Source organism: Salvelinus namaycush, chromosome 11 (genome assembly GCF_016432855.1).
Source record: "Salvelinus namaycush isolate Seneca chromosome 11, SaNama_1.0, whole genome shotgun sequence".
Lineage (NCBI taxonomy): Eukaryota > Metazoa > Chordata > Actinopteri > Salmoniformes > Salmonidae > Salvelinus > Salvelinus namaycush.
The window spans coordinates 10506873-10563351 of record NC_052317.1 but is presented as its reverse complement, the minus strand read 5'-3'; the positions used below and the strand labels follow the sequence as shown (position 1 = coordinate 10563351).

The following is a 56479-nucleotide window of genomic DNA, read 5'->3' as shown; positions in this document are numbered from 1 at the left end:
ACTGCCTCTATTAGAACAGCATTTCTGCAACCAGAATGTATTTCATCACATCGCCATGGAGTACTATCATAATCGCAACATCTTCATATGAACCTCAGCATCGACCACATTGTTTTTGATGACATCACACTCTAGGTGTTTCACTTCAAAATCCAAGGGACGTGGCATGCGATTTGGAGTTTGGTTCAGTGCTGTTAATGTCGCTCATATTGAATATTCGTGTGTGTGTGTACGTGTCAATCATTTTCCACTCATTGTCATTGGAAAAGTCCATGAGTTTGCTCACCAGCTTTTCTGGATGTATAGTGTCAGAATTTCAGTGATGTTGTAGATGTCGGCTATACAGTGTACCTGTTAGTAGTCAATGTCAAGTGAGTAATTCCCTTCGATGTAGCCATGACATTATCCAGAATTGTTTTGTTTTTTTGCACTTTACTTACAACTTTAGAGCATTGAACCCTGGTATTTGTTTCACCCCCCTCTGAGTGACTGTTATGTGCACTGGACTTGTTTCCCCCTGTATTCGGTCAAACTTGCCTTGTTAAAAAAAAATAGTATTTTTTAAAAGCATATGTGTATTGTCTATATAAGAGGTGATTTTTATAAACTTTGTATTTTTGGATAGAAGTTAGATTTCTCACTGCACAACAGATACAGCTGGACATGTTTCAAGCTACATAGCTACGAGTATAATTCATGCAGGGAGAAGTAAGCATGAAATAGGGAAGCCATTGGATGTACCACCATTGATGCATCAAGGAGTGCTGTGGTAAATCACACTTTAATATTACAATTTGTCATGGACAGGAGTAAGAACAGTCATCTTGTTGTGCAAAGAGTATATAAACAACCCCCATTATTATCATAGAACATTACACTATTTAACTGTGTAATTTGCTAGCTACAGAACCAGGTGTGTAAATTCACCTGAAAGAAATACCACTAGTGGTGTGATTATGTCAAAATGGGGTCACCTGTAGAGAAATGAGGGAATCCTTTCAAAGCCTGGTTTTGGTTTTCTTTTCTTTTTGCAGGACGTAACATATCATTGTGCACAATTTTTTCGGTGACCCGTATTGGCTTGTGAGCACTACTTTCTAAACTACTGGCTGAAATTATACTAAGCTTTTATAACGCATCTTTAATGTGCAGCTCATACAGTAGCAGAAAGCATAATGCATTGTGAGTGTACACAGATTATGGTGCCTTTGTGCTATGTTGGAGTTTGTGTTATTTGAAAGGTTTAACTAAATGCTTGTCTCATATGTTAGTGAATCCTCTTGTTCCATCATATTTCGCTATGTTCACAGTTAATACATGCACCATTTACCATAGATACAAGGGAGTTCCTTAAATGATCTGTTGGTTCAGTGTCAAGCATGCAAAACATTATCGGTTATAGGTCTGAAAATGAGAACTGTTTTGACTGCCGGAGGGGTTCTGAATTCAGTGTAGTCTTCTGGTGTTTAGCACTTGGTTTTTACTTTTGTTTTGTTCCGTTTTGTGACACTTTTCTTTTACATACTCATCATTTGAATTCTTCCGCTCGCTCTAGTACTTAAACAACTTAAGCTATTAAGACGAAACCAATTTCCAAATGTGAAGACTGCCCCAACTTATATTGCTTTTGAAAATATTTGTGATACTATTTATACCTGAATTATATACATTTGCACACATTTGTATAAAATAAATTGCCAACAGTAACTCTTAAACCATTAAAGCTAGAGGAACTAAATCAACTTTCACATGTTCACGTGGTTTATGGTTTAAGAGTTACTGTTGGTGATTTATTTTATGCAAATGTATATAAATTCCAATTCTTTAGAACTTAGATCAATTATAACTATATACAATTGCATCAAATAAAATAGCATGCACACCACATTTTCTTCAGGAAATGTACTTTTCTAGTTTAGCTTGGTTTTATTTTTTGTTCTTTCTTTATGCAAAATATTAATTGTAGACTAAGGAAGAAAAGTGGAATAGACCTTTGTTTAAATGTGGTTTAATGTTATGTTTTCCTTGTTTGGTCTTTGTTTTTGATTCGAACAGTGGCAAGGCCTCACACACAAACTGGATTGTCAATCCAAAAGCAACAGATTTTTTGTTATCAGCCTTTTATGCACATGTAGATGCAATTTGTTGGTACGTATTTATACATTTGATCTTATATGTGCTTATGAGCTAGAGATGATGCCCACTGAAGTTGATTATTTTTGCCGAGTGTGTAGACTGGCTGTTTATATTGCTTTTCGGTATAAATGTTTTTGTGATATGATGTGAAAATTGTTGTTATATGCACTGAGAGTAATGTGCTGCACTATGTCATTGTGGCTCTGTTCTGTCTTTCTGACTTAGAAGTATCAGTTAATCTAAAGTTTTTCAGACTGATCCAAACTCCAAATTGCTCCCTGTGTTTTTACAATCAGTTGTCTTTTCTTTAAAACAATGTTTTCTGTGTTTATGTAGTAAATCTGACTGATTTGATACGTCTATTATTACTGCCACCATTTTTGCACTAATATTCAGCTATTCTAATGGTTTACACTCGAATGTTTACAAAGAATGGAGCAAGTTTCGATGTTTTTTTTGTATGTAGGTTCATGTAATTGATATAAGGAGGAATTTTGGGGAATATAAACTGGACCCTTGCCACCCACACAAGATACTGTAAACCCATTAGCTTCCCTTTTGACACCAGACAGGTATTACATGGCCATCTCAAAGTTTTTTTTAACTGCCCAGCGATTGACAGCTTCCCTTACGTCATGACTGTGACAATGGAGCTGTCCAATTCTAAAACCGACAGAGATCCAGGCTAAATAGTTGCAAAATATAGGGCAAATAACAACTGTATTTACCAGATATATAAAGTTGTATATACTTCCAATATTTAGAAATGTGATTTGTATGTTCCCTTTTACAGAGAGTGAGTGTGTAAGTGATGGCTATGTGCTAAGTTGTTTTGAGGGAATGGAAAAGTCAGCCGTTGCTTTCTCTCACAGGCTATGAACCAGCGTTTCCCAAACTCGGTCCTCGGGACCCCAAACGGAGCATGTTTTGGTTTTTGCTCTGGCACTACACAGGTGATTCAAATCAACTAATCATCAATTATTTGAATCAGCTGTGTAGTGCTACGCAAAAAAAACTTGGGAAACGATGCTATAAGCCATTAGATGTGTGAGTTGCTATTTTACCTTCATTCCTTGTGTTGTCAGATTGGTTATCATACTATTGTTGTTTTTTTACATGCAAAGTTATAGCAACGGGTGAACCATTAAGGAAACCGAAGTTCATAAATCCTCCCTTTAACTCTTGTTTAATGTTTAAGTAATGCACTTATTTAGAGCACTTTGTTTATCTGTCATTTACTAAAATGTGTTTGTCAAAGGTTTAGAGTTAAATACTTCAGTTTCCCACTGTATCTCCAAATTTTAGTTTTGTTAGATTGAGAATTACATCAACTTAAAACAGTGCACTTGTCTGAATTGTTTACATTTAGAAAAGGAGAATATTTATGAGGAAACCACAATCTGCTTTATCTTAAGTTTGTTTCTTGCATAACCTACCGCATAAAGATTGACATGTGACTGACATTTCCTGCTTGATACCTTGAGGTAACTCAGTGTTTATCCTACATTCATTTAACAGTGGCGGGCCGCTGCTGCTAAATCGTTGCCGCCACGCCAACATTTTTTACTTTTCGGGATGGCAAAATGTTTTCAGTGTAAACTTAAATGACCAAAACCAGATAAAGTATATAGAAAAGGTCCTGAAGCTATATATTTTTAAATGAGATCATGTTTGAGAACACCAAAATAAAAACTAAAGTCAGGGAGAATCTAAAATTCCAAAAATGGCATGGCATGGGGCCCCCATTCATTTTGTTATACTATCTGAGTGACTCAAACATAAGAACATGGTGTAAGTCATGGTAAAATGTGTAGAATTTCAGTAAATTAGCTTTTAAAACGGCATTTTCTTTTCTCACGGCACCATGACAAAATGTGTAGAATTGCAGGAAATTAGCTTTAAAGCGGCAATTTTATCTCTGCGGCCAAGTAGAGGGCCTTAAAAAACATACCCGCCCACCTCCCCCGATAATGTTGCCACCACTGCTGAAAATAATCCTAGCGGAAGCACTTAGTAACTCTTTCTCCATGGCAATGAATGACAAAATAACCCCTAATGGCTCAAAAAGGCTTGATGTGATATGTTTTGCTTTAAGCAAGTATTTCACTCTGACTAGGTTACCTTAGGCTCTCGAGTGGCGCAGCAGTCTAAGGCACTGCATCTCAGTGCAAGAGGCGTCACTACAGTCCCTGGTTCCCAATCCAGGTTGTATCACATCCAGCCGTGAGTCCCATAGGGCGGCGCACAATTGGCCCAGTGTCGTACGGGTTTGGCCGGGGTAGGCCTTCATTGTAAATAAGAATTTGTTCTTAACTGACTTGCCTAGTTAAATAAAGGTTAAAAATATATTTATATATATAATTTAACCATGTGACTAAAACCTGCTCACCCAAAGCATCTCCAGTAAGCTCTGACGAAGGCCGATAAGTAAGCTAATTAAAGATCAGTGATGCTATCAAGAGGAGTGTGCGGTTTCCTTTTTCCTTCATCTCCAGTAGGATAAAATGCAGATCTCAATATCAGAATATAAAATGTTTAATTGGTTATAGGCACTACATGTTAAAAGGGTAAATGAATCAGACAGACCGTAATTGTTTGATCATTCAATAGTTCCCACAAAAAGACAACTACAAATCCTCTATGTGCATTTAATGGGGGATGACCCACTCTAGTGGTCCTTTCTTCATACAACGGCAGCTAAATTGTAATATAATGTATTTTCCTTTCGAGTACGATTACTTGAACGTTGCACATGCATTTGACTGCAATGTCTGGATTCTACACCTTCTGTACTCACAGCAACAGGACACAGTTATGCTCATCAAATATGCAAATCCTAGCATTCAGCAGCAGTTTGGCAATCCTGTACTTTTGTTGAGCTGGCCCTTTAAAATGAATGGATCAACTCTTGTTCTCTAAATTGTGCTTTTATATAAAAGGGAGAAAGCAGACCAAAAAATCCAAGTTGGCTATATTATGTGCTAAATAACTGATAACGGATGTTAAGCTTCTACTCAAATCGTACCTAATGTATTTTTCTTGTGTGAAGGCTTCTGTCTTAGTATCTTTGCATTACTATTTGTAAATGAAATGACATTAAATAAAAATCGGAGCATATCAATGTGACTGACCCATTGAATGTTGTTGGCTCGTTGTTTCATTTTTGTACAATGTCTCCATCTGCTGGGCATAAGAGGTATAGAAGCTGTGAAACATGTGCACACACAGTAAGATGTATTGAAATGGTTACTGAAACAGTCACATTCAGGTCTTATATCAGCTCATATATGATAACCACTTATCAACTTTTTGTGGAAAGACTGCATTTAGTCATTTGTCTCTTATCTGCAGTGTTGGGAGTTTCCCAGGTGTCACTGGAAATAACCTTATTCTCCTGGTATTTTTGTTTAATTAGGCAAGTCGGTCATTATTTACTATGACGGCCTACCCCGGCCAAACCCTAACGACGCTGGGCCAATTGTGCGCCACCATATTGGACTCCCAATCTGTTGTGATACAGCCTGGAATCGAACCAGGGTCTGTAGGTTATTGTAAGCAAATTTGATTGAAAACATTGTTGGTGCCTTCCACCCAGGTGTGTGTAGCCAGAGAGGAAGAGGCGAAGCGAGAGGATTTACTCCGCCCAAAATCTGTCCGTGTGAGATAAGCCCTCTTTGTATGGAGGTCTATGAGAGAGAGTCGAATTACGTGAAGCATATTTGATAGAATATACGTTTCGTTACAAATGTTACGGCGACATTGAGAAAAACTACTTTGTTGTGCCTGTTCATGCACGTACCTGCCCTCTCATTGGCTATAATGGTCCCGCCTGATCTCGCCTCCGCCAGCCTGCGGAGAGGACATGTATTTCCATTGTTAGAGCGGTCACTCGACTATCTTCTCAATATAATAATCATTTTTGGTGTAGCTAACTAAGGTACTGGCCGTGTCAAAACCGCAATGCATCATGGGTAAATTTTCACTGATTGATCTACAAACAATAATTAATAGTTATTTATGATACAAGGTTCTGCACCCCTACTTCCTGTGGCTATGCACTCCTAAACAACGTAATTTTTAAAAACTTGTAAAGTCTACACATTAGTCCACTCTGTTTGTAACATATTCTAGTTTTTTTTTAAACATAACTGTATTGAGATCAAATGTTTAATTGATGAGAAAATTTGCAGAATGTCTACCAAAATCCCTCTTTCTCCAGCGTCTCCCACTGCCGGACATTGGGCTTCCTCATCACCATATTTGGTGGTGACTGGAAACGCCAAACAATTTTTCTATTTGTGTTGGGGTTATATGGCGCTTCAAAACTAAGACTTACGACTTAAGTGTTTTCAAGACAACTGGGAACTCGGGGGAAAAAACGAGCTCCGACCAGAATTATACTTTTTTGAACGATCATCCAACTCCGGCCTCCTTTCTAGAGCTCGTTTTACCTCGTATTTTCTCGAAATCCCAGTTGTCTTGAACGCACCATGAAGGCAACTGGGAACTCCGGGGGAAAAAACGAGGTTGAATCATTCGGTCAGTGATCTTCAGGTCAGAAAGTCGGAGCTCGAGAAAGAGTTGGATGATCGTTGAAATCAAATTTTCCCAATCGGAGCTCGTTTTTTGTCAAGGGTACATTTTGCCTGTATAGAGAAAATATTTAAAGAGTCTGAATAAGAATACAATTGAATAAAGCCAAAGAAAAATAACAAACATAAGTACCTATGCTGTCAATGTTGTAAGATTGATGTAATTCTCTCCATGTCAGCAAGTTCCCTGCATAGACCTAACCACATATCTTTTGAGAGTGCATGTTCATTTTTACAGTATTTTTTTACTTATTATTATTATTTATATTTATTTAACTAGGCAAGTCAGTTAAGAACAAATTCTTATTTACAATGACGGCCTACCAAAAGGCCTCCTGCGTGGGATGGTGGCTGGGATTAAAAATACATGTCAAAAAAAATATATAGGACAAAACACACATCACGACAAGAGACACTACATAAAGAGACCTAAGACGACAATATATTATGTCAGCAGCACATGACAACACAGCATGGTAGCAACACAACATGGTAGCAGCACAAAACAGGGTACAAACATTGTTGGGCACAGACAACAGCACAAAGGGCAAGAAGGTAGAGACAACAATACATCACGCAAAGCAGCCACAACTGTCAGTAAGAGTGTCCATGATTGAGTCTTTGAATGAAGAGATTGAGATATAACTGTCCAGTTTGAACTGAAAAGATGAGCATTGGTGGCAAATCTGATGGCCGAATGGTAAAGAACATCTAGCCACTCGAGAGGACCCTTACCTGCTGATCTATAAATTACGTCTACATAATCTAGCATGGGTCGGATGGTCATCTGAATCTGTGTTAGTTTGGCAGCTGGAGTGAAAGAGGAGCGATTACGATAGAGGAAAACAAGTCTAGATTTAACTTTAGCCTGCAGCTTTGATATGTGCTGAGAGAAGGACAGTGTACCATCTAGCCATACTCCCAAGTACTTGTAGGAGGGGAGTACCTCAAACTGGTTGGTGGTTTCTTGGGGTCAAGTTTAAGGAGCTCCTTTAGCACCTCGGACTCAGTGACCACCTGCAGGGAGAAACTTTGTAGCAGGGCAGGGATTATTGAGGTGGAGTAACTCTGCAAATCATGGTCGAACCAGGGGCTGAACCTGTTTTAAATTTAAATTTTCTTTATGGGGGCGTGTTTGTTAACAATATCACTGAAGATATCAAAAAAGAAGGTCCAAGCTTCGACAGAAGGGATCAAGCTGATTCTATACCAATTTACAGAGGCCAGGTCATGAAGGAAGGCTTGCTCATTAAAGTTTTTTAGCAAGCATCTATGACAAATCAGGACAGGTCGTTTCACTGAGCAGCCATTATGAACACAGGCTGTAAAACAGTGATCACTAAGGGCGTTACAGAAAACACTAGACTGGTACATATCAGGATTATTTGTGAGGATAACATTGAGAAGAGTAGCCTTTTCTGGGTGTTTGGAGTCATACTTTACAGGATTGGTAATAATCTGAGAAAGATTTAGGGAGTCCCATTGCTTTAGGACTTGGTCAGGTGGTTTAAGCATGTCCCAGTTTAGGTCACCTAGCAGGACAAATTCAGACTTAGTGTAAGGGGCCAGAAGAGAGCTTAGGGCAGGTAGGGTACAGGGTGGTGCTGATGGAGGATGATAACACCCCTCAACAGTCAACAAAGAGATATTTGAAAGTTTAATGCTTAAAAAAACAGAGAAACAAATTGTTTGGGGACAGACTTGGTGGCTACAAGCGAGCACTGAAGGTGATCCTTGGTAAAGATTGCCACTCCCCCGCCTTTGGAAGATCTGTCTTGCCGAAAAAGGTAATAGCCAGAAAGGTTAACATCAGTATTCAAAATACTCTTTCTGAACCACATCTCAGTAATGACTAACATCTGGATTGGAGCTGGGAACCAACACTTTCAATTCATCAATTTTAGGTAATAAGATTCTAGTGTTAATGTGCAGAAAACCCAGGCTTTTACAAGAGCAGAAATCAGTGAAACATATCAGAGCACAAGTCAATTGGGGCTAGCGACAGTAGATAGGCCAGGGTATACATGCACATTTCCATATATCATCAACAGTAATACAATCGAGGCACGGCAGAGGACAGGGAGAGCTCCGCAGTGTTGATTTATGACATTTGAATGTGCATTAGATGGCAACAGGATCATATTGTACAGCAATTTTGTCAGGTAACATGAATACAAAGCCGGCGAGAGGTGGTTAGAATTGGATGGGGGGCCAAAAGTTAGTGTAACCAATAGAGAGTCAGAGTCCCAAGTGTGGGAACAAACAGTCTGTCCCACGTTAGAGTAAACAAGAATGTTCATAGTCAACAAAGCATGCAGGAGTCATGAGGCAAAATGTACACACACAGTGCCTGTGTGCTGAAGGCAAGTGAAAGCTTGGTAGGGAGGGGGGAGTGTGGTGGGGGTACCTCTACCAGACAGGGGGAGACAAGCCAGGACAGACGGTGAACAGATCGCCAGGTGGAATCCAAGCAGCAGTGCAGTGGGAGTAGGTGTCACACCCACTTGGGACAAGCTTTATTTCTGGAGGAGGCATTTCCTTGCTGCTGCTAAAAGATAATCTATCAATTTAAGTGGAGAGGATTGGAGTGTCTCCACAGGAACAATACCTAGGAGGAAATTACATGGATCTGGTTGAATAATGCCTGTGATGTCCTGTATAACATGATTCACCCTGCCATGAGTTCCTAAGATTATTCAAAGAGGATATTTGCATGGCCATTGTGGATTTTAGAAAATATTCAAATAAAGGCTGTGTTTTGTGTAGGCTTACCCTGGCCTGGCGTTTTGATAACCGTGTTAATCTCTCCCAGACAAGGTGACTTTTATTAATCTATTTGCCTGTATTTACCCCCCAAAAATGAAATATGATATTTAGCTGCTATCATAGAGAACTACAAATGCCTGTCTCAAGCTTCACATCACTCACCAAGGCCCATGGTCATCTGGATGAGACTGCCAAATCGAGGCTAAGGTAAGAATCTCCCGGGCTTTTAATAAACATTTAGTCATTCATAAATTGGCTAAAGTTGTTTTAAATGGACAATTCTGTTAACTTTCTTGGTCAAGTTTTATATTGAAAAATGCCTGCTATCTAGCTAGCTCATAGTTAGCAACATTAGCCTGGCTAGATGGCTACATTAGCCATCTATTTGACTAGCCATTTAAATAGATGAGAAATTCATAAAAACAAGTTTAACTTTCTTTGGCTTTTATAAACCAACAATCTAGCTTGCTAGCTAACTTAGATGGCGAAGCTAGGGCTAGGCATTCTTGATAATGTTTGTGTCTGGGTGAGTGGTGGGTAGCCTACTTCAAGTACTACATGACTTGTAGCTACCCCAACTAGCTGTATTATTTTAGTCTGGCTTTTTGAGAGGTTTCAGAGATGGACTGATTTGCATCATCTCTTTAGTCAACAGTGTGGTTACTTTACTGCTGGAATCCATTGATATGTTTGCTGTTACCCTCTGGACAGCTGATCATTAGTATTGCTAGCCTAGTAGACAAGGTTATGTAACCTTATTTAGTCCTACCTGTTATGGTGGGTTTTAAATTAATTGGTATTCACACATTTGTTTTTTAGGTAAATTATTGTCATGTTCTATTCCAGAACCAGTGGGTGTCCCTGAGGCTTACCACCTCTCAATTAGGTAAGCTGTTTCAACCTGGAACACTATTCTCCTGCTTTGGTCTGTTTCAGTCATTGCAGGAAGTCCTGAAGAGCAGGACTGTGTGAAGGGTTTTTATCCCAGCCCAGCTCTAACACCTGACTCATGTTAAATAATCAACATACCGAATCACGGAGATAGACTATGTAAAAAAAAAAAGAAAAAAAGAAGGCCCTTCCTTTCAGGCCTGGCGCACCCCCACATGTGCATTTGATTTATGGCCGATTAGATAAGATAATCGGGACTGGCAGCTCTAATTAGCCTCTCTCTCTCTCTGTTAAGATGCTGACATCTTATTTGTAGTAGTTATGTGTGAATATAAGTACATGTAATGCTATGCTATGTACAGATCCAATTTCATAGCTCCATTACCACTGTTGACATGTTTGTACATGTTCCTTTCCTTTAGAAACCACAATGTTCACTTCTGTGTGTGTTAATGTGGGGTGGCGAACTAGAGAATGAAACTCTGGAAATGGACACATCTGCCTGGTTCTTGTCGGACCGCCAGACCAATGTGGAGTCAGCATTAAGGCACTAGTGGGTGAGGGCATCTACAGCCAACCGCTCAGACGGCTCCAGCTAGCTGTTTTTACACGGTCTTTCATTTCGCAGGATTTAGCGACCAACAGTTTTTTTTTCAGGCTATGGTTTGTAATCAGGTATGGGCTGGGCTGGAACAAAAGCTTATACACAGTCCAGGCAATCAGATCTAGAGCAGTCCACCCATGTGTAGACTAATGTACTGGCCCGTGTGGTACAGTCTTTCATATGTGTAGTAGTTTGTTGCATCATATTGCTTAGTTTTCATTTGTTTCAACTTTGAATTCAATCTAAACCACAGATTAACTTCCTCCATTTTGTATTTTACCTTTGTATAGATGCAGACCCAAAGACACTCAAGTCTCCAATTGTCCCAGTAATAGTTGATGTACAGGCCTAAGTGACCATACACAATGGACCTACAGCTGGGGTGAGATTATTCCATCATTCACACACAGTAGACCTGGTGTAAACGTGGTCAACAAAATGCTGTCCTCAACGCTTAAATTGTATTGTCTATGGCAAAACAAATTGGAAATGCTGTGATCACTAAGAAATGACGTTGAGGGACACACGCTGAGACCCCGAGTATGACTGGACAGATTTGTGACAACGACCTAAAAGGGGTGCAGAAGCACACCAGCACCCCATTTTATGTTTATTCCATGGCCAACCATCCCTCTAGCTACCCCTTATTCCACATCTATGCCTTTTCTGCCTCAACTTCAGACACTTGGGATCTCTCCATCGTATCTCTATAAACCCACCCTACCTTCACCCATTTTTTCTATGCTGCTTCCTACACTGGTTCTTCTCCTGATTTGATAACGTCTAAACTCAGTAACATGTTTAAAAGTGTACTGTTTTTGCTACCTTTTTTCACCTGTGTAATGCTGTCCTCCTGCTTATTGTAGGGGTTCAGACCGAATGCAGTGGTAAATGTGCTGCTCACAATTGACAGCAGCAACATGGACCTTTTACATTGACATGATTGGTGTTTATATACAGTAGCTGCATTTGGGCATGGCTTCCTGTTTTGAGTCTGGTAAGTGGGTTTCTCATCCTGCTGGAGTTGACCTAGTAATTTATATAAAAGCGACCTTACGCATCCAGTTTTTCCATTTGTAACTCACCTACCAAAATCACAATGTGCTGTTTTACGTTGCGTTATTTGTGCTGGTCTAACTACTCAAATGGAAAAGAAGAAGAACCTTTGCACTCTCGGATAGTTATTTAATGTCCCAGGTTTCCGGCATTGATGAATATAATTTAGTGTTTACCTAAATTCAAATGTTTTATATGTTGTGTATAAAAGGCATATGTATGCATTGTTTAATATACTGAACAAAAATATAAACGCAACGTAAAGTGTTGGTCCCATGTTTCATGAGCTGAAATAAAAGATCCTGCACAAAAACAATATCTATTTACATCCCTGTTAGTGAGCATTTCTCCTTTCCCAAGATAATCCATCCATCTGAAAAGGGCGGCATATCAAGAAGATGATTAAACAGTGTAATCATTACACAGGTGTACGTTGTGCTGGGGACAATAAAATGTGCAGTTTTGTCACACAACACAATGTCCACCAGAACGGTTGCCAGATAATTAATTTCTCTACCATAAACTGCATCAAACGTCATTCTAGAGAATTTAGCATTATTTATTAAAAATGTTTAACTAGGCAAGTCAGATAAGAACAAATTCTTATTTACAATGATGGCCAAACCCGGGGACGCTGGGCCAATTGTGCGCTGCCCTATGGGACTCCCAATCACGGCCGGATGTAATACAGCCAGGATTTGAACCAGGGACTGTAGTGATGCCTCTTGCACTGAGTTGCAGTGCCTTAGACCACTGCGACACTCGGGAGCCCAGTACGTCCAACCTGCCTCACAACTGCAGACCACGTGTAACCACGCCAGCCCAGGACCTCCACATCTGACTTTTTCACCAGCGAGATTGTCTGAGACCAGCCAGCCGGACAGCTGATGAAACTGTGAGTTTGCACAATGGAAGAATTTCTGCACAAACTCTAAGAAACAGTCTCAGGGAAGATCATCTGCATGCTCGTTGTCCTCACCAGGGTGTTGACCTGACTGCAGTTTGGCGTCATAACCGACTTCAGTGGGCAAATCCTCACCTTCGTTGGCCACTGGCACACTGGGGAAGTGTGCTCTTCATGAATGAATCACAGGGTTTCAACTGTACCGGGCAGATGGCAGACAGCGTGTATGGTGTCGTGTGGGCGAGTGGTTTGCTGATGTCAACGTTGTAAACAGATCGCCCATGGTGACGGTGGGGTTATAGTATGGGCAGGCATAAGCTACGGACAACAAACACAATTGCATTTTATTGATGGCAATTTCAATGCACAGACATACCGTGATGGGATCCTGAGGCCCATTGTTGTGCCATTCATCCGCTTCCATCACCTCATGTTTCAGCATGATAATGCACCGCCCTATGTAGCAAGGATCTGCACACAATTCCTAGAAGCTGAAAATGTCCCTGTTCTTCCATGGCCTGCATAATCACCAGACATGTCACCCATTGAGCATGTTTGGGATGCTCTGGATCGACATGTATGACAGCGTGTTCCAATATCCAGCAACTTTGCACTGAAGAGGAGTGGTACAACATTCCATAGGCCACAATCAACAGCCTGATCAACTCTATGCAAAGGAGATGTGTCATGCTGCATGAGGCTAATGGTGGTCACACCAGATACTGACTGGTTTTCTGATCCATACCCCTACCTTTTTTTAAAGGTATGTGACCAACAGATGCATATCTGTATTCCCAGTCGTGAAACCTCCACTCAGTATTTTTGTTAAACAGAAAACCCAAACATATGGCAGCAGATCCACAAGGTCTGCCATGAGAGGTGACTGTGTAGTTCCCCTAAGGAAAAGCACCTTTAGTAAATCCGCTTTTTCTGTGAGAGCTTCCCATGTCTGGAATACACTGCCATCAGACACACATAACTGCACCACATATCACACTTTCACAAAATGCTTGAAGACATGGCTAAAGGTCAATCAGATTTGTGAACATGGTCCCTAGCTGTGTGTTGCTGCTTTCCATGTCTGTTGTCTGTAACTTGTGAGGTGTGGAAACACTTTGTTGCTTTTATGAATTTTGTCTTGCTGCTTTTTGTTCTATGTTGCTCTGTCTGTATGCTACGTCTTGCTTGTCCTATGTCTTGTTCTATGTTGCTATTGTCTATATTGTAATTGTTTTTAATAACCTGCCCAGGGACTGCGGTTGAAAATTAGCCGGCTGGCTAAAACCGGCACTTTTACTGAAACGTTGATTAATGTGCACTGTCCCTGTAAAAATAAACTCACTCAAATCCATTGATTAGGGCCTAATGAATTTATTTAAATTGACTGATTTCCTTATATGAACTTTAACTCAGTAAAATCTTTCAAAGTGTTGCATTTTATATTTTTGTTCAGTGTATTTGGATTTCTTTAAAACTGTGTCATTGTTGGAGCTCAGGTGTTTGATGTGATTGTTGGGTGACTAGGTGCATTCTTGTCAAATAAATATGCTTATTCATTCATGATTATGGATCAAAAAAATGTACGGATACAAACTTGTACCACTGGTCATGACAATGAGGTGAAACTCCTGGACAACTGTTGTGATTGTCCATTCCATACTGTCAATTTTACTTTGACTTGTCCTGTTTTAGGATATATTGTTTAACATGACAGCGTATTTCTTATTTGATTGGGCGCAATTTAGGTTAGGCTATTTGATCAAACATTTTATTTCTAGCCTGTAGGCTACAGAAAAGGGCCATATACTACATGATCTGCTGCATGATTTATGATCAATATTTTTTTATCGGATGTCTCCAACAGCACCCTGGAGAGGCGCTATTTTGTTCCCCTGTCTTTGACAAAGTGGCCACTGTTTACCGCTGGGTGGCATCAGTGCTTACTTAAAACACCCATATGCCACTGGTTGAGAAAAAAAATCATTTTAGGGGGGCAAAATTGGGTTTTATGTGTTATTGCATCAGAAAATGCCACCCTCGTTAATCTGCCGTCCTAGGTGACCGCCTAATCCTGCCGAATGAGTGAGCTGTCCGTGAGCAAAGGTGTCAGCAAGAGATGAGGTGCACGAAGAGTTTGCGGTGGTTTGTAGTCTTCCATGATGCCTACTTGATGCTAATTAGCATTTTCGAATCGGAGACTAAATAGAGCCGAATATATTGATAAAAGTCACCCTGTCCGAGCGAGATTTACAGTTATCAAAAACGTCACGCCAGGGTAAACCTACATGAAACACAGCCCTTATTTGAAGCGTTTCTAAAATCCACAATGGGTCAAATGAATGGTGGAAAAACGATTGGAACCATTTCCGTGTTTGACCGACAGGTTTTATGGGTATTATGATGCGTCCACTGTGGGGCCCAATTACCATATTGCTTACACTGTCAAATCCTCTCGGATCTCCACAAGCGCATAGGGTGTAGGACTGAGGAGTCCATTTGGTATTGATCCCATGTCTCCTCCCTAACAATGGGAGTCGTTGCCTCAAAAGCGGGAAGGCAGGCAAGCGACAAGTTTAGGTCCAAAATACGCCCTTAGAAACGCATTGGGCTTATTTTGGACAGAGTGAAACCAAATATTGTTCTGTGGTGAAACCTCTCGCATCGCCTCTTCCTCTCTGACACGGCCAAGTTTTGCATCCCATAATGCAATAGGAGGCCGTTGAGATCCAGCAGCTGGTGGTGAGTTTCCAAAGCGCCCAAGAGTCAGTAGCAGGCGGCTGACACATCTCTGAATCCATGTGACATTTTACGAACCTTTAAGCGTAAATGCATCAGATAAATATGCTGCTCAAGTGTCTTGCATATCTCTCTAAAGGCCTGTGAGTGTCTACAAGTACCACATTATTCGTTGTTGGAGGATTCCTCCCCCGTCTGCCGGATCGCACCGAACAGGCAATGACAACGGCCTCAGCAACTCCGCAGCAGATGAGAGACCGGCTGCTGCAGGCCATCGATAGTCATAGCAATGTGAGTAGCTAGCTATCTGGACGAATATTTGCAATCTCATTTAAAAAAAAACGATATGCCAATTATCCACTGTTAAACGATAGCTAATCATACACGCTTGTGAGTTGACACGCTTGCTAGTTAGCAAGCTTACTACGCTAACGTTACCGGGCGTCAGCTAGTAAGTTAGCTAAGTTGCTAGCCTGCCCAACAGGGTAACGTTAATGTTTAGCCAGCTAGTTTTAGCATTGGCCAGCCTCTTAAGCTAGCCAGTCACAACTCTCGCAGGTCAAACTGCGGTTGTTTTCACGTTCACCAATACCATATGTTAACGTTAGTTAACTGGGCAGATGGCGAACTAGCTGCAAACTTAAAAACAAGTTCACTTTTGATACGCTGAAGTAAAGCATGTCCGACGAAATAGCGTTAGCCTAGCTAGTTTACTTCAAGTTGAAACTTAACTTTTCTCCCATTCCTCGCCCGTCATACGTTGTTGCATAACTTAACTAACGTTAGATAGATGGTAACTACTAGCTTACTATGTGCTTTTTAAGCAACGCGGGTGTATTTAGTTACATACACTACCCGTTGCTTTCAATTCTAGTATTGGGTTACACAAAAACAGTCAGTGGGAAGCCAGAAGATAAATACAATTCCATTTCAACTTACTGTGCGCTGGGGGCAGGAGGATCAATATATCTTGGGGAATTTGAGACAAAATCTAAAAGGTTAGTATTGAAGACTTTTTAGGGTGTCCGATAAAAAAAAAACATTGACCAATGGGTAAAATGTTAATTGTGTAGATTAAACTTGTCTCCTATCAGTGTGACAATACATACAACACTGAACAATAATATAAATGCAGCAATTTAATTTTACTGAGTTTATATAAGGAAATCAGTTAATTGAAATAAATTCAATAGGCCCTAATCTATGTATTTCACATTACTTGGAATAAAGATGGGGAGTGGATCAGAAATCCAGTCACCACCGTTTGCCTCATGCAGCGCAACACACCTCCTTTGCATAGAGTTGATCGGACTGTTGATTGTGGAATGTTGTCCCGCTCATTTTCAATGGCTGTGCGAAATTGCTGGATATTGGCGGGAGCTGGAACACGCTGTCGTACACGTAGATCCAGCGCCTCCCAAACATGCTCAATGGGTGACGTGTCTGGTGAGTATGCAGGCAATACTCACCAGACATGTCACCCATTGAGCATGTGTGGGAGACCTGGGACTTTTCAGCTTCCAGGAATTATGCACCTTTCCTTGCGACATAGCATTGGCATTATCATAACATGGCATTGTCATGCTCGAACGTGAGGTGATGGCGGCGGATGAATGGCACGACAATGGGCCTCAGAATCTTGTCACTGTGTATTGAAATTGCCATCGGTCGTGCCAGGTTTCCTCCAGACATATCGCTTGGCATTCAGGCCAAAGAGTTAAATCTTGGTTTCATCAGACCAGAGAATCTTGTTTCTCATGGTCAGTCCTTTAGGTGCCTTTTGGCAAACTGCAAGCGGGCTGTCTTGTGCCTTTTACTGAGGAGTGACTTCCATCTGGCCACTGTACCATAAAAGCCTGAAGGTTGTTCTTTTGGAAGGTTCTCCCATCTCCAGAGCAGCTCTGTCAGACTGACGATCCTGTTCTTGGTCACCTCCCTGATCAAGGCTCTTCTCCCCCGATTGCTCAGTTTGGTCGGGTGGCTAGCTCTAGGAAGAGTGTTGGTGGTTCCAAACTTCTTCCACTTAAGAATGATGGAGGCCACTGTGTTCTTGGGGACCTTCAATGCTGCAGAATTGTTTTGGTACCCTTCCCCAGATCTGTGACACAATCCTGTCTCGGAGCTCTACTGACAATTCCTTCGACTTCATGGCTTGTTTTTTTCTCTGACATGCACTGTCAACTGTGGGACCTTATATAGACACGCGTGTGCCTTTCCAAATCATGTCCAATGAATTCAATTTACCCCAGTTGCTCCAATCAAGTTGTAGAAACATTTCAAGGATGATCAATGGACCAGGATCCACCTGAGCTCAATTTCAATTATCATAGCAAAGGGTCTGACTACTTATGTAAATAAGGTATTTCTGCCTTTAAAAAAAAAAAAAAAATTTTTTTAGCAACAATTTCAAAAAACCTTTTCACTTTGTCCTCTGAGCAAGAGGACAAGTACATTAGTGTCTAGTTTGAGAAACATACGCCTCACAAGTCCTCAACTGGCAGCTTCATTAAATAGTACCCGCTAAAACACCAGTCTCAATGTCAACAGTGAAGAGGTGACTCCGTGGTGCTGGCCTTCGAGGCAGAGTTGCAAAGAAAAAGCCATATCTCAAACTGGCCAATAAAAAGAACACAGACACTGGACAGGAACTGCAAAGGGATTTTCTAATTATCAATTATCCTTTTAAAATTATAAACTTGGATTAGTTAACACAACGTGCCATTGGAACACAAGAGTGATGGTTGCTGATAATGGGCCTCTGTACGCCTATGTAGATATTCCATAAAAAATCAGCTGTTTTCAGCTACAATAGTCATTTACAACATTAACAATGTCTACACTGTATTTCTGATCAATTTTGTTGTTTTAATATTATTATTATAATAATTTTTTTAAACAAGGACATTTCTAAGTGACCCCAACTTTTGAATGGTAGTGTGTACCAGCAAAGGGTGGCTACTTTTGGTTACTACATGATTCCATATGTTAATTTATAGTTCATGTTTTCACTATTATTCTACAATGTAGAAAATAGTAAAAATATAGAAACCCTGGAATGAGTAGGTGTCAACTTTTTTGACTAGTGCTAGATATTTATGTTTTGGAATTTTTACCCCTCCATAGGCTGGCCAAAATTAGGGTGATTAAATCAATGGAGGCCAGAGAAAAGTGGTAAAAAATCTGGAAAATTGCATCGTGGCAGCTAGGCTAGATTCTGTGCAATAAATAAGGCTACTGGCTACCTGACAGGCTCCTTTGCCTGTTGAACTTGTCATCTTTCTTCTCGAATCCGTAGGACATTTTTATTTTTTTAACCAGGTAGGCCGGTTGAGAACAAGTTCTCATTTACAACTGCGACCTGGCCAAGATAAAGCCAAGCAGTGCGACACAAACAACACAGTTACACATGGGATAAACAAACGTACAGTCAATAACACAATAGAAACATCTATATACAGTGTGTGCAAATGTAGTAAGATTAGGGAGGTAAGGCAATAAATAGGCCATAGTGGCGAAATAATTACAATTTAGCATTAACACCAGAGTGATAGATGAGCAAAAATAAATAACAATATGGGGGTGAGGTAGTTGGGTGGGAAGTGTACAGGTGCAGTGATCGGTAAGCTGCTCTGACAGCTGATGCTTAAAGTTAGTGAGGGTGATATGTCTCCAGCTTTAGTGATTTTTGCAATTCGTTCCAGTCATTGGCAGCAGAGAACTGGAAGGAAAGGCGGCCAAATGAGGAGTAGGCTTTGGGGGTGACAGGTGAAATACACCTGCTGGAGTGAGTGCAACGGGTGGGTGTTGCTATGGTAACCAGTGAGCTGAGATAAGATTGGGATTTACCTAGCAAAGACTTATAGGTGACCTGGAGCCAGTGGGTTTGGCGACGAATATGAAGTGAGGGACAGCCAACGAGAGCATACAGGTCGCAGTGGTGGGTAGTATATGAGGCTTTGGTGACAAAACGGATGGCACTGTGATAGACTACATCTAATTTTCTGAGTAGAGTGTAGGAAGCTATTTTGTAAATTACATCGCCGAAGTCAAGGATCGGTAGGATAGTCAGTTTTACGACGTTATGTTTAGCAGCATGAGTGAAGGAGGCTTTGTTGCAAAATAGGAAGGCGATTCTAGATTTAATTTTGGATTGGAGATGCTTAATGTGAGTCTGGAAGGAGAGTTTACAGTCTAACCAGACACCTAGGTATTTGTAGTTGTCCACATGTTCTAACTCAGAACCGTCCAGAGTAGTGATGCTAGTCGAGCGGGTGGGTGCGGGCAGCATCGGTTGAAGAGCATGCATTTAGTTTTACGAGCATTTAAGAGCAGTTAGAGGCTACGGAAGGAGTGTTGTATGGTATTGAAGCTCGTCTGGAGGTTTGACATAAAGCAACAGAGGTAAGATGGATATCGATTTGATGCATGACATGTAGTATTTTAGTATATGCTTTTCATGTTATTCAAAATCATACATTTTTCAAAGACTTCTCACAAGTACAAGAACATCTCTGAAATGTCAATGAAGCGCTGAGAATATGCCAAGCTTTATTTTCCAAGACTTTTACATGCAATTGTTTCTTTTTGCGACCCGTGGAAACCACTTTGACGACGACCACCACAAGAAGAAACCTGAACCTCTGTCAACAGCTCTGCGCTTATTATCGTCTGTATTAGGTTCTCACGTTTTAGAACGTAATAATGAGAAAATCAATGCTTTCACAATGCCTAAAATGCTAGTGGTAGGTACCTTCTCTTTTTTTGGGGGGGGGGGGGGGGGGGCACTGACAGATTTTTCACCTAGTCGGCTCTGGGAAATCGAACCAGGAACCTTTTGTTTACTGGCCCAATGCTCTTAACCGCTAGGCTAAGAGCATTGCCTGGATGAACCCTGCTTAAAGGATGTATAGCCCTAGGCCTATGTTGTAAGTGGGGTTATGGGCCAATTTGAATATATTCCTTTAAGTACACGTGGAACTGCATAAAAATGAACAAATCAAACCATTTTCATCCCAATGTCACAGAAAGACATATATATGAGATCGATCGTATACCGTGGTTTTTGGAAATGCCCACAGGATGGTATTTCTGTACCGTTCAAACCTATTTATTTGAAGTTTTTCAATAAATGTTCATATTTGTAGCTACTTAAGTAAATACCTGCAGCCAACTTGTGCAATACATTAGGAGATAAAGCAGTTTGCGCTCTTTCACCGGCCACATTATTTAACATTATGAAGCGTACCGTAGTTCTCCAGAACAGTTAAGCCAGCAAATTTCTTGTGCCCATTTTATGAAGCAATTTTATCCAATAATGTATTTCTGTATATTTTTGCTTTAGGACATTTATATAAACATTTATAAATACATTTAGTTCAGCTGGAAAGTTGTAAGCTTTCAAAGTTTTGAATAGAAAAGGCCATTCAAGACTGTCTAAAGCCTTTTCTGCATCAACAGCCGTTATTGATATGTCTTGTTTTTTTGTGTATGGTATTAAACTGAAACATGTATTTGTTTGAGTGTCTATTTTTAGTAAACCCTGTATGTATCAAGTCTAAGACTTTGACCATTCTTGCTTATGAGCGTAGTTATTATTGTATTGTCACAGGGTGTCCTATTCACTGTTTCTTATGGATACCGATACCTAAGTTTTATATATGCAACAAGCTACTGTCCATGGCTGGCTAGCTAGCTAGCTAACATGTTTTAAACCAGTGGTCACCAACTGGGTGATCGACTGGTCGATCTCCAAGTCATTCCTTGTCGAGCACCAAACATTTCTGTAAAAAAAACAACGATAAAGCCTTATGTTCCTATTTTTGTCATTTGTTTCACGCTGTGGGTGGTATTTGCACTTGATTCAGAAGCCCCAGTGCCATGAAGGCATAGTCTTCCCATTTTGAACCATTTCATGTGTCTGAAGGTAGAACTCCACCTACCCGGCAGGCCCAGAGGTAAAATCAAGTTCACCTTTAGGCCTATCGCTGGCCAATCAGCTCAGATCACCATGTCTGCAGTTTGTTTGAGCCATAGACTCTAGAAAGAAGACTAGAGCATACAGCAAAGTTGATAGTGAGATTTCAAAGCTTTTAAAACCATGACTAGAGCGAAGCAACAAATACAGTATGGTTTTGAGTGAGCTCATGTTTAAATTGTTATTCAGCACTGTCGACACTTTGTGCATTTTTAGGACTTATAAAAGTATTGAACATTCGCTCTACTTCCACTCACTCTACAACCAGCACTGCAGCTGTAATGATTGAGTAGCAAAGTGTTTAGGTAAGCTTGCGTTATTATTAACGGCTTGTGTCATTTAATATCGAGGGATATTTCACTTTCTCTGGTCATAGGAGTAACAACATGAATTGGTGTATGATGCAGATATGAGGTTCGCCGTTAGCTGGAAGACGATGCCCCCTTTCCTCAGCGGGAGGGAGCGCGGCAGGATGGTGAGGCAGCCTTGCTGCTGTGCTCTCTCCCCCCTCTGACCATCAGATGAAGGCCATCAGTCCAGTACAATTTTAAAATGCTAATTATTATGCTCAGCTGTGCAAATGATCTGTTACCAGTTTGATTATGTACCTCAAATTCGTTAATATAATTTAAAAATGGTCTGAGAACAACATTGGAAGGTCAATTCAAGCATAGCCAATATACACTGATAATGTATTGGGCCTGTACCCTACTGCCCAAACCTCATTGCTACAAAACTGTTTTTTTTTTAATAGGTTCATGTTGCACAGGCTTATGTTTAAGTCATGTTTGAAAAATACATCTCAGCTTGCGTTTTGACTCTGATCTTGACTCAAAAGTTTGGTGAGCACTGTTTTTAAATAATTGCAAGACTGATTGTTAGACAGTTAATAGCCAGCATAGCGTTTAGCTCTAGCAAGGTAGTAGGCCAGCCAGCAAGCCAACCGTTGCGAACTTAGCTGTTACTTCTAACTAGCTTAGTAACTCTGTGCTGAAAATCTGTGTTCTGATCATCTCTTTTGCTCCTTCCAGCAGATTCACAATATGGTGGCAGTATTAGAAGTTATCACATACTTGGAGAAATTCCCTATCACCAAAGAAGCACTTGAGGTAAGACCCAAAGCTTTTTAAGTGCTTTAATTGTTGTCACAATTGTTGTGACAACGATTTTGGTATTCTTAAAAGGATCATTTGGGATTTTGGCAACTTAGCCCTTTATCTATTTTGCTAGTATTGGCTTGTGAACTAGCTCCAACTTCCTTCATACTGGACACATAGACATATAAATGGGATCCACAAGTTCATCTGACTCTGGGCCTCATTGCCAAAATCCAAAAGTATCCCTTTAACAACTTTTTATTTGAATTACCAATTTAGGAAACCCGATTGGGGAAACTGATCAATGACGTGAGGAAGAAGACCAAGGATAAAGACCTTGCCAAGCGTGCCAAGAAGCTTTTGCGGAGCTGGCAGAAATTGATCGACCCAGGGCAAAATGAGATTCCATCGCGGGGGGCAGTAAGTGTCTCGGGCTCTGCCAATGGCAGTGCCCACCCCTGTCGGACTGACGTTCCACCCACTGACGTAACCCTGGCAGGCAAAGGTGGCCAAGAGGTCAAAACCAGAAATGACGTCCACAACACCTACTCGCCCAAAGCGGAGAAGTCAAGCAGCAGGAAGCGTAGAGGGGAGCAAAAGGACAGTGTGCACTTACCGGCCAAAACCTCCAAGATGTCCCCCAACGAGCAGATGCACAACTCCACTCCGCCGCCACCTCCCACAAATGGGATTGCAGGTAACCCTGAGGCTCCCCAAGACCTAGAGGCTACCCCTTCGCCGGACAGGGCCCGGGCAGAGCACATTGAGAATGAAAAACACAGTAGAATCCCTGTCAATGCTGTCAAACCTCACCCCAGCTCCCCAGGCCTCGCCAAACTACCTAGCACTTCCTCTTTACTCAAGACTGCTGTGTTGCAGCAGCAAGCAAGGCTGGACGAAGGAGGAGGGGGGCAATATCTGACCAAAAGCCTCCGCTGCCTCTCAAGTCCACGGACTATGAAGCAAGAGACTATGTCCAAGCACTCTTCAACATATGCCCCAAAAGGGACTATCCCAAGCCCAGCTCGGAGTCCTCGCTTGCCTTCGTCCCAGCCTTTAATGTCCCCAGCCCAAGTGTCTCATGTGAATGGGCCGCCACCCCCTGCACATAGGGCCTCACTGCACTGGCCTGGCTCCTCAGAGGCCACCACCAATCCCCCACACAGCACTGCAACACTGGAACCTCTGCCTGTCTTCCTTCCCACCACCCATCCCGCCCCACAAAACTCTGAGAGCGCAGAACTCCACAGACCCACCCCCTCCTCTGTAGTGGTGGTCAAGGCTGAGGCAGAAGTCTCTGCCTCCAGCTCGGACCGCAAAAAGAGGAAGAAGTACAGGTCCAGGGACTACTCTGTCAACCTGCAGGGGCAGGACACGGAGGACAAAACAAAGCCTGTGCGGTTAAAAGAACGCAGGCTAACATTTGACCCTGTGACTGGACAGATCAAGTCCATGGTACATAAAGAACCCTGTCAGGTGGAGGAACCCCCAATGCCACCTCCCCCTGAGCCCCAGCAGAGAACTGATCTGCATCCGCAGCAGCCTCCCGCTCCCACCCCCAGCCCCTTCCAACAGACTAACTGGAAAGAGCTGTCCCGAAACGAGATCATCCAGTCCTACCTAAACCTTCAGAGCAACGTGCTCACATCCTCGAGGGTCCAGGCCCCCGGCGCGCACTTTTTCATGTCAGAATACCTGAAACGGGAGGAGAGCGATCTCAGGGAGGCGAGGCGAGGAGTCCACGTCTTGCAGCTGGACAGCTCGGTAACGGACACACCTGGAGTGAGCCGGGAGGTGACCGACAAGGACCTCCACAGAGTACATACGGAGCACTGGCAAGGGGTAAATGGTTGTTATGACACCAAGGGCACTTGGTACGACTGGACGGAGTGTATATCGTTGGACCCACATGGGGACGAAAGCAAACTGAACATCCTGCCATATATTTGCCTAGACTGAGATGGGGTGTCTGTCCCAAGTTTGTCAAAGGGCTGTTTCAGTTCTGTTTTTCAAAAATAAAAAGTTGCAGGAAAGATGTGCCCGTTTGCAGAGTGCTGCTACTAACAATTAATTGCAAACTAGGGTTCTAGTGTAGGGTTTGCTGGAGTGTAGCTTTCCAGTTACGTGCTCAGAGGGTGTTGAAAGCGTTCATCTAGCACAGTTCAAGCCGAACGTGTCCAGCGAGTGGAATACTGACACCTATTTGGGAGTTACAAGAAGCTTTATGTGACATATACAAAAATAAATTATACAATTTCTTATCATGTATGCATCTATTTATTTGACCTTTTCAGTTTTTTTGGGAGGTTTATGGAAACGATGTACAAAACCTGTAGAGCTTTTCTGTTTGCATCACATACTGTTGACCTGTTCTGCAATGCAAAAGAGGCATAACATTGTTTTACACATTCTTTTGTTTTTGGTTGGCCGGTACATGTTAGCGATCCAACATTCCATACTCCACCCATCATCTTCTCTCCTCACCACTCTGATGTACACATGCCATCATGTGTTTCTTCCCGGAGGAAGTTCAACAAAAATGTGCCTCCTTTTGTTCAATCAACAAAGTATTTTAAGAGTTCTTTGTTTTTCCATTTACTTATCCCCCAACAATCCTCACCCAGGCAGAAAATGTTGAAACAGAGGGTACTAATACAACTGTGAGGACAAGAAAATAAGTAATTGTTTGTATGCTGGAACTATACTTGTTAACATTCCTTTAGCTATCGTTTTGGCTTATGAAATTTAATCAGGAGACTTTCAAAGTTGAACAGCCTTAATGAATATACAGAAATGAGACCTTTCTATTTAGTTTACAGAGGCAGGCATCTTCTGTAATTTCATCATTTACATTAAGGTATATGTAGATACAAACAAAACACCTGCAAGGTCCACATTTTTGACAGTCTCAATTTCCCTCCAATCATTCAAGGGTTTGTATTGCAGGAATGTTCTACTCATTGAGAAGCGTGCGTGATGGTTAATGAACAAGTGTCGTTTCTTTTGCTATTTTGTTGAAAACTACAAACTTGGAGAGAGCGCCTTAACGTTTTCCATGTGACAATTCAGAGAAGTATTTTATTTTTTATTTTTGTTATTCTCATCTTGCATTGCCACGGTTCTCCACATATGACATGACTTCAGATGGGGTAAGGTCAGACTGTGCGCCGCTACATTCATCCCTACCAATGTGCCTTTTTGATGTCAAATCTGGATTTGCTTTCGCATAACACTCCTGTCCTTGGAACTAGGTTTGTGTGTGGCAATTCCATGTCCGATGATGCTGGATTATGCACCATCTTTTTTTTCTAAGCAATGGTCCTTAGTGAACACTGATCCAGAATGGGTAAATTGCAGAGGCATCACTCAAACACAGCTCGCAATAAAGAAATGCTAAAGATTGATTGTGGATCTGGTCAGTTTGACTGGGACATCTTAATTTGTTCAGTGTTTAACATCTCATTTGTTTGAAAAATAAAGTGATCTAAACCCTACGCACAGTTTTCTCATTTGCGATAAGACTTCATTCTTACGCAATATAAACCCAGATGTTTTTGTATTGTATTCATGATGGGGTTATTAACAGGTCAATGTTGGCTTTAATATTGTACATACAATGATGTATGTCTACAGTATATAGGTACATTACTCCTTTGGTTTCCATTGTGTGTTCTCAGTGAATCCTCATGGGGGAGCACTTGGTCCAAAATGCAGTATAGCTGCAGTTCAAATGCAGTACACTAGTTATTCTGCAATTACTGTGTCCAAAATACCTCAGTCAACTGCAGTTTCAAAATGGCAATCTTTTTTTGTAAGAATTGCTTTGTATCTTTGAATTGCAAAGGGGTGTCTTTCACTTCCTTGAGTGGTTTTCTCTTCATTGTTATGACAAACCGCAACAACTATGAACACACTTTTTCCCTCCTGATAAGATAACCAAGTCTACATGCATTTCAGAACATCTCAGTGCAGAACCCTTCCCATCAACACATGACTAAGCTGCTCAGTGCACTTTTACCTCACCTGGGGCCTCATTTATGAATGTTGCGTATGTACAAAATATACCCAAAAACGTGCGCCAGTTTTCCTACGAAAGTTGGCATTTATAAAAACAACTTGGTGGGAGAATCTCAATTGCATACTCCTTTAATCCTCTCCTCAAGACCCATTGGTGGAGAATGTCAGAGGGGCGGAACCTCAGGCTTTCTCATCCAAAGAGTTTTGTTGAGGCAAGGATAGGATGTGAGGAGTACGCAATTGAGATTCCTCCTTAACTCAGTGTTTCCAAAACTTGGTCGTCAGGACCCCAAGGGGTGCACATTTTGGGTTTTGCCCTAGCACTACTCAGCTTGATGATCACGTGCACCCCTTGGGGTACCGAGTTTGGAAAGTTCTGCCTTAACCCAATGCAAACTTTGGACCATGTGTGTGCACATTTGAAGGATTGGGCGTGAAATTGTAAGATATTAGTTGTTAGACATTACTGCACTGTTGGAGCTAGCAACACAATAATTTCACTAACATCTGCTAAACATGTGTATGTGACCAATACAATTTGATTTGGTTTGATTTAAAACCCATAGCTGAATGGCTTCAGACTGAGCATTTCTCACTGGAAATTGCTGCTGACTTTGAACATAGCTTACGGTTAGGGTATTTAATTATTGTCAGACTTTCCTATGTCACTATTCCCAACCGCTTATAAATAAACAATTTTAAAGGTGATATAACTTGTTTAATTATTATAGGGCTGTGAAACTCATAGCCGAACGACTTCAGACTGAGCATTTCTCACCATTTATTTATGGAGAGCAATTTCCGTTTTATAACCGGTAATGTGAAGTGAAGTGAAGCCTTGTATTAAATGTATTATAAATAAAATTGCGTAATGTAGGCTCAACAAAATATGAAATGCGTTATGAAGAAAATTGTGTAGGCCTACTGTTGCAAAAATGTGTGACTTTCCACACAAATTAAGCCACACAAAAATGAATGAAATCTACTGAAATACTTGTTTGTAAATTATTTTAAAAAATTACCCCCCAGTTTCACGATATCCAATTGGTAGTTATGGTCTTGTCCCATCGCTGCAACTCCTGTATGGAGAGGTGAAGGTTGAGAGCCATGCGTCCTCAGAAACATGACCCTGCCAAGCCGCACTGCTTCTTGACACACTGCTCTCTTAACCCCGAAGTCAGCCGCACCAATGTGACGGAGGAAACACTGTCCAACTGGCAACGTGTCAGCGTGCATGCACCCGGCCTGCACGGGAGTCGCTACAGCGCGATGGGACAAGGACATCCCGGCCGGCCAAAACCTCCCCTAACCTGGATGACGCTGGGCCAATTGTGCGCCGGCTCATGGGTCTCCCGGTCACAGCCGGCTGTGACACAGCCCAGGATCGAACCCGGATCTTTAGTCAATCAAATATATTTATAAAGCCCTTTTTACATCAGCAGATGTCACAAAGTGCTATACAGAAACTCAGCCTACAACCCAAATAGCAAGCAATGCAGATGTAGAAGCACGGTGTCTAGGAAAAACTCCCTAGAAAGGCAGGAACCCAGGAAGAAACTGGGTTGCCAGTCCTCTTCTGGCTGTGCCGGGTGGAGATTATAAGAGTACATGGCCATTTAAGGCCAGATTGTTCAAGATATTCAAATGTTCATAGATGACCAGCAGGGTCAAATAATAATCAGTAGTTGTAAAGGATGCAACAGGTCAGCACCTCGGCTTTCCATAGCCGAGCATTCAGAGGTCGAAACAGCAGGTGCGGTAGAGATCAGGGTCAGGGTTCCCTAGCAGCAGACAGAACAGTTGCAACTTAAGCAGCAGAATGACCAGTTGGACTGGGGACAGGCAAGGGTCATCAGGCCAGGTAGTCCTGCGGCATGATTCTAGGGCTCAGGTCTTCTGGGAGGGGAATGAGAAAGGGAGAGGACGAAAATTAGAGGGAGCATACTGTAATTTACACAGGACACCAGATATAACAGACTGACCCTAGCCCCCTGGCACAAAGATAATTGCAGCATAGATACTGGAGACGGGGTGGGTCGAGGGACCCTGTGGCCCCGTCCGACGATACTCCTGGACAGGGACAATCAGGAAGGATATAACCCCACCCACTATGCCAAAGCACAGCCCCCACACCACTAGAGGGATATCAACAGACCAACAACTTATTACCCTGAGACAAGGCTGAGTATAGCCTATGAAGATCTCCTCCACCGAACAAGCCTGAGGGAGCAGAACCGGACAGGAAGATCACGTCTGTGACTCAACCCACTCAAGTGACGCACCCCTCATAGGGATGGCATGGAAGAGCACTAGTAAGCCAGTGACTCAGTCCCTGTAATAGGGTCAGAGGCAGAGAATCCCAGTGGAGAGAGGGGAGCCTGCCAGGCAGAGACAGCAAGGGCGGTTCGTCGCTCCCGTGCCTTGCCGTTCATAGGTAGGAACAAGCCAATGTAATGCTTTGTTGGTTAGCAGTAAAACCATGAAATGTTTTTATTTTATTTATTTTTATTTCACCTTTATTTAACCAGGTAGGCCCATTGAGAACAAGTTCTCCTTTACAACTGCAACCTGGCCAAGATAAAGCAAAGCAGAGCAACACAAACAACACAGAGTTACACATGGAATAAACAAACATACAGTCAATAACAATAGAAAAGTCTATATACAGTGTGTGCAAATGAGGTAAGATAAGGGAGGTAAGGCAATAAATAGGCCATAGTGGTGAAATAATTACAATTTAGCAATTAAACACTGGAGTGAAAGATGTGCAGACGATGAATGTGTAAGTAGAGATACTGGGGTGCAAAGGAGGGAAAAAAACAACAGTATGGGGATGAGGTAGTTGGATGGCCGATATACAGACGGGCTATGTACAGGTGCAGTGATCTGTGAGCTGCTCTGAGTACTGGTGCTTAAAGCTAGTGAGGGAGATATGAGTCTCCAGCGATTTTTGCAATTCGTTCCAGTCATTAGCAGCAGAAAACTGGAAGGAAAGGCCAAAGTAGGAATTGGCTTTGGGGGTGACCAGAGAGATATACCTGCTGGAGCGCATGCTAAACGGATGGCACTGTGGCAGACTGCATCCAATTTGCTGAGTAGAGTGTTGGAGGCTATTTTGCAAATGACATCGCCGAAGTCAAGGATCAGTGGGTAGGATAGTCAGTTTTACGAGGGTGTGTTTGGCAGCATGAGTGAAGGATGCTTTGTTGCGAAATAGGAAGCTGATTCTAGATTTAATTTTGGATTGGAGATGCTTAATGTGAGTCTGGAAGGAGAGTTTACAATCTAACCAGACACCTAGGTATTTGTAGTTGTTCACATATTCTAAGTCAGAACCGTCCAGAGTAGTGATGCTGGACGGGCGGTCAGGTGCGGGCAGCGATCGGTTGAAAAGCATGCATTTAGTTTTACTTGCATTTAAGAGCAGTTGGAGGCCACGGAAGGAGAGTTGTATGGCATTGAAGCTCGTCTGGAGGTTAGTTAACACAGTGTCCAAAGAAGGGCCAGAAGTATACAGAATGGTGTTGTCTGCGTAGAGGTGGATCAGAAAATCACCAACGGCAAGAGCGACATCATTGATGTATACAGAGAAAAAAGCCATCCTGAGAATTGAACCCTGCGGCACCCCATAGAGACTGGCAGAGGTCCAGACAACAGGTCCTCCGTTTTGACACACTTGGAACTCTGTCTGAGAAGTAGTTGGCGAACCAGGTGAGACAGTCATTTGAGAAACCAAGGCTGTTGAGTCTGCCGATAAGAATGTGGTGTTTGACAGTCGATGTGGTGTTTCAGTCGAAAGCCTTGGCCAGGTCGATGATATCGTTTCGGACCTTGAGCGTGGCTGAGGTGCACCCGTGACCAGCTCGGAAACCAGATTGCATAGCGGAGAAGGTACGGTGGGATTCAAAATAGTCAGTGATCTGTTTGTTAACTTGGCTTTCGAAGACCTTAGAAAGGCAGGGTAGGATAGATATAGGTCTGTAACAGTTTGGGTCTAGTCTCTCCCCCTTTGAATAGGGGGATGACCGCGGCAGCTTTCCAATCTTTGGGGATCTCAGACGATACGAAAGAGAGGGTGAACAGACTAGTAATAGGGGTTGCAACAATTGCGGCGGTTAATTTTAAAAAGAGAGGGTCCAGATTGTCTAGCCCGGCTGATTTGTCGGGGTCCAGATTTTGCCGCTTTTTCAGAACATTGGCTATCTGGATTTGGGTGAAGGAGAAATGGGGGAGGCTTGGGCAAGTTGCTGTGGGGGGTGCAGGGGTGTTGACCGGGGTAGGGGTAGCCAGGTGGAAAGCATGGCCAGCCGTAGAAAAATGCTTATTGAAATTCTCGATTATCGTGGATTTATCGGTGGTGACAGTGTTTCCTAGCCTCAGTGCAGTGGGCAGCTGGGAGGAGGTGCTCTTATTCTCCATGGACTTTACAGTGTCCCAGAACTTTTTGGAGTTTGTGCTACAGGATGCAAATTTCTGTTTGAAAAAGCTAGCCTTTGCTTTCCTAACTGCCTGTGTATATTGGTTCCTAACTTCCCTGAAAAGTTACATATCGCGGGGGCTATTCAATGCTAATGCAGTACGCCACAGGATGTTTTTGTGCTGGTCAAGGGCAGTCAGGTCTGGAGTGAACCAAGGGCTATATCTGTTCCTGGTTCTACATTTTTTTGAATGGGGCATGCTTATTTAAGATGAGGAAAGCACTTTTAAAGAATAACCAGGCATCCTCTACTGGTGGGATGAGGTCAATATCCTTCCAGGATACCCGGGCCAGGTCGATTAGAAAGGCCTGCTCGCTGAAGTGTTTTAGGGAGCATTTGACAGTGATGAGGGGTGGTCGTTTGACCGCAAACCCATTACGGACACAGGAAATGAGGCAGTGATCGCTGAGATCCTGGTTGAAGACAGCAGAGGTGTATTTGGAGGGCAGGTTGGTTAGGATGATATCTATGAGGGTGCCCGTGTTTACGGATTTGGGGTTGTACTGGTAGGTTCATTGATAATTTGTGTGAGATTGAGGGCATCTAGCTTAGATTGTAGGACGGCCGAGGTGTTAAGCATGTCCCAGTTTAGGTCACCTAACAGTACGAGCTCTGACGATAGATGGGGGGCAATCAATTCACATATGGTGTCCAGGGCACAGCTGGGGGCAGAAGGTGGTCTATAGCAAGCGGCAATGGTGAGAGACATGATTTTTAAAAGTAGAAGCTAAAATTGTTTGGGCACAGACCTGGATAGTATGACAGAACTCTGCAGGCTAACTCCGCCACTTTTGGCAGTTCTATCTTGTCGGAAAATGTTATAGTTAGGGATGGAAATTTCAGGGGTTTTGGTGGCCTTCCTAAGCAAGGATTCAGACACGGCTAAGACATCTGTGTTGGCAGAGTATGCTAAAGCAGTGAATAAAACAAACTTAGGGAGGAGGCTTCTAATGTTAACATGCATGAAACCAAGGCTTTTACTGTTACAGAAGTCAACAAATAGGAGCGCCTGGGGAATGGGAGTGGAGCTAGGCACTGCAGGGCCTGGATTAACCTCTACATCACCAGAGGAACAGAAGAGGAGTAGGATAAGGGTACGACTAAAGGCTATAAGAACTTGTCGTCTAGTGCGTTCGGAACAGAGTAAAAGGAGCAGGTTTCTGGGCACAGAAGAATAGATTCAAGGCATAATGTACAGATAAGGGTATGGTAGGATGTGAATACAGTGGAGGTAAACCTAGGCATTGAGTGATGGTGACAGAGGTATTGTCTCTAGAGACACCATTTAAACCAGGTGAGGTCACCGCATGTGTGGGAGATGGAACAAAAGGGTTAGCTAAGGCATATTGAGCAGGGCTGGAGGATCTACAGTGAAATAAGACAATCACTAACCAAAACAGCAATGGACAAGGCATATTGACATTAGGGAGAGGCATGCGTAGCTGAGTGATCATTGGGTCTAGTGAGTAGCTAGGCGTGTTGGAGACACGGCGATTCAGACAGCTAGCGGGCCGGGGCTAGCAGAAGGGCCGTAGGGGGACGTTGCGACGGAAGAGTCAGTTGTAGCCCCCTCGGTCAGTTATATTGGCAGACCAGTCGTGATGGATCGGCAGGGCTCCATTTAGTAAAAGGGTCCAGGCCAATTGGCAAAATAGGTATTGTAGCCAAAGAAAATTGGCTGATGGACCTCTTCAGCTAACAGTCCGATATGCTCTAGACGGCTAGCGGGCCGCGGCTAGCAGATGGGCATTCAAGGGATGTCGTGACGGAGGAGCCTGTTGAGAACCCCATCGGGCGGATTACGTCGGTAGACCAGTCATGAAGGATCGGCGGGGCTCCGTATCAGCAGTAAAAGGGGTCCAGGCCAATTGGCAAAATAGGTATTGTAGCCCAATGAGTGGCTGATGGACCTCTTCAGCTAGCCGGGAGATGGGCCTAGCATAGGCTAGCTCCAGGCTAATTGGTGCTTGCTTCGGGACAGAGGAGTAGCCACTCAGATAGCAGCTAGCTAGCTGCGATGATCTAGGTGAAAAGGTTCAGAGCTTGCAGTAGGAATCCGGAGATGTGGGGAAAATTAGTCCGGTAAGCTCTGGGTTGAATCGCGCTGTGCAGAAAGGCAGGAGTTGTCCGGGCTAACTGACTACTAGCTAGTTAGCTGGCTAGCTTCTGTTGGGGGTTCCGGTTCTAAAGTAAAGAAAATAGCAGATCCATTCCACATTGGGTGAGGCGGGTTGCAGGAGAGTATGTTGGCGTTGAGGTTAAAAAATATATACGAAATAGATGCAAAGAAAAAAAAAAAATATATATATACAAGACACGACGAAGACAAAGACGCCTGACTGCTACGCCATCTTGGAATTCAGCCTTGAAGCCAATGTAGAGAGGCTAGCACTGGAGTAATATGATTACATTTTGGGGTTTTAGTCAGGATTCTAGCAGCCGTGTTTATCACTAACTGAAGTTTATTTAATGCTTTATCCGGGTAGTCAGAGAGTAGAGCATTGCAGTAGTCTAATCTAGAAGTGACAAAAGCATGGATTAGCTTTTCTGCATAATTTTTTGATGAAAAGTTTCAGATTTTTGCAATGTTACGAAGATGGGAAAAAGCTGTCCTTCAAATATTCTGCATAGCAGTGAAAGTTAACATTGTGTTTCTGAATGACATCACCAAGAGGTAGAATATATAATGAAAACAATAGTGGTCCTAAAACAGAACCTTGAGGAACGCCTAAACGTACAATTGATCTGTCAGAGAACATACCATCCACAGAGACGAACTGATATCATTCCAACAGGTAAGATCTAAACCAGGCAAGAACTTGTCCGTGTAGACCAATTAGGGTTTCTAATCTCTCCAAAAGAATGGTGATCGATGGTGTCAAAAGCAGCACTATGGTCTACGAGCACAGATGCAGAGCCTTGGTCTGACGCCATTAAAAGGTAATTTACCACTGTCACGATGGCGGTCTCAGTGCTATGATGGGGTCTAAAACCAGACAAACATTTCGTATACAACAGCTTTTTACATTTTTCTTTTTGAGGAATGGGAGATTGGATATAGGCCGATTCATTTTTAAAAAAATTCCCGGGTGAAAGTTTGGCTTTTTCAAGATAGGCTTTATTACTGCCACTTTTAGTGAGTTTGGTACACATCCAGTGGATGGGGATCGATTTATTATGTTCAACGTAGGAGGCCCAAGCACAGGAAGTAGCTCTTTCAGTAGTTTAGTTGGAATAGGGTCCAGTATGCAGCTTAACGGTTTAGAGGCCATGACTATTTTCATGAATGTGTCAAGAGATACTGGATTAAAAACCTTGAGTATCTTCATTGATCCTAGGTCCTGGCAGTTCTGTGCAGACTCAGGACAACAGCTTTGGAGAAATACGCAGATTCAAATTGGAGTCCGTAATTTGTTTTCTAATGACCATGAAGTTCATGAATTTATCACTGCTGTTATGAAAGCTATCCTCTTGTTGAATGCTGCTTTTTAGTTATCTAAAATAAATTTAGGGTTGTTCTTATTCTCCTCAATTAAGTTGGAAAATAGGATTATCGAGCAGCAGTGAGGACTCTTCGATATTGCACGGTATGGTCTTTCCAAGCAAGTCAGAAGACTTCCAGTTTGGTGCAGCGCCATTTCCGTTCCAATTTTCTGGAAGCTTGCTTCAGGGATCGGGTATTTTCTATATAACAGGGAGCAATTTTTTTGTGACATGTGTTTTGTTTTTATGGGTGCGACTGCATCTAGGGCATTACTCAAGGTTAAATTTAGATCCTCAGTTAGGTGGTTAACTGATTTTTGTACTCTGATCTCCTTAGGTAGGTGGAGGGAGTCTGGAAGGGCATCTAGGAGTCTCTGGTTGTCCTAGAATTTATAGCACTGCTTTTGATGATCCTTGGTTGGGGTATGAGCAGTTTTTGTTGCGATTGCAAACATAATAAGATGGTGGTTCTATCATGACACAAGGCGAGACCCAGATGCAGACACAGGAGGCAGATGGTTGGAGTTTAAGATGTTTAGTAATCCAAAAAGGAGTAGGCAAGAGAATGGTCGTGGACAGGCAAAATGTCAAAACCAGTTCAGAGTCCAGGAGGTACAGAGTGGCAGACAGGCTCGAGGTTAAGGCAGGCAGAATGGTCAGGCAGGCGGGTACAGAGTCCAGAACAGGCAAGGGTCAAAACCAGGAGTACTAGAAAAAGGAGAGCGTACAGGTGAAAAACCACTTGTTGACTTGGAACCTACAAGACGAACTGGCACAGAGAGACAGGAAGCACAGGGATAAATACACTGGGGAAAACAAGCGACACCTGGAGGGGGTGGAGACAATAACAAGGACAGGTGAAACAGATCAGGGTGTGACAGGTCCGATAGTCCAGGATTATGAGGAAAAACATTTAGATCCACAATATTTATTCCACAGGACAAAACTAGATCCAGGGTATGACTGTGCCACTTGGGAGGCTCTACTGAAATACTTTTTGTACATATTTGCATGAATTGAGTGTGAGATTGTGTTGCAACCAGAGGTGCCAAGTACTCTCAGATGGTAAACAAAACGCTACCCAGTATGTACATGTACGGAAAAGTTTTTGGTAAGTTGCAAAATGTGTTCAGTATGCCATTGTCATTTGAGACTAAGTGTAATGTCATGGAACATCAAGACAATATTACAAAGACTATTGAACCTAATTGAATTGACAACCACACAAACAGTCACTGAAGTGATACAAATGGACACTTGATAATGAATTGATGTTACAATTTTTTCCATCTGTATTTGATGTTATTGTAGACTGTGGTTTATAACAAAGTATTAACTCGAGTCATGATTATTTGTCTTATGTAGGCTGAACTAAAATATTATGTTAATTGTTTGATGCTCGAGTGGATATTTTTAACCATGTTCTCAGTGCTATTAACATTCTCAGTATTCCAAAGGGTAAAAAGCCTTGAATGAGCAAAGGGGGTCCTTTGCACTCTGAAATTTGGCTCAAGAATAGTGGCATTACGTCATTCAGTAGCTCGTTGTACTTTGGTAGTTCCTCAAACTTTTCCCGACGGAGAAAATGCGCGTCTGGCATGCTGGGACCATAGGATACTCCCACCATCTAGGAATTTGGGACTTTCCTTCCATATAAGGACTTTTTGATGTCAATCACAATCCAGAGAAAGGAAAAGGTGGAGCCTAAAATCGATGAAGGAAGGGTACAAATTCGTGTAAACGTTTTTCATTGGTTGCAGGAAAGAAAATAAAGGAAGTGTTTCGTTCACGCTGGAGTTAACTGGAAGAGAAAAGAAAGGAAACTGATACAAAAGTATCCATACGAAAAACAAAGTACTCCTTTATAATCATGTCTGGCTCATCATTTAACAGAGGTCCTGCCTATGGGTTTTCTGCAGAAGTCAAAAGCAAGGTAAGTGTTCACGGAGTCGAGAAGTGCGAATGAATCACTTGCCTTATACTATTATACTGATATAGTGAAGTATATTATAGAGTACTTGTTTTATTTATAGAAAAATGTGTATGCCTAGGTATTTTAGGCTATGATGTGAAACGCTATTGACATGGAACGGGCAATGACTTTTTGGAATTGCCTAAATAAAGCGCATGTCTTTTATCAACAATTACAAAAGTTTTACCAGCTCCGCGCTATGAATATACTTCTGAAAATATTGTTCATTAATATGACAGCATAATACACATCTTTTAAGTTGGTTTAATTTTGGGAAGCGCTTAAAAAAGCATGGGCGTTGCCCTTGATATTGGCAATGTGGCAAGTTGAAATATGCGATCCCATTAGCTTACATAGTGAAACTGGTCAGTACTCTATAGAGTTGTAACTCTTTCATTCATCTGAGTTTGATATCACCCACCCAGAGGTCACACATCCTATCGTGATAGCAACTCCTGCATCCTGCTGTAGGTTGGGGCCTTGGTGAACGTCAATTGCAGTGCGCCGACGTGATGCGTGCTTAGACAAATGACTCCACAAAACAGTCCAAATAGAAATATGTTCTCATTCATAACAAATGCATATTCAAAAGTTAACCTTAACAGGAGACCGTGCCTGTCCTCCATCCAGAACATCAATATCACAACCAGGAGGTAACCTAGGTAACCTCAAGCCAAATATAACTTCTATCCCACATGTACTGTTAAAAAAAACTAGTGGAGCAACCTTTGTGTTCTTGTCCTTAATTTGTTTTATTGTTACACTTTTTCAGTGTAATAGGATAAATGGAATTTAAACTCTGCAAAAGCCCCCAACCTGGCTCTTTAATTGTCAATGGAGAAGACTAATATAATAAAAATTTGCTCCTTTATCTTTCATAAACAATTAACTTCACCCATCATGTTCCAAGTTATGTTGTACAAAAGAATACTCAGGTCTCCACTCTGCTACCGTAATCCACCTTGGACTCTACAAGGTGTTGAAAGCGTTCCACAGGGATGATGACTCCAATGCTTCCCACATTTGTGTCAAGTTGTTTGTGGACCATTCTTCATACACACGGGAGACTGTTGAGCGTGAAAAACCCAGCAGTGTTGCAGTTCTTGACACAATTTGTTGCACCTACTACCATACCCCGTTCAAAGGCACTTAAATATTTTTGTCTTGCCCAGTCACCGTCTAAATGGCACACATACACAATTCATTTCTCGAGGCTTAAAAATCCCTCTCTAACCTGTCTCCTCCCCTTCATCTACACTGATTTGAACTGAATTTAACAAGTGACATCAATAAGAGATCATAGCTTTCACCCAGTCAATCTATGTCATGGAAAGAGCAGTTCTTAATATTTTGTCAACTGTACATGCGTTAGTCTCTGTGCTGGGTGAGGGGTCCCATTCCTCCAGTTTACCATTGGCCCTCAAAACACACTGTACTGGTAGCCAAGTGGATGTCAAGCTTTTGGTTTCTTCTCATACTAAAGAATGATGTCCACGAGCTCTGGTCTTTCCCGCCATTGATTCAATGTGTTATTCAATTAGTTTTGGTTAACCCAGACCAAACAAGCACCGCTGGCCACCAATTGTGTATAATTATTTGAAGTATGAATTGCACATAGTTTTCTCATAAATACCTGTGGAAACAGTCATGTAAAATAAAGTGTAACCAACATGTTACCTACACATGTTTTGGTTGTGCCAACCTTTACCAAGACTTTAGGTGAAACTTAAAGGCTTCCTATAATTAACTTTTTACCCCCCCCCCCCCAGATTGCCGGAAAGTATGACCCTCAGAGAGAGGAGGAGCTAAGGGTCTGGATCGAGGATGTGACAGGATGTGTTATTGGGGAGGACTTCCAGAAAGGCCTGAAAAATGGTGTCATCCTGTGCGAGTAAGCTTATAAATGGGACCAGCATCCATCATCATCCTATTTGTAATGTCACCCTAATCATATGTAAGATAAGGCTTTATTGAGCCACGTTGTATTGTTCAGCCAGTGCATTTAACCAAAGGCAACACAAATCATAAACATTCAGCTAGCTACAGCATAATAAACCAAATGATACAATCCATGAATGTCCTGACTGTCCTCATAGTTGTCTGCTTTATTGTACTGTACACAGTAATGATTATGCTCCACAGACAATTTTCTCCTCTGATTCCTTCGGTTGCCTATGAGGTACTGAAGTCTCAGTCAGCAAGCTCTCTCTTTCTCCTCTAGACTGATCAACAAACTTCAACCTGGCTCTGTGAAAAAGATCAACTCGTCCACCATGAATTGGCATCAGGTGAGCAGCTTGGATTGTTCTCTCTACATAAGACTTGCCAGTACATCAACAGACTTGTACTGTACTTTGCCATGTGGTTTTACAGTTGGAGAATACTTCTGAGCTGTTGTGCTGACCAAGCCTGGTTTTTTTTACTAACATAAAAGCAGAGGTAGATTTTTACTAGAGGTGCAACTTTCTCTGGACCAGAGACTGTACTGAAGTAGAACATGGGTTAGAATAAGGTCCGAGGGGGTGTGGTATATGGCCAATGTACCACGGCTAAGGGCTGTTCTTACGCAGGACGCAACGCGGAGTGCCTGGATACAGCCATTAGCCGTGGTATATTGGCCCATATACCACAACCCCCCCCGAGGTGCTTTATTGCTATTATAAACTGGTTATCAATGTCATTAGAGCAGTAAAAATAAACATTTTCTCATACCCGTGGAATACGGTCTGATATACCTCGCCTGTCAGCCAAACAGCATTCAGTGTTCGAACCACCCAGTTTATAATGTGGAATATAGTGAGGACTTGGTGTGCAAGAGTTATCCGTTTAACTACATTTCTTAATTCTTTGCTATGATAACCACTTTATGGCTATGACATCCCAAAATGATTGAGAAGCTCTTTACTCATCTTGTCCTCTTATGCACTTTTCTGTTTCTAGCTGGAGAACATCACCAACTTCATCAAATCCATCCAAACGTACGGCCTGAAGCCCCATGATATCTTTGAGGCCAATGACCTCTTTGAGAGTGGGAACATGACCCAGGTCCAGAGCACCCTGTTGTCTCTTGCTGGCACGGTAAAACTTTCAGTATTAAAAACTTATGAAACTTTTTTTATTTTATATATATATATATATATATATTAGCTTGCACCCCTCATGAGAATAGCAACGTCTGTATTTTATTTTAGCCGTGCTTCTGTAATTTCCACTTGCATGAATCGTTTAGTATTGTACAGATTAAATGGCTGACCTTGCAGTAATGCTCTGTACAACATGGTTTTATCTTCATAAAGATGTTCCTGAAGCTAACATAATGGTGTCCCGTCTTTATCAACATATGGTGTAGGAAGTGGGATCCGAATACAGCAAGCCCCTAATATAACAAGCCCCTAATATTGTGTCCAGTAGTATCCAGTAGTATATTGTGTCCAGTAGTATCTTGACGCATCCAACCGTGTTGTGATTTCTGTACACTTTCCCCTGCAGGCCAAGACCAAGGGCTGCCAGTCCCGAGTGGACATTGGGGTGAAGTACGCAGACAAACAGGAGAGGCTATTCGACGAGGAGAAGATGAAGGCCGGACATTGTGTCATCGGACTGCAGGTCTGAGAGATTTAGGGCTGGGTGTACAGAACTTATTTTTGGGGGGCTGGGGGGTGCTGCTGATAATTAGATATTTTTGTCAACGGGGAGGGGGTGCTGAGTTTTATTTTTTCTCCCCGTGCTGGTGTTTTGGTCCACTCCTACAGGAGTAATAAAGGCCTGGTGCACCCAGTGGATTTTTCAACATTATTCAAATTTGTATTATTTGTATCTATTCTGATTTATACATTCCTGCGGCTATGTATAAGGGAATGCGTTGACCGTGATACCACTGAGGAGCATGTTGTTCTTTTTGCAGTTGCCAGCTCTGTCGTTTCCATCTTGCCAAACAAAATGGCAGTAGTAAGATGTTGCAAGTCAGCAATATAACCGGCTAACCCATAGACGGACAAGTCCATGTTATTGTTCTTATAAAACTCAGAATTGAATTGCATCTCGGCCTAACTTCTATTTAGTTTGGATATTTCCTATAGAAGGGTTGCATGTCGGATTACATCAATGGTTCCTAACATTTATAAGCCCTTTGGTTTAACTTATATTTGAGCCAAGAATAATATTGTTGATTTTAATGCTATCTACTCATAGGGATTAGCTGTCTGTCTGAAAGTCTCCATCTGGGGGAGGGTTGTAGTACTTTACTCATTCTTTGCCGTTTTCCCTTTAATAAACGATATGTCTCTTTCCGCAGATGGGGACGAATAAGTGTGCCAGCCAGGCGGGCATGAATGCATACGGCACCAGGAGGCACCTTTACGACCCCAAGGCTCACATCCTGCCCCCCATGGACAACTCTACCATCAGTCTGCAAATGGGCACCAACAAGGGGGCCAGCCAGGTAAAAGGAAATACAAGTTCTCACTCAATCATCTCACCATGTCTTAAAACTGAATCAAGGTATCAATATTGTCAATGGGGGAACTAACTGCTTCAGTGGACTTTGGCTATTTCTAATGGATTCTTGTTTATTCAGATGAGTACAAATATTTTAATTCACTGCTAACTAATTCATCGTTCCCTTCCTCTACTCTTCAGGCTGGCATGACAGCTCCAGGAACCCGCCGTGCCATCTACGACCAGAAGCTGGGCACAGACAAGTGTGACAACAGCACCATGTCGCTGCAGATGGGCTCCAACGCAGGCGCCAACCAGAGTGGGCAGAACTTTGGCCTGGGTCGTCAGATCTACGACGCCAAGTACTGCCCCAAGAATGAGGAGGAGGTGAACGGGGCCGGGGCCGACTATGTTGCCAACTACCAAGACGAGGGTTACCAAAAATACAAAGATGACACGGTGCCGGTGTACCAAGAAGAGGGGACGGATTATTAAAAGTGGGTTGTGCTTGTTGAAGATAGTAGAAACCTCAATGAAGGCGTTATTAGTTACATAGAATTTTCCACCTTTTGGGTGATCTCCTTTTGGTATTGGACAATAGTTCCCTCTTACCCTCATTAATTACTGGTTAGGACCAATATACACATATCTCACATGTACTATATATTATGAGGTTTTTATATACTTGTTGAAATGGCTATACGTATGTGTTTTTAAAGTGTAACTGCTAAAGCCAGTGCTTGTGTCTGAGCTGTGATTAGCTTTTTTTCTCACAGGGAATTTTGTAAAGTGCTAAAGCCCCCTTGCCAGTTTCCCCCTATACTAATGTAAGTAGGTAGATTTTAAAGGGGTGGCATTTATGCCAAGGATTTTCATATACAAATATTGCCTAGAATCCATCTAAAATAGGATTCAAAGATTAAAAATCATCTGTGTTGAGATGGAAAAGAAACCTCTTAAACTTTCATTGGAATGTAGATTTAAAAAATAGTTATCAGTTAAAATGGATTGTTCCATAGTTGGAATTTACCCATCCTTATATTTATATGCCTAAAAGTCATATTGTTAATGTAAACTATTTCCGTTTCCTTAACTGATGTGAATAATAATGTGAATTTGTTATAACTGTTTGTATCCATTCAGTACTCTTACTTGGTAATATAAAAGACAAGGTGTTTTGTAGTATCTGAGAACGAGAAAATAATGTGTTTTGTGAACAAACCACTGTCTCATTTATCTCCCATTCTTTTTATGTATGCTGAGTACTGATCATATCTTTTTTTTTTTTAGGAGGAAATATTTATTTTGTTTGCAAAATCAGAACAACTGGAGCCAAGGTTTGTTTTCTTTGGGTTAGAGTATCTTGGGGGGGAAAAACATTCAGGCTTTCAACATTCCAAGCTGGATACTGGATTAATTTTGTCAGTTGTCTTCATTGTTTAATGTTTTACTGGATTCACTGATGACTGAAAAGAGGACCAGACTTATTTTAGATTTTGAACTCTGCCATTCAAAGGGATTATTTTTATATTTCTGATTTAAAAATGTGTTTTTTTTACCTAGACTGAAGGAAAATTTGCTTTTACTATCTTTGGTATTATATACATTCCTTGTGCTCTGCTTCGGGTCCTTCTTTTCAATATAAATGGAAACATCTGTTAACGTTTGGAAGTGTGCATGACAAGTGAAATAAAGATGGACATTGAATACCAACCAGACTGATGTTACAATTAAAGAGTGTCTCATTAGTTCCATGTTTAGCATAACTTGTGCTAGGATCATTAGTTCATGTGGCTTTAGTTCGGGGATTATCTAGCATAAGCAATATTGTCTAAACAATGTCTGCATACCATAGCCGGACATACTAATTTCATGGTATGTGAAAAATTCAGTGCTGTAGGCGTGGGGTTTTGAGTCATTTGGGTCTCCTAAGGGAATAGAGAAGTGTGTGAGCTTAAACATAGCGCCCTCGAACAAACCCAGTGCTGCTAGATATCTGATTTACAAAGGCGCTGCACTGGTAGCCCTTGCTCTGCTTGACTAGCATTTGGTGCAGATGATTTACAAATCAGTTGAAGCTGCACACGCGTTGACACCGCAGGAACTGGGAGCACTATCAAAATATCTAAGCCAACTCTTATGTAACTTGGGTAAGTAGGCAGAAAACAAAGGGCTGTTGAAATATTATTTAGAATACTTTCCAGGTGGTGGGCCAATGAAAATATCAAGATATATGACTGAAGTTATTCTCAACTTTAAATGACATTGGCTTGTTCAGTGCATGTGACCTTGTTGCCACCTGTACAGTCCTTTTGGACTTACGCATAATATGAATATCTAGCCATGGTACCTGTCTTATTGAATATAAGAAAACTGACAATCACTTTTGTCTTTTGCATGTCTGTAGTTCCTTGTCTATCCAGGTTTGGGTCTTTTATAAGGTAAGATAATGCACGGGTTATAATGTCATACAATAAAACATATGTAAATAGATTTGTAAAAACACAACTATTGGAAGCAACATTCTTTCTGCAATATTAAGCTGATCCACCCCTTAATAAAACTATTTTTAAAACACAACTAAACATAGTCCATATTCTTGTTAATAGGTTGTTAGGATGAGCAGAGACGGTTAGCGTGTATATTTCCTCAGACGCAGTTCATCATGCAGTGGTCACCTGTAGGTTTAACAAGAACAAAGCAGGTAGGATTAACTAAACCGGTTTCAAGTGAAGTACGTTTTCGGTAAACACACTCACTGCCTATTGTAAGGCCCCTTAGTTCTGGTCAGGGAGAAGAGCACTGCTTTGGCACCCAAGGCCTTGGTGTCGGCAGTGCCAAGCAGCAGGGTAAGGACTCCTCTACTGAAACGTACCCCACAAGAGTAGTCGTTGTGTCACTGTGGTAGTGTTATAACTGTGTAATATAGTACCATATTGAGAGAGTGCCCCCTTGTGGATGTTTAATTTTCTAAAATAGCTGATCAACTTTTTAAACATTTGACTTGAATGGCACCTGGCCACATCTTGTCACTTCCCTCTCTTCTACATCTCGCTAGGATAATCACCCAAAATCGTATTAAACTTGATTGGAAACCTGATACAAGCACAGTCGGGAATATTTACTGTTATTATGCATGGGCTTTGAGTGTGTGCCTGTTTGTCCCACAGAGCTCGCTGTGGCCTATGACCTTTGGGCTGACGTGATGTGTGGTGGAGATGATGCACACAGCACTTCGTTACGACATGGACAGGTTCAGGGTGTTGTTCAGAGCCAGCCCAAGACAAGCAGACGTCATTATAGTAGCTGGGACCCTCACTAACAAAATGGCACCTGTGCTCCGGAATGTATCACCCTGATAATTCTATGTAACAAAAGATTTCCTCCTCCAAAGGGTTGAAAGGAAACGGTGAGCATATTTGAATTCATTCCTTGTGGATGTCTTGACTACAATATCAGTTCCTTGTGTTGTCCTTGTTCTGAGTGGCCTGTATTCTCTCTCTTTCCTTTTCGAACAGGTATATGACTAAATGCTAGAACCTAGATATGTGATTTCAATGTTTGATTAAACCCATCTTCATATGTTTTTTTCCCTTCTCACATGCATCATGTCTGACGGTCACACTTCCGTGTTAAACATTACGTTTAGTATCTCACAGAAGCTTGTGGTTTGTTAGCACTAACCTTGTCCTTGCATTCCACTAAATATAACCCATAGTTCAGTATGTTCTGACCACATAGAGCTATAAGTGTTCCTCTCTTGGTTTGAGTTGTGACGTTCTCTTTAAACATGATGCTACACCAATGCAGAAGGTCATGTGTTGCTCAGTTGTCATGGTTGAGATTTTCTGTAACATTCGATCCTGTGAAAGTTACCACAACTTCGGTGCTGACCCAGTACAAAACCAAGAAGGGGAAAGCTATACTGTTGTTCAAATCAGCACTTTGATTGATGATGAGTTGTGTATTTGTACATGAGGTATCATGAAAGAAATTTGCCGGTTGACGAGTTGGGTATGTAAAGTAATTTCATGTGAATATGTCATTATTTTCTCTCCATCAATCAGCTATGCTAATGGAGGTGTCTACTACCGTTACTCTTATGCAGGATATGACCGCATTGTTCCAGTAGACACATACACTATATATACAAAAGTATGTGGACACCCCTTCAAATTAGTGGATTCGGCTATTTCAGCCACACCCGTTAATGACAGGTGTATAATATCGAGCACACAGCCATGCAATCTCCATAGAGAAACATTGGCAGTAGAATGGCCTTACTGAAGAGCTCTGTGACTTTCAACGTGGCACCGTCTAACTAGTCAGTTCGAAACATTTCTGCCCTGCTAGAGCTGCCCCGGTCAACTATAAGTGCTGTTATAGTGAAGTGGAAATGTCTCAGAGCAACAGCGACTCAACCCCAAAGTGGTAAGCCACACAAGCTCACAGAACGAGACCACCAAATTGAAAATCGCAGCGAGTGAAAATCGTCTGTCCTCGGGTGCAACACTCACTACCGAGTTCCAAATTGCCTCTGGAAGCAACATCTGCACAATAACTGTTCGTCGGGAGCTTCATGAAATGGGTTTTCATGGCCGAGCAGCCGCACACAAGCCTAAGATCACCATGTGCAATTCCAAGTGTCGGCTGGAGTGGTGTAAAGCTTGCCGCCATTGGACTCTGGAGCAGTGGAAACACGTTCTCTGGAGTGATGAATGACGATTCACCATCTGGCAGTCTGACGGACAAATCTGGGAACAAAGCGAGGTCCATACAGAAATGGTTTGTCGAGATCGGTGTGGAAGAACTTGACTGGCCTGCACAGAGCCCTGACCTCAACACAATCGAACATCTTTGGGATGAATTGGAACGCCGACTGCGAGCCAGGCCTAATCGCCAAACGTCAGTGCCCGACCTCACTAATGCTCTTGTGGCTGAATGGAAGCAAGTCCCCACAGCAATGTTCGAAGATCTAGCCTTCCCAGAAGAGTGGAGGCTGTTATATCAGCAAAGGGGGGACCAACTCCATATTGATGCCCATGATTTGGAATGAGAAGTTCAACGAGCAGGTGTCCACATACTTTTTCTCATCTATTGTATGTATCAGGTACGGAGAGTTGATAGAGGTATTTACTGTCTTGTTCTTGTTTCTAGGCTATCCTGCCACAGCAGAAGCTCTGATGTAAGGCACATTGCAGTAACGGAAGAAGATCAAGCAGATCTGGTACCGCAAATGAGGACCTGTTTGGTGTATTTACAGCTGGTGATTGACATTATACGGTGCAGTGAAATATGCTGGAGCAAATTAGGGTTACGGCCTTGCTCAAGGGCACGTCAACAAATGTTTCACCTTGTCGGCTCGGGTATTTGAACCAGTGACCTTTCAGATACTATCCCAACACTCTAACCGCTAGGCTACCTGCGTTTGTTGGTAAATAATAAAATGCACATTTATTTTAATACCTGCCTATGAGCTATTGCATGTCAATGTATTTTTCTGTGAGGACTTTCATGAAAATGGATGGCATTTTACATTTGTCATTTAGCAGACGCTCTAATCCAGAGCGAGTTACAGTATCGAGTGCAGTACCACCACCTACCGGTCCAGTGAAAAATACAACTATTTTTATGGCCGGAAATAGATAACCGGATGTCTCTGTGAGTCGCGCGATATTGGGACCAACGAGAATTCTGAATGTTCTTTTCCCCGGAACATCAGGCAAGATGGTAGGTGACCAAATTTACAAGTACCCGAATATGACAATCTATGTCCATCTCAGCAAAATTATAAAACCTTCTGTTTAATAAATCATATATTTCGGTTCATCACCATTTATCAATCGGTACATTGCTAAATGTTAGGATGGAACAAGATTGGCGCTACCATAAAGCTTGGGATGTATGCTAATGACACAGTAGCCTGCAGTGCCAATGCTTTTCACCGAGTCACGTTTTCTCTTTTAGAGACATGAGTTCGGCACGAAATCCCGACTAAAAACAGTCGCTAGGAATGTTTTGAAGTATTTCACAGCAAATGCCTTGTTCAACATACAGCTGTTGTCGTTGGCCCACGATATCCACTGCGTTGAAGTAATTTGCGTTGCTTTCCTAGGCGGAAGTTGAGATCAAGAAGAAGCGTACCTTCAGGAAGTTCACCTACAGAGGTGTGGACCTGGACCAGCTTCTGGACATGTCCTAGTGAGTAAACCAATTATTTCAGTACTCCACCACTATATTTGTCCATATTGGTGGTTGCATTGTGGTATGTCGGTGAAAGCTCAGCTTTTACCGTGAGTGTATCCATCATACCAATGCTAAATGAACCCCATCTTGCAGAAGGGTGAAAGTCTGTGGCAGTGGCACTCGCTCTTTCGAAAGTTGGGTACATTTATGAATGGGCTGTGTTCCATTTGTTTTCTACATTTTGCATTTCATACAAATCATTATGTGATGAATTGGGCTTTAACTAAATATGTTCACTTAAGGCCAACCAGTTTGGGTATACCATGTAGTACAATTAGTGAAGAAACACTGACTCTGGCAGTCAGGATTCATTGTAATTTAACTCCCCTGTAAGTCTTCAGTCTGCTGTTTGGAGCTGATGTTTTACTGTGCATCTGAAAATGTCCCGGATGGAATTATGATCACCCCCCCCATTTCCAGTGAACAGCTGATGCAGTTGTACTGCGCCCGCCAGAGGAGGAGGCTCAACCGTGGCCTTCGCCGCAAGCAGCAGTCCCTCCTGAAGCGCCTGCGTAAGGCCAAGAAGGAGGCTCCCCCCATGGAGAAACCTGAGGTGGTGAAGACTCACCTCAGGGACATGGTCATCCTGCCTGAGATGGTCGGCTCCATGGTCGGAGTGTACAACGGCAAGACCTTCAACCAGGTTGAAATCAAGGTGAGGTTTGGGGGAGATCGCTGGACTCGCATACTCAAACATGGACACTCTTACTGACCGTTGTGGCTGCTTTGTGTGATGTCTTGTCTCTACCTTCTTGCCCTTTGTGCTGTTGTCTGTGCCCAATGTTTTTGCCATGTTTTGTCCTGCAGCTATGTTGTCTTAGGTCTCTCTTTATGTTGTCTCTTGTCGTGATGTGTGTTTTGTCCTATATTTTTAATCCCATCCCCGCAGGAGGCCTTTTGGTAGGCTGACATTGTAAATAAGAATTTGTTCTTAACTGACTTGACTAGTTTAAATAAAGGTTTAACATTTTATTTTATTTTTTAAATACACCTAGCATGGCCGGGCCTCCCCTGAGATTGTAATTGTAAAAAATGGTTTGCTTTTTGCTGGTTTCCTCATACTCTTGCCCCTCAAGTGCACGCAATGAATCCAAATTTGTCTCACCTTTTGCAACAACCCCTGATTTTTGTCCTGTAACACTTATTCTTCAGGTGTTGTATAGTGTCAACACACTAGAGAATGTAGTTACTTTTTAGTCAAGGTTGTATTCTAGCTGAAATGTCAAGTAATAGGATTGTCCTGCTCAACACTAACGTTGTACATTTCTCTCTCCAGCCTGAGATGTGTGGCCACTACCTGGGGGAGTTCTCCATCACCTACAAGCCAGTCAAGCACGGTCGTCCCGGTATCGGAGCGACACATTCTTCCCGTTTCATCCCACTGAAGTAGAATGGCTGTGGTCTTTGTATAAATAAAATTTGAGCCCCCACACACTTGTCTGTTGGCTTTCAATTAAAAAATGTTTGCTTGAATTGTGACATGACATTTTTTTACCCCATTGGACATGGTTTGAATTACCCTAAAGGAATTTGGTTGTAAATTGCCTTATTTGAGTTAAGTCCACATATTTCATGCATTTGCTTAACTGCACAAAGATTCTTTTTTTTATTACCCTTGGTGCTTCTGCCAATGTGTCAAATTAATTGGGTCCAGTTTTTGTTTAATGGGCAGAGCTGAACTGCTGAATTTGCATAAAAATGATTACCACTGTAAACGGGTAAAATTCGGTGGTTTGTGAGGTTATTGTTGTATTTTGTTCAAAGAACATGACTGCCAAACATTCACATGTGTAGTCAACAAAACCCTAGCTTGCACTGGCTGGTGCATGTCTAGTAAACTGAATTGTATAACGGCGATATGGGCCTTCACACAGTTTATTTTTTAGAATATCTGCATCTGCTGTTTCCAATGCAATAATCTTGAGTAATTTACTACTTGGGAAACTCATGCCAATACCTACTGGTTACATTTGAGTGCATACCATTTGTTATATTTATAACAAGGAATAATTCTTGTCTCATATCCAACCAAATCAAGATTTCTGGTTAGGCTTCGCTCACGCAGCATGATCACTGCCGAAGAGGAGCCCAGGTTAAAGTTTGCTGGGTGTTAGTGATCTACGTTTACGTCTAGCCGCATTGTGATTAGCGTCATGGCAGCAGCATTAAGACTTCCGTTTTTCCTAATTTTGCCTTCAAAATAAATGTCAGCGTTTTACCGCAATGTGTATGATATGAAATAATGTTTGCAGCTTTCATAGTGTATAATAGGGGCGGATTGGCCATCTGGCAATGACAGATGGGCTGGACCATGTTTTAGATGGGTGGGCTGGTCGAAATTCACACTAAAAGAAAAAAGATGTAAGTAAATAACAAAGGTTCCATGGACCTGTTAAGATTTTTTTGTAAAGATTTTGTGCAATTTTTCTGTTAGAAACGCAGCAAAAAAAGAAACGTCCTCTCACTGTCAACTGTGCTTATTTTCAGCAAACTTAACATATGTAAATATTTGTATGAACATAAGATTCAACAACTGAGACATAAACGGAATACGTTCCACAGACATGTGACTAACAGAAATGGAATAATGTGTCCCTGAACAAAGGGGGGTCAAAATCAAAAGTAACAGTCAGTATCTGGTGTGGCCACCAGCTGCATTAAGTATTGCAGTGCATCTCCTCCTTATGGACTGCACCAGATTTGCCAGTTCTTGCTGTGAGATGTTACCCACTCTTCCACCAAGGCACCTGCAAGTTCCCGGACATTTCTGGGGGGAATGGCCCTTGCCCTCACCCTCCGATCCAACAGGTCCCAGACGTGCTCAATGGGATTGAGATCCGGGCTCTTCGCTGGCCATGGCAGAACACTGACATGCAGGAAATCACGCACAGAACGAGCAGTATGGCTGGTAGCATTGTCATGCTGGAGGTTCATGTCATGATGAGCCTGCAGGAAGGGTACCACATGAGGGAGGAGGATGTCTTTCCTGTAACGCACAGCGTGGAGATTGCCTGCAATGACAACAAGCTCAGTCCGATGATGCTATGACACACCGCCCCAGACCATGACGGACCCTCCACCTCCAAATCGATCCCGCTCCAGAGTACAGGCCTCGGTGTAACGCTCATTCCTTCGACGATAAACGTGAATCCGACCATCACCCATGGTGAGACAAAACCGTGACTCGTCAGTGAAGAGCACTTTTTGCCAGTCCTGTCTGGTCCAGCGACGGTGTGTTTATTTCCATATGCGACGTTGTTGCCAGTGATGTCTGGTGAGGACCTGCCTTACAACAGGCCTACAAGACCTCAGTCCAGCCTCTCTCAGCCTATTGCAGACAGTCTGAGCACTGATGGAGGGATTGTGCGTTCCTGGTGTAACTCGGGCAGTTGTTGTTGCCATCCTGTACCTGTCCCGTAGTTGTGATGTTCGGATGTACCGATCCTGTGCAGGTGTTGTTACACGTGGTCTGCCACTGCGAGGACGATCAGCTGTCTGTCCTGTCTCCCTGTAGCGCTGTCTTAGGCATCTCACAGTACGGACATTGCAATTTATTTCCCTGGCCACATCTGCAGTCCTCATGCCTCCTTGCAGCAGGCCTAAGGCACGTTCACGCAGATGGCATCTTTCTTTTGGTGTTTTTCAGAGTCAGTAGAAAGGCCTCTTTAGTGTCCTAAGTTTTCATGACTGTGACCTTAATTGCCTATCGTCTGTAAGCTGTTAGTGTCTTAACGACCGTTCCACGGGTGCATGTTCATTAATTGTTTATGGTTCATTGAACAAGCATGGGAAACAGTGTTTAAACCCTTTACAAGAGCGAGCCGGCTAAAATCATGATTTGGTCAAACAGTAAAGTGCATTATTATCCTCATGATTTTTTTTGTCCCCTTTTTCTTCCCAATTGTGATCTTGTCTCATCTCTGCAACTTCCCAACGGGCTCGGGAGAAGGTCAAGTCATGCGTCCTCCGAAAAATGACACGCCAAACTGCGCTTATTAACTCCCGCCCGCTTAACCCGGAAGCCAGTTGCACCAATGTGTCGTGTCGGAGGAAACACCGTTCAACTGATGACCGAAGTCTACCTACAGGCGCCCGGCCCGCCACAAGGAGTCACTAGAGCGCAATGAGCCAAGTAAAGTCCTCCTGGCCAAACCCTCCCCTAACCCGGACGACGCTGGGCCAATTGTACACCGCCCTATGGGACTCCCGGTCAAGGCCAGTTGTGACACAGCCTGGGATCGAACCCGGTCCTACAGTGACACCTCAAGCACTGCGATGCAGGCCTATCCTCATGATTTGTGTAATGAAAGTTTCTGCCCAGCCCCTGTGGCATCGCTGGGGTCTTCTGCTGTGATGAGCGAGCCACTCTCCTCTCTCCCCCAAGCACTCGAGAGAAAAAGGTGTTCTGATCGTATAACAAAATGCAATTGCAGGAGAAACACAGCTTTGGAAGCTTCATCCACTCGTCCTTGTCAAAGAGAGGAGGGTCTCAGCTTTCTGTAGGTATAATTTATATTTCTTAACTCTCAATATTCAGCTCAGTTGCAACTATTTTACAACCAAGATATTTTATAGGGCTTTCAGATGTGGAGCTGCACCTCAGCGAAATGCACACAAGCCATTTCGAGGGCATAAGCCTGTAGGTCTCATGGGTAGTTGCCTACAACTGCAAAGTTTTTTTAGTACATAAAATGTACTGTTGGATGAATACATATAGTACTAGCATTGGGTATTATATTTAGAGTTCTACACTGAACACAAGTAGAAACGCAACATGCAACAATTTCAAAGATTTTGCTGAGTTACAGTTCATATAAGGAAATCATTCAATTGAAATAAATTCATTAGGCCCTAAATAACTATGGACATCTATGGATTTCACATGACTGGGAGTCACAGATACCTTAAAAAAAAGGTAGGGGTGTGGATCAGAAAACCAGTCAGTATCTGGTGTGAACACCATTTACCTAATGCTGCACGACACATCTCCTTCACGTAGAGTTGATCAGGCTGTTGATTGTGGCCTGTGGAATGTTGTCCCACTCTTATTCAATGACTATGCGAAGTTGCTGGATATTGGCAGGTACTGGAACATGCTGTCGTACACGTCAATCCAGAGCATCCCAAACATGTTCAATGGGTGACATGTCTGCTAAGTATGCAGGCCATGGAAGAACTGGGACATTTTCAGCTTCCAGAACTGTGTACAGATCGTTGCAACATGAGGCTGTGTATTATCATGCTGAAACATGAGGTGATGGCGGCAAAGGAAAAGCAAGACAATGGGCCTCAGAATCTCCTCACTGTATCTCTGTGCATTCAAATTGACGTAGATAAAATGCAATTGTGTTTGTTGTCTGTAGCTTATACCTGCCCATACCATAACCCTACCACCACCATGAGGCACTCTGTTCACAACGTTGACATCAGCAAACAGCTTACCCACATGTCTGCCATCTGCCCGGGAAAGTTGAAACTGGGATTCATTCATGAAGAGCACCCTTCTCTAGCATGCCAGTGGCCATTGAAGGTGAGCATTTGCCCATTGAGGTCGGTTACGATGCCGAACTGCAGTCAGGACAAGACCCTGGTGAGGATGATGAGCACGCAGATGAGCTTCCCTGAGAAGGCTTCGGACAGTTTGTGCAGAAATTCTTCAGTTGTGCAAACCCAAAGTTTCATCAGCTGTCCGGGTTGCTAGTCTCAGACGATCCTGCAGGTGAAGAAGCTTATGTCAGAGAAATTAACGTTCAATTCTGTGGCAACAGCTCTGGTGGACATTCCTGCAGTCAGCATGCCAATTGCACGCTCCCTCAAAACTTGAGATATCTGTGGCAAAACTGCACATTTTAGAGTGTGCATGGATGCCATTCCATTTGCGCCGTTCCATCAATTATCATGAGCCGTTCTACCCTCAGCAGCCTCCACTGCTGTAGAATCTATATACGGTACAAATATTTCACTGTACAGGAAAAACTATTATTTGTGCAGATGTAAAGGGGGGTGGGGAGTACTTAGTAGCATCTGTAGAATCTACATGTGGTGTTATTTCATGGGGGACTGAGGTCTTTGTGCCCTGCCGCACTTTCTACTCCAACCATTCTGTTGCTCCCAATGCAATACACTATAAGCCTATAAATTACATATTGGCTTATAGAGAGAAAACTATTCTAGATGCCGAATTAAAAAGTATGTATGCCGATGTATGTGCTGGGCGCGCAATATGTATATAAAAAATGTAACTCGGCAAGTCAGTTAAGAACAAATTCTTATTTACAATGACGGCCTACTCCGGCCAAACCCAGACGACGCTGGGCCAATTGTGCACCGCCCTATGGGATTCAACCTGGATTCGAACCAGGGACTGTAGTGACACCTCTTGCTCTGAGATGCAGTGCCTTAGACCGCTGCGCCACTTGGGAGCTTTTTTTAGTGTACCTATATTTAGTGTGGTCTCTCTCAATCAATTGATTATACTAGACTATAGAGCCCCACAGTGGAGGTGTCATAATAGGGAATTCCCATAGGGAATTTTCGACACACAAAAAATAAGGTCTGTGTTTCGTGCAGGTTTACACTAGCGTGACTGTTTTGATAGCCATGTAAATCTCTCTCTCGTACAATATATTTGGCTCTACCTACTCTCAGATTCTAAAATGCTAATTAGCATCAAAGCAGACTACAAATCTCTGCACGTCATCTCCAGCTGACACCTATGCTAACAGGTATTGTGTCCATTTAAAAGTTGCACAAGACAGTTCACAGAATTGTCAATTGAAAGAAATTTAGCCAATTTATTAATCCCGTAATGTATATAGTTATATATATAACATTATATAGTTAATCCAGAGATTCTTACCTTTTCTTCAATTCGGCAGGCTGTCCAGATCTCTGTGGTATTTGTAGTTCTTTATGATATAGCCACATTAGCAGCTAATTAGCGGTTCATTTTTTTAAGGGTAAATGCGTGCGAATGTATTGATAAAAGTCACCGTGTCCTAGAGAGATTTGCACTGTTATCAAAACGTCAAACCAGGTTAAGTGTTTCTAAAAATCCTCTTTGATAAAAATGGTGGGTTGACACCATTTCCCTGTTTGACTGCTAGGTTGTATGGTTATTATGACTCATACTGTGGTACTCTATAGGCCCAGGGCCCGAGGCAATACGAAGTGCATGCTTGGAGAAGCACAGGGCAAAGTTATATTTCTAACTTCCTTTCCGAGTTTTTGCGCTGCTGGGATGGTGTGGCTACACTGCATTACACACTGCAATGGATATCCCAATCATGAGCCCTGGCCTGCCCTACTCTTGAACTGATAGTGACTCTGTTGTCTGTGGTGATAGTTAACTGTAAATGCATAGATCAGAATGATTTGACAAAACATATGTTAAATTAAAATAATGCTGTTGAACAACCAAATCTGAAACATAAATTGTATGGGGGTGGCAGGGATGTTGGGGAGGATCAGAAAGTTAAGAATCACCTTTTTTAAAATAAAATAAATGTTTGGATTACCATTCTATTTTATTGGCAATACTTTCTATTATGCAACATAATGAAACATTTTATTTCCAATTTTGGTAGGGAGTTGCCAAAACTTTGCAATGGCCAATTGGAAAACCCATTGTTATCATTCTTAAATGGAAAATGTTTGGAACCACCAAGACTCTTCCTAGAGCTGGTCTCCCAGCCAAACCGAGCAATTGGGGGAGAAGGGCCTTGGTTAGGGAGGTGACCAAGAACCTGATGGTCACTCTGACAGAGCTCTAGAGTTCTTCTGTGGAGTTGGGAGAGCCTTCCAGAAGGACAACCATCTCTGCAGCATTCCACCAATCAGGCCTTTATGGTAGAGTGGCCAGACGGAAGCCACTCCTCAGTAAATGGCACATGACAGCCTGCTTGGAGTTTGCTAAAAGTCACCTAAAGACTCTCAGACCATGAGAAACAATATTCTCTGGTCTGATGAAACCAAGATTGAACTCTTTGGCCTGAATGCCAAGCGTCACATCTGGAGGAAACCTGGCACCATCCCTACTATGAAGCATGGTGGTGGCAGCATCATGCTGTGGGGATGTTTGGGATGACCTCAGACTGGGGTGAAGGTTCACCTTCTAACAGGACAACGACCCTAAGCACACAGCCAAGATAACGCAGGAGTGGCTTCGGGACAAGTCTCTGAATGTCCTTGAGTGGCCCAGCCAGAGCCTGGACTTGAACCAGATCGAACATCTCTGGAGAGACCTGAAAATAGCTGTGCAGCAATGCTCCCCATCCAACCTGACAGAGCTTGAGAGGATCTGCAGAGAAGAATGGGAGAAACTCCACAAATACAGGTGTGCCAAGCTTGTAGCTTCATTGAAGGGCACCTATTGGTAGATGGGTAAAAAAAGCAGACATTGAATATCCCTTTGAGCATGGTGAAGTTATTAATTACACTTTTGGATGGTGTATACACCCAGTCACTACAAATATACAGGTGTCCTTCCTAACTCAGTTGCCAGAGAGGAAGGAAACTGCTTGCGGATTTCACCATGAGGCCAATGGTGACTTTAAATCAGTTACAGAGTTGAATGGCTGTGATAGGCGATCAACAACATTGTAGTTACTCCACAATACTAACCTTAAATGACAGAGAGCCTGTAGAGAATACAAATATTCAAAAACATGCATCCTGTTTGCAAAAGGCACTAAAGTTAATACTGCAAAAAATTTGGCAAAGAAATTAACTTTATGTCCTGAATACAAAGCGTTATGTTTGGGGCAAATCAAACACAACACATCACTGAGTACCACTCTTCATATTTTCAAGTATGGTGGTGGCTGCATCATGTTTTGGGTATGCTTGTCATCGGCAAGCACTAGGGAGATTTTTAGGATAAAAAGAAACGGAATAGAGCTAAGCACAGGAAAAATCAGAGAGGAAAACATGGTTGTCTGCTTTACAACAGACACTGGTTGACAAATTTACCTTTCAGCATGACAATAACCTAAAACACAATGCCAAATATACACTGGAGTTGCTTACCAAGATGACATTGAATGTTCCTGAGTGACCTAGTTACAGTTTTGACTTAAATTGGCTTAAAAA

General features: G+C 42.3%; 3 protein-coding genes, 1 long non-coding RNA gene and 1 other non-coding gene across 9 annotated transcripts; all 5 read left to right on the top strand.

Annotated features, from left to right (window-relative positions):
- Positions 1-9153: 9153 nt before the first annotated feature.
- LOC120055505 lies at positions 9154-12349 on the top strand. 2 transcript variants are annotated; one of them, XR_005477693.1, is made up of 4 exons: positions 9154-9701; positions 10314-10380; positions 10808-10942; positions 11280-12349. It is a non-coding gene; the product is annotated as an uncharacterized LOC120055505 (long non-coding RNA). The 2 variants fall into 2 exon arrangements; XR_005477692.1 differs by having other exon boundaries at positions 10808-12349.
- Positions 12350-15214: 2865 nt separating this feature from the next.
- Positions 15215-26250, top strand: LOC120055799 (mediator of RNA polymerase II transcription subunit 26-like). Of its 2 annotated transcripts, none has more exons than XM_039003771.1 (4): positions 15215-15688; positions 15825-15976; positions 22691-22768; positions 23036-26250. In XM_039003771.1, exons 2-4 carry the CDS (start codon positions 15905-15907, stop codon positions 24713-24715), a joined length of 1830 nt encoding a protein of 609 aa, XP_038859699.1. In that variant the 5' UTR covers positions 15215-15688; positions 15825-15904; the 3' UTR covers positions 24716-26250. The 2 variants fall into 2 exon arrangements, with proteins under 2 accessions (XP_038859699.1, XP_038859700.1); XM_039003772.1 differs by having other exon boundaries at positions 15216-15688; positions 22694-22768.
- A 10244-nt stretch (positions 26251-36494) lies between these two features.
- Positions 36495-42856, top strand: LOC120055797 (calponin-2-like). 3 transcript variants are annotated; one of them, XM_039003769.1, is made up of 8 exons: positions 36495-36667; positions 38476-38597; positions 38928-38994; positions 39647-39784; positions 40196-40312; positions 41001-41147; positions 41345-41640; positions 42434-42856. In XM_039003769.1, exons 1-7 carry the CDS (start codon positions 36605-36607, stop codon positions 41636-41638), a joined length of 948 nt encoding a protein of 315 aa, XP_038859697.1. In that variant the 5' UTR covers positions 36495-36604; the 3' UTR covers positions 41639-41640; positions 42434-42856. The 3 variants fall into 3 exon arrangements, with proteins under 3 accessions (XP_038859697.1, XP_038859698.1, XP_038859696.1); XM_039003770.1 differs by having other exon boundaries at positions 39647-39751; positions 41345-42856; XM_039003768.1 differs by having other exon boundaries at positions 41345-42856.
- Positions 42857-46792: 3936 nt separating this feature from the next.
- On the top strand, positions 46793-48850 carry LOC120055796 (40S ribosomal protein S15-like). The gene is made up of 4 exons (XM_039003767.1): positions 46793-46873; positions 47259-47344; positions 47810-48044; positions 48666-48850. The coding sequence occupies exons 1-4, from the start codon at positions 46871-46873 to the stop codon at positions 48777-48779; spliced, it is 438 nt and encodes a 145-aa protein (XP_038859695.1). The 5' UTR covers positions 46793-46870; the 3' UTR covers positions 48780-48850.
- LOC120056331 lies at positions 47399-47536 on the top strand. Its single transcript, XR_005477779.1, has one exon. It is a non-coding gene; the product is annotated as a small nucleolar RNA SNORA35 (small nucleolar RNA).
- Positions 48851-56479: the final 7629 nt, after the last annotated feature.

Excerpts from the sequence above, each read along its gene's own strand:
- LOC120055799 (XM_039003771.1), top strand. The coding sequence starts at position 15,905 with ATGACAACGGCCTCAGCAACTCCGCAGCAGATGAGAGACCGGCTGCTG. Across the intron at positions 15,977-22,690 it reads CCATCGATAGTCATAGCAAT|CAGATTCACAATATGGTGGC; the intron begins GTGAGTAGCTAG and ends TGCTCCTTCCAG. Across the intron at positions 22,769-23,035 it reads TCACCAAAGAAGCACTTGAG|GAAACCCGATTGGGGAAACT; the intron begins GTAAGACCCAAA and ends TTACCAATTTAG.
- LOC120055797 (XM_039003769.1), top strand. The coding sequence starts at position 36,605 with ATGTCTGGCTCATCATTTAACAGAGGTCCTGCCTATGGGTTTTCTGCA. Across the intron at positions 38,995-39,646 it reads CCACCATGAATTGGCATCAG|CTGGAGAACATCACCAACTT; the intron begins GTGAGCAGCTTG and ends TTCTGTTTCTAG. Across the intron at positions 41,148-41,344 it reads CCAACAAGGGGGCCAGCCAG|GCTGGCATGACAGCTCCAGG; the intron begins GTAAAAGGAAAT and ends TCTACTCTTCAG.
- LOC120055796 (XM_039003767.1), top strand. Across the intron at positions 47,345-47,809 it reads CAGCTTCTGGACATGTCCTA|TGAACAGCTGATGCAGTTGT; the intron begins GTGAGTAAACCA and ends CCCCATTTCCAG. Across the intron at positions 48,045-48,665 it reads TCAACCAGGTTGAAATCAAG|CCTGAGATGTGTGGCCACTA; the intron begins GTGAGGTTTGGG and ends TTCTCTCTCCAG.